Source organism: Mobula hypostoma, chromosome 5 (genome assembly GCF_963921235.1).
Source record: "Mobula hypostoma chromosome 5, sMobHyp1.1, whole genome shotgun sequence".
In the NCBI taxonomy this organism is placed as follows: Eukaryota; Metazoa; Chordata; class Chondrichthyes; order Myliobatiformes; family Myliobatidae; genus Mobula; species Mobula hypostoma.
The window spans coordinates 72623999-72696087 of NC_086101.1; the positions used below are offsets into that span (position 1 = coordinate 72623999).

General features: G+C 43.1%; 3 protein-coding genes across 4 annotated transcripts in view; 1 reads left to right on the forward strand and 2 right to left on the reverse strand.

Moving 5' to 3' along the window:
- Window positions 1–9923: 9923 nt before the first annotated feature.
- On the forward strand, window positions 9924–14103 carry tmem177 (transmembrane protein 177). Its single transcript, XM_063047526.1, has 2 exons — window positions 9924–10051; window positions 12825–14103. The coding sequence occupies exons 1-2, from the start codon at window positions 9963–9965 to the stop codon at window positions 13765–13767; spliced, it is 1032 nt and encodes a 343-aa protein (XP_062903596.1). The 5' UTR covers window positions 9924–9962; the 3' UTR covers window positions 13768–14103.
- A 10121-nt stretch (window positions 14104–24224) lies between these two features.
- Window positions 24225–30214, reverse strand: LOC134346217 (fibrinogen-like protein 1-like protein). Its single transcript, XM_063047527.1, has 3 exons — window positions 30158–30214; window positions 29895–30082; window positions 24225–25019 (listed from the first exon to the last, which is right to left on the reverse strand). The coding sequence occupies exons 1-3, from the start codon at window positions 30190–30192 to the stop codon at window positions 24331–24333; spliced, it is 912 nt and encodes a 303-aa protein (XP_062903597.1). The 5' UTR covers window positions 30193–30214; the 3' UTR covers window positions 24225–24330.
- A 36006-nt stretch (window positions 30215–66220) lies between these two features.
- Window positions 66221–72089, reverse strand: part of LOC134346826 (fibrinogen-like protein 1-like protein) — a 19006-nt gene continuing 13137 nt past the window's right edge. Inside the window, exons 1-3 of one of the 2 annotated variants that reach the window (XM_063048531.1) lie at window positions 68709–68790; window positions 68436–68619; window positions 66221–66965 (exon numbers count right to left, since the gene is read on the reverse strand). In XM_063048531.1, coding sequence (XP_062904601.1) covers window positions 66316–66965; window positions 68436–68610 — 825 coding nt within the window. In that variant the 5' untranslated portion in view covers window positions 68611–68619; window positions 68709–68790 and the 3' untranslated portion in view covers window positions 66221–66315. Of the gene's footprint in view, window positions 66966–68435; window positions 68620–68708; window positions 68791–72089 lie in introns of those variants that run through there. The other variant, XM_063048532.1, reaches the window with a different exon arrangement.

The following is a 72089-nucleotide window of genomic DNA, read 5'->3' on the forward strand; positions in this document are numbered from 1 at the left end:
ACATTTTGATTTCTTTTCTAAGTCCCTTGCTGAACGCACAGGTCACGTTCACGGAGCTCTCCGGCGCCTTCTGGAGAACCAGCTCTTTGTAAAGGCTGAGAAATGTGAGTTTCATCGCAATACCGCCTCCTTCCTGGGGTATGTAATTTTAGGGGTTTCCATTCAGATGGACTAACAGAAGGTCAAGGCAGTGGTCGAATGGCCCCAACCTTTGACTCGTCGGGATTTGCAATGCTTCTTGAGCTTTGCTAACTTCTATCGCTGCTTCAGCAGAAATTACAGTACACTGGCTGCACAACTCACTGCTCTTGCCTCATCGGCTGTCAGATTCTCCTGGTCCCCCACTGCTGAAAAAGCATCCTCTGACCTGAAGGAACGTTTCACCTCTGCCCCCATCCTGATTCAACCCCACACCGACCGGCAGTTCATTGTGGAGGTAGATGCGTCTGACATTGGCGTAGGAGCTGTTCTCTCTCAGCGCTTGGCCAAGGATGAGAAGGTACACCCCTGCACCACCTTCTCTCACCACCTCACTCCCACAGAGCGAAATTACGATGTCGGAAACTGGGAGCTGTTGGCTGTGAAGCTAGCTCTAGAGGAGTGGAGGCATTGGCTAGAGGGAGCCAAGGTGCCATTCTTGGTCTGGACTGATCACAAGAATCTGCAATATATCAGAACTGCCAAGCATCTCAACTCCCATCAAGCTCGTTGGTCCCTGTTTTTCTCAAGATTCAATGTTACTCTATCCTTCCGCCCTAGTTCCAAGAATGGAAAACCTGATACCCTCTCCGAAAGATTTTTCTCCTCTGAGACCCCTGAGGTACCCGATGTCATCCTCCCTGCTCACTGTCTCGTGGGTGCAGCACATTGGGACATTGAATCCATTGTGCAAGCTGCTCAACAGAGCGAGGCAGCCCCTAGCCAATGTCCCACTAATGGTGTTTATGTTCCCAGCTCTGTCCACCCACGGGTATTGCAGTGGGGTCCTTCCTCCCGGTTATCCTGTCACCCTGGAGCCAAGCGTACTCAGGCCTTTATCAGTCAGCGGTTCTGGTGGCCCTCCATGGGAGATGACATCCACAACTTCATCTCAGCCTGCTCGGTCTGTGCTCGAGGCAAGAACTCTAACCAGTCACCTGCTGGTCTCTTACAATCTCTGTCTGTCCCCTATCCCCAAGAGATCCTGGTCCCACATTGCCCTGGAATTCGTCACTGGTCTTCCCCCATCAGATGGTTACACCACCATTCTCACAGTAGTTGATCATTTCTTCAAGTCTGTACACTTCATTCCTTTACCTAAACTCCCCTCTGCCAAAGAAACAGCCAAATTACTAGTACTGCATGCTTTTAAATTACATGGTTTGCCTATAGATGTTGTGTCAGACAGGGTCTCTCAATTCACATCCGACTTCTGGAGGGCATTCTGTAATCTTCTGGGTGCCTCAGTGAGTCTATCTTCAGGATTCCACCCACAGACCAATGGCCAGACCAACGGGGCCAACCAACAACTGAAGACAGTATTGGTTACTCGCAGATACCTCCTCTTATTTACCCCTCGATCGTGACCCCACTAAGAAGCACCAGGCCATTGTCTCCCACACCATCACCGACTTTATCCACTCAGGGGATCTCCCATCCACTGCCACCAACCTTATAGTTCCCACACCTCGCACTTCCCGTTTCTACCTCCTACCCGTTTCTACCTCCTACCCAAGATCCACAAACCTGCCTGTCCTGGCCGACCTATTGTCTCAGCTTGCTCCTGCCCCAACGAACTCGTTTCTGCATACCTCGACACGATTTTATCCCCCCTTGTTCAATCCCTTCCTACCTATGTTCGTGACACTTCTCACGCTCTTAAACTTTTCAATGATTTTAAGTTCCCTGGCCCCCACCGCTTTATTTTCACCATGGATGTCCAGTCCCTATATACTTCCATCCCCCATCAGGAAGGTCTCAAAGCTCTCCCCTTCTTTTTGGATTCCAGACCTAATCAGTTCCCTTCTACCACCACTCTGCTCTGTCTAGCAGAATTAGTCCTTACTCTTAATAATTTCTCCTTTGGCTCCTCCCACTTCCTCCAAACTAAAGGTGTAGCTATGGGCACCCGTATGGGTCCTAGCTATGCCTGTCTTTTTGTTGGCTTTGTAGAACAATCTATGTTCCACACCTATTCTGGTATCTGTCCCCCACTTTTCCTTCGCTACATCGACGACTGCATTGGCGCTGCTTCCTGCACGCATGCTGAGCTCGTTGACTTCATTAACTTTGCCTCCAACTTTCACCCTGCCCTCAAATTTACCTGGTCCATTTCTGACACCTCCCTCCCCTTTCTAGATCTTTCTGTCTCTGTCTCTGGAGACAGCTTATCTACTGATGTCTACTATAAGCCTACTGACTCTCACAGCTATCTGGACTATTCCTCTTCTCATACTGTCTCTCGCAAAAACACCATCCCCTTCTCGCAATTCCTCCGTCACCGCCGCATCTGCTCTCAAGATGAGGCTTTTCATTCCAGGACGAGGGAGATGTCCTTTTTTAAAGAAAGGGGCTTCCCTTCCTCCACCATCAACTCTGCTCTCAAACGCATCTCCCCCATTTCACGCGCATCTGCTCTCACTCCATCCTCCCGTCACCCCACTAGGAATAGGGTTCCCCTGGTCCTCACCTACCACCCCACCAGCCTCCGGGTCCAACATATTATTCTCCATAACTTCTGCCACCTCCAAGGATCCCACTACTAAGCACATTTTTCCCTCCCCCCCCCCACCGCTTTCCGCAGGGATCACTCCCTACGCGACTCCCTTGTCCATTTGTCCCCCCATATTCCTCCCCACTGATCTCCCTCCTGGCACTTATCCTTGTAAGTGGAACAAGTGCTACACATGCCCTTACACTTCCTCCCTTACCACCATTCAGGGCCCCAGACAGTCCTTCCAGGCGACACTTCACCTGTGAGTCAGCTGGAGTGATATACTGCGTCTGGTGCTCCCGATGTGGCCTTCTATATATTGGCGAGACCCGACGCAGACTGGGAGATCGTTTTGCTGAACACCTACTCTCTGTCTGCCAGAGAAAGCAGGATCTCCCAGTGGCCACACATTTTAATTCCACGTCCCATTCCCATTCTGATATGTCTATCCAAGGCCTCCTCTACTGTAAAGATGAAGCCACACTCAGGTTGGAGGAACAACACCTTATATTCCGTCTGGGTAACCTCCAACTTGATGGCATGAACACTGACTTCTCTAACTTCTGCTAATGCCCCACCTCCCCCTCGTACCCCATCCGTTATTTATTTATATACACACATTCTTTCTCTCTCTCTCCTTTTTCTCCTTCTGACTATACCCCTTGCCTATCCTCTGGGTTTCCCCCCCCCCTTTTTCTTTCTCCCTGGACCTCCTGTCCCATGATCCTCTCATATCCCTTTTGCCAATCACCTGTCCAGCTCTTGGCTCCATCCCTCCCCCTCCTGTCTTCTCCTATCATTTTGGATCTCCCCCTCCCCCTCCCACTTTCAAATCTCGTACTACCTCTTCCTTCAGTTAGTCCTGATGAAGGGTCTCAGCCTGAAACGTCAACTGTACCTCTTCCTAGAGATGCTGCCTGGCCTGCTGCGTTCACCAGCAAATTTGATGTGTGTTGCTTCAAATTCCAGCATCTGCAGAATTCCTCGTGGAGACAGTATTGTAGTGTTTGGTCTCCTAGAATCCCTCTGTGTGGAGTCAGCAGCTACCCTGGGCCAGGTACGCCAAAAACTCTCATCTGTACTCATCCACTGCTCTGTCCTCCTCCGAGTTCTGGCTTGGCTACCAACCTCCACTGTTTCCTGCCCAGGAGGAGGAGGTTGGTGTTCCATCTGCCAAGGCAGTCATCTGCCATTGTCATCGGATGTGGAGGCACATTCGATCTGTCCTTCTCCGTGTCTCAGCTAGGGTCAAGCATCAAGCTGACCGCCATCACTCCAAGGCCCCACATTTCCACCAGGGACAGCATGTGTGGCTTTCAAGCCGAGACCTGCACCTCAAGATGGATTCCTGCAAGCTCGCCCTTCGCTTTATCTTTCCCAACACTAAAGTCATCAGCCCTGCTGCCATCCGTCTCAAGCTCCTCTCCACTCTCCGCCGCATTCATTCCACCTTCCATGTGTCCCGCATCAAGCCTTTCATGAGCCACTCCCTGTGTCCTGTCCCCAGATCCACCTCCCCCATGGCTCATCGATGGGCCAGAGGCCTGCACAGTGTGTCATCTGCTGGACATTTGTCGCTGGGGCTGTGGCCTCCAGTACCTTGTGGACTGGGTGGGCTACAGTCCTGAGGAGAGGTGCTGAGTTCCCACCTGTAACATCCTGGACCCCTCTCTCATCAGGGACTTTCATCGCCAGCACCCAGCTCCACCTGCTGTGACGCCAGGAGGTGTCTGTAGATGGGGGGTACTGTCAGTACCTCCAGTTAAACTCTGTCTTTTTGTGCGTTTTCCCCCTAGCCATCGGTCTGTGGTTTTGTATTGCCATGTGCTCCTGTTTGTTTACATGCCCCACATGCTCCTGCTTCTGTTTCTGCTCCTGCTCTACTCTGGCCCCTGTATTACTGAGTACTCCGCCGTTCACCTGCTTCCCATTATTACCTGTTTGCTGCCACTTCTGTCTCATTGTGCTCCACCTGTCATTTGCCTCTCTGTTTTCACCTGTTTGTTGCCATATTGTGCCAGTGAGTTTTCCTGAGCCTTTCTGGCATTTGTATCTGAACTCTGTCTGGATATCGACTCTGCCTGTTTCCTGATTCTGGTTTTTTGGATTTCTCTGGAATTTTTGGTCTCCGCCTGAACTTTTCCGCTGACTTTGTTGTCCCTCTGGATTTGCTACTCAGTAAATATCACAGTGCGCACAGTACTTGGTCTGCGATTGGGTCCCTGCTTCAGCGGCCTGGCACGAATACAGATCCTTTGTCCTTGCTGCCTTTCCTATTCACAGTTAATGGTAACAGCATGTGAGAAAATGAAATATTCAAATTCAGTGCATGATGAATGACTTGTCCACAAAGTTCTTAATGTTATTGTATGGGCTCTGTGGAATTCTCTGATGTGTGAGATGCATTTCAATGCCTTTGATCTGTGTTACAAGATAAGAAACAGAAAGTTTACCCTTGGCGATCAGTATTGTTAAACCAAGACAAGGATCAGTTTCTGACTCAACTCGCCACCAGTTCCATTCAAATCTCTGGGTGTGGATATGCACAGATGAGAAGACTCATGTGACAGCTCACTGCTTACAGACACCATGGACATTTCCTTCCAAAAGTCAGGGAAATATTGGGGGGGGGGGCGGAATTCTACATCTTATATATATAATAAATAAAACATTTTTTTATTTAGAGATACCACACAGAACAGTCCTTTCTGGCCCAACCAGCCGCACCGTCCAGTAATCCACTTATTTAACCCTAGTCTATAAATGGGACAATTTACAGTGACCTACTAACCGGTATGTCTTTGGACTGTAGGAGGAAACCACAACATCTGGAAGAAAGCCCCACGGTCATGCGAGGAGAACGTATAAATTCCCTACCGATGGCGCCGCAGCTGAACTCCGAGCTGCAGAATGCCTGAGCTGCATTAGAGTTGCACTAACCACTACACTACCATGGTCTCCTGTTTTCCGGGCTATGCAATTAAGTTTCCTAGGAATTATTACTTCTTTCCTCTTCCTCCTTTCTCACTCAGTGCAGGGACAATGTCGTGCCAACCTTCCTTCCTAGAGCTTACCTGCTTACTGCCTGTTAAGCAGCTGACAGTCAGGGCAGCTTTGAGGGCCCTTCATCTCTGTCTGTCCGTACCATTGCACACAGATGCAAGGATTCTTTATTGCTGTTTCCGTAACAATTTGTTTTGACCAGTCAGGGTTATTAGGCCTGAGCTGAATCCCTAAACTTGGGCCACTCTTAGCCTGGCCTCTACCCTTTGACCTGTTGGCATGGCTGACCCTACCAAGAGTCAAAGAGCAAGGCCCTGACTCCAGCCAGCATAGCTCTGTGTGTCGTTGAGGCAAACAAGCCCCCAAACCCTGTAACAATGTTGTGGTCCTCCTGGAGGTCCCTCCTAGAAAGCCCTTCATGTTTCTATCATCTACGTGCCTACTTAAGAGTTTCTTAAATTAAAAAGGCAGCTACATATGAAATTGTAATCCAGTACAAATCAGCATCTTCTGGAGAAATGCAAATAAAACCTAGAGAGATCGGAAATCTTCTAACATTATTTTTGAATAAAATATCAGGAAAAGTAAAAATCTCCAGCACAACCCAACACCAAAATAATATAAGTACTGCTCAGTCTCTGTAACTACATCTGTACACTCTGCATTCTGTTTAGTTTGTATTTATGTATGACGCGATCTTCACTGTATCCCGGTACACGTAACAATACTACTTATTGGGTAGTGCATTCATAATACTTCGAACAGTATAGGCCCTTCGGGCCACAATGTTCTGCTGACCTTTCAATCTACTCTAAGGTCAACTGAACCTTTCCCTCCCACATAGCCCTCCATTTCTCTTTCATCAATGTACCTGTCTGATAGTCCCTTATGTGCCTCTATTACCATCCCAGTCAGTATGTTTCTCACACACACACACACCACTCCCTGTGTAATAAAACCTGCCTCTGACATTCCCCCATACTCAACAGCTTAGAATTATGCTCCCTTGTATTAGCCCTTTGAGCTCTGGGAAAAATTATCTGGTTGTCACTTGATCTATGCCTCTTCTAATCTTATACACCTCTATCGAATCACCTCTCATCCTCCTTCGCTCCAAAGAGAAAAGCCCAGCCTAGTTCAACCTAAATAACACATACTCTAATCTAGGAATCATCCCAGTAAATCTCAATTACACCCTCTCTAAGACTGTCACAACTTTCCTATAATGAGGTGACCACAAGTGAACACAGCAATATTAAAACAACTGGAAACATGTTGAAAGAGTTACCAAGTTAAGATATCAGGGAAGAAATGTTGTATTGAGTGGTTTTGCAGAGATATGGAGCCAGAATAACACTCAAGGAATGAGGCAGAGATGAGAATTTTCTGGTCAATATTTGAAGTGGCCCTTTATCTTTCCCACCCATCTGGCTTAACTATCACCCTCTAGCTTGTCCTCCCCCTTCCCCCACCTTTCTTTTCTGGTGTCTTCTCCCTTCCTTTCCAGTCCATATCAACTGTTTGTTCATCCCCACAGATGCTGCCTGACCTGCTGAGTTCCTCCAGCATTTTGTGTGTGTTTTTAATGAGAGAGGTCAGAGGAGAATGGCCATACTGGGTCAAGCTGACAGGAAGGCGACAGTAACTCAGATAAGCTTGCATGACAACAATGGTGTGCAGGTGAGTGTCCTTGAATGCACAACATATCGAAGTTGAAGTGGATTGGCTACAGCAGCAGGAGACCATTTTCCTGTACCTAATAAAGTGGCCAGTGCATGCTGATATACATATGACCATATATATATTCTTACAGAAACATCTGCATGGTGCTAAGGCACATCATCAGTGATGTTACCTGGGGTCATCAGGTGTTTCGGGTCTTTCAACATCATACACCCTCGCCCAGGTGACCCGACCGGGGTTGATCAGACCCCGGCCTGCACCCTAGCAGCAACCCACAGATCTGCCCTCTTTATCCAGAGCCATCTTGACGCTTTCTCTGCTGCATCTGTGGTGGTAGAAATGGCTCTCCTTCTTCTCTCTCCCGTGACTCCAAGTGCAGTGTATACTTTGCAGAGCGACTGGCCTGCAAAGCCACGACACCCAGCCTCCAGGGGCCAACACTTTGCTATATATATGTGTGTGTGTATAAGTAGTACAAAAAAGCAAGCAGAAGTAGATAGCTAGTGATCAAGGGTTCATGGACTTCTTAGAAATTTGATGGCGGAGACACAATTGTCAGATACTGTAGATAGCGCCTTATTTCTTCACCTGAAACTATCAAGATGTTGCTAACTATGAAGCTGTTTGTCAACTTCCACTTCATTATGGTAGCAGTTCCTTTCAATTACCGACATTTACCCTCTTGCTTTGCCAACTAACTTTGAACACATCTGCAGTTGTAAAGGGCAATTTAGCGCCTATCACTTTCAAAAAGGTACTGAAAGAGAAAATAATTAGCAGGAAGAGAGAAGTGGGTGGTTTTGTTGTTTTCAAGTATCTGGCACCAACTCACAGGGCCAAATGAACCTCTGTGATTTAATGGTTCCATGACTCTAATATCTGGCAATCAAATGAGGTATCGTTGTAATGAGAAAAATCTTATTTATGAAGAAGGAACACACATCTTTGGGTAATTTACATCCAGAGTATATCTGTCAAAGTGTCAATTTCAACTGGTTTTGAAAGGAAAATTGACAGCTGATTTCTGCTCAGCAGAGTCAAACAAACAGAAATGTTCAAACGTGAGAGTGGTAAGGTGTCGAGTGGGATGGTGTCCTGCTTTTCCTGGAATATAGGAAGGCAGAGATCACTGCTTTTTGTGGCTTTTGCAGCAGGTCTGGCACTTTAAAACCTCTTCACCTGAACTGCATGCTTTGCTGGCACACAGAAATTTATTGTGAATCTCAGAATTAGAATCAGAATCAGATTTATTATCATGGGCACGTATAATGATTTTGTTTAAATTTGCAGGAGCAATGCAGTACAAGTCATTAAAATTTCTATAAGTTACAATTTCTATAAATGTGCAAATGGTGAATAACAAGATAGAGTTCATGTGTGCAAGGACTGTCAGAAACCTGATGGCAGAGTGGAAGGGTACTGAAACATTGAGTGTGAGTCTTCAGATTCCTGTACCTCCTGCTAGTTATTATTTATGGTGCAACTGTTACGAAAACCAGTTTCCCCCGGGATCAATAAAGTATGACTATGACTATGACTATGTTGGTGCCAGAATGTGTGTGACACTTGTGGGCAGTCTCCAGCATATCTTTCGGAGTGTCGATTGTTAACACAAATGACGCCTTTCATGGTATGTTTCGATGTACGTGTGATAAATACATCTCAATTTGGATCCTCCCCGATAGCAGATGGAACTGGACTCTCTGACGGTGGTGTTTGAAAAGAGGATGCTGTCTAAGTTGCATGCCATCTTGGACAATGTTTCCCATCCACTACATAATGTACTGGTTGGGCACAGGAGTACATTCAGCCAGAGACTCATTCCACTGAGATGCAACACAGAGCGTCATAAGAAGTCATTCCTGCCTGTGGCCATCAAACTTTACAACCCCTCCCTTCGAGGGTCAGACACCCTGAGCCAATAGGCTGGTCCTGGACTTATTTCCTGGCATAATTTACATATTACTATTTAACTATTTATGGTTTTATTACTATTTAATTATTTATGGTGCAACTGTAACGAAAAGCAATTTCCCCGGGATTAATAAAGTATGACTATGACTACGACTATATTGTGTTGCGCAACTCTCCACCTGTAATTGGAAAACAATTTTTTATTGTCACCCAGAATAGTGATTCAGCAGAGATAAGGGTGATGTATTCAGTACCGAGTAGTTAAGTGTACAAAGAAGAAATATTTAAGTGTATGAATTAACAGCAGGGAATGGGAATTGGGTAGTTACCCTCAGAAATAGAGTCATAAAGTACTCTGGTGAAAATACTGGTCTGAATGGCCTGCAGCTTTAAATTAACCAGTGTGAAAAGCATTAATATGAAGATGGGGATTCTAAAATTCATTCTCAATGTTCGTTTTACAGGGCTCTGCACTTTTTTCAATGCAATGACGCGACCTTACAAAGATGGTTGCTGATTGACAATACCTTACAAAGATGGCTGTAATTAATCTGACTTTACAAAGATGGCCCTGTTTGGTTCCTTCCTTTCAATTCATTCGCTACCTTACCAAGATGGCGATGACCGGTCTCGTAGCTCTCGGGTGACCACGTGATCTAAACCCGGCCGTATGTTGGAACGACCGCGACAGGCTGGTGGCGTAAAGTGGCTGTGTTTTGCGACGAGCTTGTCTGCGTTGTCGTGTCGCTGGAGCAGGAGGTAAAGATGTTCGTTTGGGAGGGAGGGTCGGTGATAGCAGCGGACTGAAGGCCCGAGAGGCCGTTGGCCGCCGCTCCAGCGCACCTAATGGCCGACCGGGGAGGAACTGGCAGTGGAGTTATTACTGGAGACGTAAAGTCACCATTTCACCACCGCCCGCCCCCACCCCCGGCATCCCGCGATCGCTCCGCGGATCTTCCCCCACGGTATCTCCTGGGATATCAGGCCCACCCAGGGATCCTCCTGAGATCTACCCACCCCCCCCCCGGGATTTCTTCAGGAATCTCACTCCCTCCCCCCGGATCTCTCCTAGGATCTCATCTCCTCCACCTCGGGATCTCTCCTGGAATCTACCCCCGCCCTGGGATCTTAGCACCCCCCCCGGGATCTCTCCTGGGATCCCACCTGGTATTTCACCCACCACCCGAGGGATCCCTCCTGGGAACTCAGCACCCTCCTGAGATCTTCTCCCAATCCTGCACAAACACCCCCACCCTCTGTCTCCTCCCATGCTACTTTCACTCCTGAAAACCCTCCAGGCCTTCCAAAGCCACCACTTTCAAAAGCCGCTACCAACCTGATAGCTCGTGGTTCATTGTGAGAGCAGAACTCTGCAGATAAGTCTCCAGTGGTATGCCTTGTTTGATGATACGGCCACACATTTACTTTTTTAAAGAAAGGGGCTTCCCTTCCTCCACTATCAACTCTGCTCTTAAACGCATCTCTCCCATTTCACGTACATCTGCTCTCACTCCATCCTCCCGCCACCCCACTAGGAATAGGGTTCCCCTGGTCCTCACCTACCACCCCACCAGCCTCCGGGTCCAACATATTATTCTCCGTAACTTCCGCCACCTCCAATGGGATCCCACCACTAAGCACATCTTTCCCTCCCCCCCTCTCTCTGCATTCCGCAGGGATCGCTCCCTACACAACTCCCTTGTCCATTGGTCGCCCCCATCCCTCCCCACTGATCTCCCTCCTGGCACTTATCCGTGTAAGCGAAACAAGTGCTACACATGCCCTTACACTTCCTCCCTTACCACCATTCAGGGCCCCAAACAGTCCTTCCAGGTGAGGCAACACTTCACCTGTGAGTCGACTGGGGTGATATACTGCGTCTGGTGCTCCTGATGTGGCCTTTTATATATTGGCGAGACCCGACGCAGACTGGGAGACCGCTTTGCTGAACACCTACGCTCTGTCCGCCAGAGAAAGCAGGATCTCCCAGTGGCCACACATTTTAATTCCACATCCCATTCCCATTCTGACATGTCTATCCATGGCCTCCTCTACTGTAAAGATGAAGCCACTCTCAGGTTGGAGGAACAACATCTTATATTCCGTCTGGGTAGCCTCCAACCTGATGGCATGAACATCGACTTCTCTAACTTCCGCTAAGGCCCCACCTCCCCCTCGTACCCCATCTGTTACTTATTTTTATGCACACATTCTTCCTCTCACTCTCCTTTTTCTCCCTCTGTCCCTCTGAATATACCTCTTGCCCATCCTCTGGGTCCCCCCCCCACCGTCTTTCTTCCCGGACCTCCTGTCCCATGATCCTCTCATATCCCCTTTTGCCTATCACCTGTCCAGCTCTTGGCTCCATCCCTCCCCCTCCTGTCTTCTCCTATCATTTTGGATCTCCCCCTCCCCCTCCAACTTTCAAATCCCTTACTCACTCTTCCTTCAGTTAGTCCTGACGAAGGGTCTCGGCCTGAAACGTCGACTGCACCTCTTCCTATAGATGCTGCCTGGCCTGCTGCATTCACCAGCAACTTTGATGTGTGTTCCTTTACTTCCTTTGTTGCTTTTATCATTGACATCAAGTTCTCTGTCAACCTGACATCATCGTGGTGATTTCCCAGGAGCTTTTAATCTCATCCTTTTGATACGACCGTGATCTCTGCTTGTCTCTGCACAAGTTCAAATCAGTCACAGGGCACAGAAACAGGCCCTTCGGCCCATCTGGTCCAGGCCAACCAAGATTCCCATCCAAGTTTGGCCCATTTGTCAATGTACATCCTGATCTTGCCTGAAGCACTTCCTCTGAAAGGTCATAGTATGTACAACCCTTTGTCAGTAAAAAAAAACAGCTGCCCCTCAAGTTTTTATTAAATCTCTCCCTCCCATGGTACGGAAGCACCAATGCCAGGAACGGAAACATCTACAGAAAGTGGTGGACACAGCCCAGTTCATCACAGGCGAAGCCCTCCTCATGAAGGACTGCTGCTGCAGGAGAGCAGCGCCCATGGTCATAGACCCACACCATCCAGGCCATGCATCCTCCTCACTTCTGCCATCAGGAAGGAGGTCCCACATCACCAGGTTCAGGAACAATTATAACCCCTTCAACCACCAGAGGGGATAACTTTACTTAGCCTGACGCTACACTGATTCCACTACCCATGGGCTCACTTTCAAGGACTTTACAATTCATGTTCTCAGTATTATTTATTTAAATTCACACAATTTGAATTCTTTTGCACCTTGGTTGTTTTATGTCATTTTCATAAATTCTATTGTATTTCTTTATTTTCCAATAAATGCCTGCAAGAAAATGAATCGCAAGGTAGTGTATGGTGGCTATATAGTACATACTTTGATAATAAATTTACTTTGATTTTGACTTAAATTTGACTTCTAACCTTAGATCTGTGTCCTCCAGTTCCTGATTCCCTCTCATAGAATCACGTTAAAGCCCTGTTTTAAGTTCTTGATTTTTCTCTGCAATGTATATGCTCTGCAACTGAATCTATGTTTTGTTTCACAGAGAAGTTCTGACGATGGCAAGCCAGTTTTTTAAGAAACTGATGCTATTTGGCAGCAAGCATCGAGTCAAGTTGTTAGCTGTTTCCTGTGGAGGATTATTTGCCACCAATGTTTTCTGTCATGTATTTCCCCAACGGACATATGGAAAGTTGTATCAAGCTTGGTCAAAGGGAGTGCCTGCTGAACTTCCAGACAGGTTGCAAGATACTTTCCAAGAGGTGCTTAAGGATGCAGGAGTGGAGTCTGCACAGAATTATACAGCCTTCGCGGCCTTCAGCTTTCAACCTGTGAGTGCAGGTGTGCCCTGGTTGCCGAGCGGGGCCCTGATTGGCATCCCTGTCAACTTCAACAGCACAGGTGAAGATGGGCAAGGAATAACCAATCGAATTGTCATGATTAATGGCAGGGACATCAAGTGGGACAGTGAGGTGGGAAAATCTCTGAGAGAGTCCCTCACCTTTTCATCTGATGCCCAGAAGTTTGCCATCGCTAGAGAGGTTATGTATTTGCAGAGCAACGGCCCTGTCCTTCAATCCGTGGTCGCGCCGGCCTGTTTGGCAGGCACGTACATGACTGCCCTGGCAGTGAAGCAAGCCCTTGGCCTTTACTCCGGCCCCTTTTTATTACGAGCCTTTTTCAACCTGGCTGCGGCAGCGACAGGATTTGTGGGCTATTTTCTTTTATCTGATGCAGTCAATCACTGGTTTGACTACAGATCAGACCACCAGACAGCTACAATATCCAAGAGATACGCCAAGGGAGGTATTGAGTTTTACGATAAAATTCTTGCACGGAACCGAACTTTCCGTTCCCTACTAGGCAAGATGGGAATGGAAATGTACGCCACAAATGGAAACCTCTTCCCAAAGCACTGGTTCCGACTAAAACATGCTCCCTACACCGCCAGGAAAGAGATGCTGGAAAACACTCTGAAAGATTGCTGATATAAAATCGATCCAATGGTATTTATTGGCAAACCTCCACGTGCCACTTGCAATTTCCTTCCGTTTCACTTGACTCTCATCCCAATTTTGTGTTTCGCTGAGCCTCTGCTTCCTCAGAGTTTCTCTGGGAACCAACTTCATCCACTACCTCTCATCATTACAGACACGTGGTTAGGAATGAAGCTGAGCAAAAATGGAACGTGTCTCTGGCATTTATGATACGTCAAAAATCAAACTTACTCTCAACTGGCTTCCGAATCTGACTCATGCAGGGCTGAGTTATTGACATTGACAAAAATGTTAACGTTCATATTGAGTTTTTGAAACATAAATATAAAATACACATGAAAAATAGAAGTTGTTTGTCTGATTATGGAGAAGATGTTCTGCTTCATTTCACTTTTTATTGTTCACAAGTGGGCATTGCACTCTATAGCCCATTAGAGCCTGGCATTGGTATTGGTTTGCTATTGTCACATGTGCAAAGCTTGCCTGGCATACTGTTCATACAGATGAGAATGCACTGAGGTAGAACAAGGTAAAACAATAACAATGCAGAGAGTGTACAGTGCAGGTCAACGACAAGGTGCAGGATCATAACGAGGCAGAGTCCATTTTATCGTACAAGAGGTCCATTTAAGAGTCTAATAGAAGCTGTCCTTCAGCCCAGTGGGTCGCATTGTCAAGCTTTCATGTCTTCTGTACGACAGGTCGGGGGAGAAGACAGAATGTGTAGGGTTGGTGTGGTCTTTGATTATGCTGGGTGCTTTACTGAGGTAGTGAGCCGTCTAGACAAAGTCCATGGAGGAGAGGCTGGCTCCTGTAATGTGCAGAGCTGGATGCAGATTCTTGTGGTCACGTGCAGACCAGTTGCCATACCAAGCCGTTGTGCATCCAGATAGAATGCTTTCTATGGCACATCGATAAAAGTTGGTAAAGGTCAATGAGGACATGCCAGATTTTGTTGGCCTCCTGAGGGAGTAGAGGCGCTGGTGAGCTTTCTTGGCCATGACATCAATGTAGCTGTACCAGGGCAGGTGACGTTCACTCCTAGGACCATGAAGGTCTCAACCCTCTCGACCTCAGAACTGTTGGTGTGGACAGAAGTATATGTGACCACCCACCTCTTTTGCCTTGTTGGCATTGACGGAAAGGTTGTTGTCATGACACCATGTCACTAAGCTCTCTCTCCGCTTCCTGTAACCTGACTCATGGTTATTTGAGATTTGGCCCACTATGGTGGTATCACCCAACCCTGCAGATGGAGTTAGAGCAGAATCTGTTCACATAGTCGTGCTAAGCTCATCAGGGAGGGATGTGCTGTTGTCAGTGATAGTACCAGCTCTGTTTTGTGACCCAGTATAGTATGTAAGCCCTTCCACAGCTGACGGCTGGACTAAGATTCTCTTTTGGACTGCTACTGTCTCTGAGCATCTCTGACGTTATCAAGCTTTACTGAGCTTTGATACCAGTACAGTTTTATTTGGTTGTTTACGTTGATTACTAAGAACATTCAGGGAGTGGAATAGGGGGCTGGTTTTTTGCAAAATCAGTTCAGTCCAGTATTTAAAATAATCATGACAGTGATGTTGCTCCCTATCCTTAATAGGGAAGTCTAGAATCTGGTTTCAGAGAGAGGCATTAACTCCCAGGGTCCAGAGTTTGGTGATGAGTTTGTTTAGAATAATTGTGTTGGAGGTAGAATTATAGTCAACAAGCAATAAGGTGACATAGGATCCAAGGGTGAGTGTAGGGTCAGGGAGATATTGTCGACTGTAAACCTGGTTCAGTGCTAGGGAAATTGCCGTGGGTTGAGGTTGTCTGGAAAGTTGGAGGTGATATATACCATGACCAGCCTGTTGAAGCATTTCATGTTGGTAGATGTCAGAGCCACTGAGCAGTAATTGTTACGGCACATTAACTTTTTCTTTCTTGGACATCGGGATGATAGTGTTCTCCTTAAAGCAGGAGGGAACAACAGACTGAAACAGGGAAAAGTTAAAAATGTCTGTAAATACCCCCACCAGCTGATCTACACAGGGTCTAGGGACACAGCCAGGGAGTTTATCCAGACCCAATACTTTCTTTGGGTTCACCCTCTGGTAGACTGATCTTATATCCACGAAGTTAACTGTAGATCCAGGTACACTGGAAACTCTCAGGGTGGGTGGTGATATACCCATTCCTTTCTGTTCAAAACGTATAGAATGCGATAAGCTCATCAGGGAGGGATGTGCTGTTGTCAGTGATAGTACCAGACTCTTGTTTTGTGACCCGGTGTAGTATGTAAGCCCTTCCACAGCTGACAGCTGGACTAAGACTCTCTTGGACTGCTACTGTCTCTGACGTTATCAAGCTTTACCGAGCGTTGATACCAGTCCAGTTTTACTTGTTTGCTTACGTTGATTACTGAGGACAGTCTTCGGAGAAAGAAATGGAGATAACTGAAGCATTAAAATTGAGTACGTCATAAAGAGAACTAAATTTAAAGGACAGTCATTTATTATGATTCACTATTCAACCTGTCCAGAAATAACAATAACCCTGATTTCTGGTTAGCAGTGGATAAAAAAAAACAATGGAAAATCTCTCACTCCCTCCTCTGGTGACTTAACTACTGCAGACAATTTCCCTCAGAAATATCTCTAGTGTATTGAGTCTGCACATTAAAGTTTCAACTTCTTACTCCAATTCCAAAAATCATCACATTGAAGCTCTGGCAGCGGAAGCTATTCCGTTAAAAAGCGGAACACTGGAGTTTGCTCCTCCAGTCCACTTCTCATTATTCCTGGTTTGATGTGACAATCCAGTGTACTCGGCATGGCACTCGTTGGAGTAAAGTTGGCACAGTAGCGTTGCAGTTAGCATAATGCTATCAGCGCCAGAGATCACCAATCAGTGTTCAATCTCTGCTACTGTCTGTAAGGAGTTTGTTCGTCCTCCCGTGACCGCATGGGTTTCGTAGGAGTGCTATGGCTTCCACCACCATTTCAAAAGGCATACGATTAGGATTAGTGAGCTGTGGGCATGCTATGCGCGTGCCAGAAACTTGCAGGCTGCCCCCAGCACAATCTTCACTAATTTGATTTGATGCAAAAACGACACATTTCACTGAATCTCTCAATGTGCATTAGACAAGTAAAGCCAATCCTTTTGTTCTTTTTAGATTAATTGCACAAACAAGATGTTACAGAACTTAAATTTTACCAGCAGATTTATAGAGAGACACTCAATGAGCATCCATATCTCTGCGCACTGTACTGGGCAATTTGGCCAGCGTTCCTTGTGTACGGTTCTGTCTCCCCGAGATGATCCAGAAACAAAGGATCTGAAATTCCAGACGGAGAGCTATGCCTGCATTTGCACCCAGTAAAGTTTTCATATAGCTCATTTGAATAAAATTTGAGGATAAAGCAGGCGTTTTGTAAAAAATTGAAGAACATGAGCAATGGAAGCTGATACACATACAGAAGTGTCAGTCAGTAAGATGGTGTCTAATCTTTTACCTCAGTGCTACTTTCCCAATCTTCCACCATATTCCATAATCCCCTTAGGATCCAACAAGACCAAGGAATAGATTCTGGACTTAGAACATAGTTCAGCCCAGTACGGACCCTTCGGCCCAAGATGTGCTGACCTATATAAACCTCTGATCAGTCCAACTCTTCCTCCTACACAACCCATAACTCTCCATTTTCTTTACATCTGTGTGCCTATCTAATATTAAATGTCACTATTGTACCAGACTGTACCACTACCCCAGCAGTGCAGTCCCATGGACTACCACTCTCTGTGTTAAAAAATCCTATCTCTGACATCTTCCCTAAACTTTTCTCCACTCACCTTCAACAGAAGTCATCTGATATTGGTCGTTGCCGCCTGGGAAAAAGGTATAGGCTGTCCACTCCATCTTTGTGTAGAGTCATATGCCTCTCATCATCTTAAGCACCTCTGTCAAGTCACCTCTCATCTTTTGTCACTCCAAAGATAAATGCCATAGCTTACTCAACCTCTCCTCATAAGACATGTTCTCTAATCCTGGCAGCATCCTAGTAAATCTCCTTTGCAAGCTCTCTACAGGTTCCACATTCTTTCTGTAATGAGGCATCCAGAACTGAACACAATACTCCCAAGAATGGTCTGACCAGAGTTTTATAGAGCTGCAACATAACCTTGCAGCTCTTGAACTCAATGTCCTGAATATTGACAATACACCATATGCTTTCTTAACCAACCTATCTACTTGCATGGTTTTGAAGACTTGGACCCCAAGATAACCTTTGTTCCTCCACACTGCTAAGAATTCTGCCATTAACTCTGTACTCAGCTTTGAAATTTGATCTACCAAAGTGTATCATTTCATACTTCCAGATTGATCCATGGAAAAATGAATCTCCAGGCTGTAAACTGCGCATACTTGGATAATAAATGTACTTTGAAGCTTTGATTTCTGTCACCAATTCTCTGCCCAGCTCTGCATCCTATCTATATGGTGTTATATCCTTGTCACAGTGGCGGGGGCATAGGGAGCAAGGGTGGACCCAAATGCAAGACACATCTTGTGAGGTTAATTAAATTTAGTTTATTGTTCGATATCAGGAGAGCTAGGCAGGAGTAGGAGTAGCGAACTGGACAAGGACTGAGGACCACGACTAGGCTGGGACCAAGGGTCTGGGCTAGGACTCGGAATTGGCTCCCAGAACTAGAGGAGACATAAAGAGGCTAGGGTATGGACTCCGAGCCCAAGATTGGGCAAGGACCCAGTACCTGGGTCTTGCCTCAGGCTCGGACCCCAGAACCAGGAAAGGACATGACATGGGCTAGGGAGAGGAAGAACGTGGGAACACAGAGCCTCGGTCTCGGGAGGGCAGGTACATGGAACCATGGACACATACACAGAACACAGAGTCAGGACCCCTCCTTGGGTACAGGACATAGGGCCGGGACTCACGCACAGAACAGAGAGCCGGGACCCCTCCTTGGGTACAGGACATAGGGCCGGGACTCACGCACAGAACAGAGAGCCGGGACCCCTCCTTGGGTACAGGACATAGGGCCAGGACTCATGAGCCTCCACGGGGCAACAGCAAGACGGCCTGACTTACCCCACGGAGGCGAGGACAAGACACGACAAGACATGACCCCACACGGAGCAACGGCAAGACAGCCAGACTTACCCCCACAGAGGCGAGGACAAGACAAGACAAAACATGACCCCCCCGCGGAGCAACGGCAAGACGGCTTGACGTAGCCCATGGAGGCGAGGACAAGACAAGACAAGACCAACACGAATAAACACCAGACAGTACCTATCTAGCTCCCGTGATGGAACTAGACCGAATTGCAGGCGGGGGCTGCGGACGAGGGCTAGAGGCGAGAGGGGCAGAGAAGGGATTCAGACAAGGGGGTAGGACAGGAATCACAGACCGCCAGGGCCAGGACTTGACGCAGAACTGGGAAGCCGCCAGGGCCAGGACTTGATTTGGTGCTTGAATGCCGCCAGGGCCAGGACTTGACTTGGAGCTTGAATGCCGCCAGGGCCAGGACTTGACTTGGAGCTTGAATGCCGCCAGGGCCAGGACTTGATTTGGAGCTTAAATGCCGCCAGGGCCAGGACTTGATTTGGAGCTTAAATGCCGCCAGGGCCAGGACTTGACTTGGTGCTTGAATGCTACCAGGGCCAGGTCTTGACTTAGTACTTGAATGCCGCTGGAGCCAGGACTTGACTTGGAGCCTCCGGGTAGTGACGAGCTCTCGACTCGGCCTGGGAACAGTGGACAGCGGTTCTTGATTCCCTCCGGTGGGTTAACTGACAGAGCCACCTGGGTGAGGAAACTTTGCAGGCTCGCTTTGGCAAGGTAACTGGACAGGGTTGCTCCGGTGAGGAAGGGCGAATTACCGGCACTCGCTTCGGGCAGAGACAAGGCTTGCTCCGGCCAGATGACATTGGCACGCCGTGACTTTGCAGATGCTCCCACACCGAACGACTGAAGGCCGGAGACTATAAACTACTGGTTCAGCCCAGTGTTAATTGCTTCTAATCACCAAAGTCGAGGGACACGGGAAAACAGGGAATCAACGGTCCGGATCGTAACATAAACAAGCTAAATTTAAAGGGACCCCGATCCGGACCATGACAAACCTATGCCAACAATATCCTCAACACCTCCAACCTTTGCGTCGTCTTTAAACTTATAAACCCACTGCCTTCCACTTCCTCATTCAAATCATTTCTAGAATATCACAGTAAGGGTCCCAGACGAGTTCCCTGCAGAACACCACTTGTCACTAAGCTTGGCAGAATATACTCCATCTACTACCACCTTCTGCTTTCTGTGGCCAAGCCAATTCTGCATCCATGGATCCCATCTCTTCTGACTTTCTGAATGAGCTTATCGTGGGGAACTTTGCAAACACTATACTAGAATCCAATGCTCATAACTCCTGACAGTTAGTTTGCCCATCATTGATGTAAGGCACACAGCTCTATTCCCAGGATTATGCCTATCACCTTCAGGAAGGGGAAATTTGGAAATCACATACAAGTTCTCATTGAGAGCTCAGTGGTGGAAAGAGTGTACAGCTTCAAGTCCTTGGGCATCAATGTCTTGGAGGATTTATGCTCACCCAGCGTATTGATGCAGTCACAAAGAAGGCTCCCCGACAGCTTAACTTCATTAGAAGTTTGAGGAGATTTGATATTTCACCAAAGACTTACAAATTACTACAGTGTAAGTTCAAGTTTACTGTCATCTGACTGTACGTGTAAGCAATCAAATGAACAACATTTCTCCGAACCACAGTGCACCCACAAAACATATCACACGCAGCACACAAACCAAAATATTATACCATAAATAAGTTAATAAAATATAATTCAAAATGCATGTAGTGTGCAACACAGGTAAACAGTAAACAACTCGCTGATGAAACCTCGATGGGATTTGTTAGACACACAGCCTGAGGAAAGAAGCTGTTACCCAGTCTGGCAGTCCTAGTCCTGATATTTCTGTACATTCTTCCTGATGTTAGGGGGTCAAAGAGATTGTGGGATGAGTGTCAGGGATTCTTGACAATGCTCTGGCCCCTTTGCAATGCTCCCAGTAAATGTCACAGATAGGGAGGAGGGAGGTACAGTACCAGTGATCCTCTTGGTGGTTTTGCTGCCCTCTGTAGGGTCCTGCAGTCTGATACCTTGCAGCTTCTGTACCACACAATGACTCAACTAGACAGGATACTCTTGATGGTGCTCCAGTAGACGGGGAACCTTCACACCTCAGTCTCCACATTAATTGTAGACTTTCTTGTTCTTTCTAGACTAATGAAGAGCTGTTGTGGGTCCAGGTTAGATCATCTGTTAACGTGCACACCAAAGAACTTCACTCTCCACAGCAGGGCCATTGATGTGCAATGGAGAGTGGTCGATCTGTGCCTTCCCGAAACCCACAATGATATCTCTGCTCTTATCCACGTTGAGATTCAGGTTGTTGTTCTCGCGCCATTTGACAAGCCTCTCTAACTCCTTTCTGTATGCTGATGAGGCTAACCACTGTATTATCGTCAGTGAACTTGATGATGTGGTTTGAGCTAAATCTGCCCGTGCAGTCGTGAGTCAGCAGTGGGCAGTGGGGGGGCACCAGTGCTCTGTGTGATGGAGCGTGAGATGTTGTTGCTAACTCACACTGACTGGGGTCTTTCTGTCAAGAAGTCCAAGATTGAGTTACAGAGAGGGGCGTTGAGTCCCAATGAGGACAGATGTAGGGTGGAGTGCATTCTGTCTGGTTGCATCACTGCCTGGTATCGGGGTTCCAGTGCACAGGATCACAAAAGGCTGCAGAGGGTTGTAGACTTCTTCATCACAGGGATGACCCAACCTACCTTTGAGGCTATTTTTAGAAGACAGCATCCATCATTAAAGACCTGCACTGTCTGGGAGCTGCCCTCCCTCTTTGTGTTAATACTGTTCAGGGAGAAGGTACAGGAGGAGCCCAAAGACTACACTCAATGTTTTAGAGCAGCTTCTTCCTCTCCACTATCAGATTACCTTCTTATTCGTCTTTTTCACTTTTTATTTCTGTAACTTATAGTTTATTATTTATTGCACTGTACAGCTGGCAGCAAAGCAACACATTTCACAACACACAGTATGTTAGTGATAATAAACATGATTCTGACAATCAGGTGCTATAAGTGTCTCTATTCTATCATACAAAGCGTAATTCAATGTTGTTGTTTGCTATCTATTCAATCAGTTCAGAGGTATTTAAATCAGTGATATTCACTCAGGGCCAGTTCATTAGGTATTGAAGTGGAACCCAGTGTGGCCTTCTGCTGCCATAGTCTATCCACTTCAAGGTTTGAGATGTTATGTATTCAGAGATGCTCTTCTGCACACCACTGTTGTAACACGTGGTTATATGAGTTACTGTCGCCTTCTTGTCGGCTTAACCAAGTTTGGCCATTCTCCTCTGACCTCTCTCATTAACAAGGTGTTTTTGCCCGCAGAACTGCCACTCACTGGATGTTTTTTTGTTTTTCACACCATTCTCCGAAAACTCTAGGCCAGGGGTTCCCGACCTGGAGTTCATAAACCCCTCAGTTAACGGTAGAGGTGCACGGCATAAAAAATGTTTGGGAATCCATGGTCTAGAGACTTATGGGAGAGAATCCCAGGAGATCAGCAGTTTCTGAGGTACTACCCCATGGGGCACTAACAATCATTTCTCAGACAAAGTCACTAAGATCACATTTCTTCCCCATTTTGCTGTTTAGTCTGAACAAAAACTGATCCTGTTGACCATGTTTGCATGTTTTTATGCATTGAGTTGCCGCCATGTGATTGACTGATTAGGTGTTTGCATTAAGGAGGTGTACATGAGTACCTAATAAAGTGGCCACAAGTATGCAGGGATGGAATGAAAGTGAATTTCCCTAAATTCATTAGAGAAATTACTTTAAAAGAAATAACTGAACAATGTGAATGGCCATTGTATTCACTTGGTTGTGTTGATGAGACAACTAAAGAAATCTGATTTCACCATAGTTGTACAGTCAGCCTCCAACCTGCATATGAGCAGCTGGAAACAATATCCCAAGCCAGCTGCATGTGTTCTTCCTACAAGGAGAGCATTCTGTTTTTCTATGAAATGTGAAACATCTGGCCGTTTTTCTCCTTTAGCCCTCAATTGTGTGGTGATGTGACATTGTTGGTAACTCTGTCAATTTTTTTCTGAGCCCTCCGGAAAGCAGTTTGTATACATACCAAGGCTGATGCATTGTGAAGACACAAGAGACTGCAGATGCTAGAATCTGGACCAACACACAAAGCACTGGAGGTCAGCGTCTATGATCAACCTGTGGCGTTGACTGCCCATTCCTCTCCATAAATGCTGCCCGACTGGCTGACTTGCTCCAGCCCCTTGTGTGTTGCTGCTGCAATACGCATTGAGTACAATATGGGTCTCCCTACTTCATATACAGGTGTTGGTCTAAGAGCTATGGGGCTGTGAGAAGTGCTAGAATTGTCTTTGTATGTGACAATGTATAATATCTATTGGGTATATTTAAAGCAGCGGTTGATACGTTTTTGATTAGTAAGGGCACCAAAGGTTACGGGGAGAAGGAGGTTGAGAGGGATAACAAGTCAGCCATGTTGGAATGGAGGAGCAGACTCAATGGGCCAAATGGCCTAATTCTGCCCCTAGGTCTTATGGTGTTGTTTAAGACACATCAATAATAATTCTAGAGCATCTGAGATTATAATTACTTCCCTCCCCCCCCACCCTTACCTCTTTTTACAATTCTAGTTACTCTTTCACACCTTCTCTTCTCACATGCCTATCACCACCCTCTGATTCTCCTCATCCTGCCCTTTCTTCCAAGGTCCACTGCCCTCTCCTATCAGATTTATTCTTCTTCAGCCCTTTATCTCTTCCACCCGTTACCTTGCAGCTTCTTACTTCAGCACCCCGCTACCGACCCATCTTCCCCCTCACCTCTTCTCACCTAGCACCTGCCAGTTTGTGCTCCTCCCCTTCCCCCTGCCCCACCCTCTTATTCTGTCTTTTGGCCCCCTCCCTTCCAGTCCTGATGACTGGTCTCAGCCTGAAACGTTAAATGTTTGTTCCCCTCCACAGATGCTGCCCAACCTGCTGAGTTCCTCCAGCGTGTGTGTGTGTGTGTGTGTGTGTGTGTTGCTCAAGATTTCCAGCGTCTGCAGAACCTCTTGTGTTCAAAAAGTAATATATACTCTTGGTGGGGCGGAAAGCCGGTACTGGCAGAAGGAATATATATTGCTAATTTCCCTTGCTATCGATATCAATGACATTAAACCATGGGCAGCCAGCCCAGCCCCATCAATAGTTTTTAGACAAAAACCTTATTAACTTCTGTATGCAGGGCAACCTGCACACACTTTCATAAACAATCCAGAAAGTACAGGTACGTGCAGTTTGGGAACTGAAACAAACTCAGGTGCTTTAATGAAGTTTATTTTTAGACTATAACATGAATAGCAAGCATTGTATTAGCTAGATACACAAAATACTGCATGTTGAAATACAGTTATATTCTTGATATCATTCCTCTCTTTTTGCAATGCATATTGACAGACCTGATCAAAAAAGTGATGTGGGTAAAGTCCTCGGGAAAGGATTCCCAGTAAATTAATTCTTTTTGGGTCAACATAGCATAGGGTTTTGTAGAAGGACAAGTATTGAACCACCACCCGCCACCATACTTTTGGGCACAATTTTGGGAATCCAAATCCAAATCCCTATCCCTTGTACTAAAAGACAAATTATCAACCATGTTATCCGGTACAGACAGGGAATTCCCAGCATTGCCTTTGTATGTACCAAGGTACAGAGTGTAATTAGTATTCATTGAACCTAACCGGAAAATGTCATACTCTGCATATTTCCGAACATTTCTTCTGTTAATTTTCCTTTCCAAAACTACTCTGGCTTTATACCACAATTGATTGGTTAAGAAATATATGTACTCGTTGCCAAGATAATGGTCAGCCAAAATGTTCCCAAACCCATACTGGTATGTGGTCCAGGTTTCATTCCATGTTAGTGGGCTTTGTCTGGTCTTTTTCTCTATCACAGTCCATCCACCACAGTCATACTCCATCTCACAGTTCACTATTAATAAAGGTGTTTTGTCCAGAGGCTGTGGCTGGATGACATAGATGCCACTCAAATTATAACCCTGACGTAAGAGTTCATTGCAGTCCTTCGCGTATCTTGCTGGAATATAAAGTATTTAATGTTATTTCATATAATTTGAACAATATTTTTGCATTATAGTCATGCATAATTTTAGCAAATATAATCACAAATCTTTGAAAATCTCACAAATTTTGAATACCTAATACAATCTAAGATGAAATGTAATATTTAAAGGCAAACAACAGGAATTCTGCAGATGCTGGAAATTCAAGCAACATACATCAAAGTTGCTGGTGAACGCAGCAGGCCAAGCAGCATCTAAAGGAAGAGGCGCAGTCGACATTTCAGGCCGAGACCCTTCGTCAGGACTAACTGAAGGAAGAGTGAGTAAGGGATTTGAAAGCTGGAGGGGGAGGGGGAGATGCAAAATGATAGGAGAAGACAGGAGGGGGAGGGATAGAGCCGAGAGCTGGACAGGTGATAGGCAAAAGGGGATACGAGAGGATCATGGGACAGGAGGTCCGGGAAGAAAGACGGGGGGGGGGTGACCCAGAGGATGGGCAAGAGGTATATTCAGAGGGACAGAGGGAGAAAAAGGAGAGTGAGAGAAAGAATGTGTGCATAAAAATGAGTAACAGATGGGGTACGAGGGGGAGGTGGGGCCTTAGCGGAAGTTAGAGAAGTCAATGTTCATGCCATCAGGTTGGAGGCTACCCAGACGGAATATAAGGTGTTGTTCCTCCAACCTGAGTGTGGCTTCATCTTTACAGTAGAGGAGGCCGTGGATAGACATGTCAGAATGGGAATGGGATGTGGAATTGAAATGTGTGGCCACTGGGAGATCCTGCTTTCTCTGGCGGACAGAGCGTAGATGTTCAGCAAAGCGGTCTCCCAGTCTGCGTCGGGTCTCACCAATATATAAAAGGCCACATCAGGAGCACCGGACGCAGTATATCACCCCAGTCGACTCACAGGTGAAGTGATGCCTCACCTGGAAGGACTGTTTGGGGCCCTGAATGGTGGTAAGGGAGGAAGTGTAAGGGCATGTGTAGCACTTGTTCTGCTTACACGGATAAGTGCCAGGAGGGAGATCAGTGGGGAGGGATGGGGGGGACGAATGGACAAGGGAGTTGTGTAGGGAGCGATCCCTGCGGAATGCAGAGAGACGGGGGGAGGGAAAGATGTGCTTAGTGGTGGGATCCCGTTGGAGGTGGCAGAAGTTACGGAGAATAATATGTTGGACCCGGAGGCTGGTGGGGTACTAGGAATAGGGTTCCCCTGGTAACTCAAAGCTCTACGCTTCTTTTTGGATTCCAGACCTAATCAGTTCCCCTCTACCACCACTCTGCTCCGTCTAGCGGAATTAGTTCTTACTCTTAATAATTTCTCCTTTTGCTCCTCCTATTTCCTCCAAACTAAAGGTGTAGCTATGGGCACCCGTATGGGTCCTAGCTATGCCTGCCTTTTTGTTGGGTTTGTGGAACAATCTATGTTCCGTGCCTATTCTGGTATCTGTCCCCCACTTTTCCTTCGCTACATCGACGACTGCATTGGCGCTGCTTCCTGCACGCATGCAGAACTCGTTGACTTTATTAACTTTGCCTCCAACTTTCACCCTGCCCTCAAGTTTACCTGGTCCATTTCCGACACCTCCCTCCCCTTTCTAGATCTTTCTGTCTCTGTCTCTGGAGACAGCTTATCCACTGATGTCTACTATAAGCCTACTGACTCTCACAGCTATCTGGACTATTCCTCTTCTCACCCTGTCTCTTGCAAAAACGCCATCCCCTTCTCGCAATTCCTCCGTCTCCGCCGCATCTGCTCTCAGGATGAGGCTTTTCATTCTAGGACGAGGGAGATGTCTTCATTTTTTAAATAAAGGGGCTTCCCTTCCTCCACTATCAACTCTGCTCTTAAACGCATCTCCCCCATTTCACGTACATCTGCTCTCACTCCATCCTCCCACCACCCCACTAGGAATAGGGTTCCCCTGGTCCTCACCTACCACCCCACCAGCCTCCGGGTCCAACATATTATTCTCCGTAACTTCCGCCACCTCCAACAGGATCCCACCACTAAGCACATCTTTCCCTCCCCACCTCTCTCTGCATTCCACAGGGATTGCTCCCTACACAACTCCCTTGTCCATTCGTCCCCCCCATCCCTCCCCACTGATCTCCCTCCTGGCACTTATCCGTGTAAGCGGAACAAGTGCTACACATGCCCTTACACTTCCTCCCTTACCACCATTCAGGGCCCCAAACAGTCCTTCCAGGTGAGGCATCACTTCACCTGTGAGTCGACTGGGGTGATATACTGCGTCCGGTGCTCCCGATGTGGCCTTTTATATATTGGTGAGACCCAACGCAGACTGGGAGACCGCTTTGCTGAACATCTACGCTCTGTCCGCCAGAGAAAGCAGGATCTCCCAGTGGCCACACATTTTAATTCCACATCCCATTCCCATTCTGACATGTCTATCCACGGCCTCCTCTACTGTAAAGATGAAGCCACACTCAGGTTGGAGGAACAACACCTTATATTCCGTCTGGGTAGCCTCCAACCTGATGGCATGAACATTGACCTCTAACTTCTGCTAAGGCCCCACCTCCCCCTTGTACCCCATCTGTTACTCATTTTTATGCACACATTCTTTCTCTCACTCTCCTTTTTCTCCCTCTGTCCCTCTGAATATACCTCTTGCCCATCCTCTGGGTCACCCCCCCCCCGTCTTTCTTCCCGGACCTCCTGTCCCATGATCCTCTTGTATCCCCTTTTGCCTATCACCTGTCCAGCTCTCGGCTCTATCCCTCCCCCTCCTGTCTTCTCCTATCATTTTGCATCTCCCCCTCCCCCTCCAGCTTTCAAATCCCTTACTCACTCTTCCTTCAGTTAGTCCTGACGAAGGGTCTCGGCCTGAAACGTCGACTGCGCCTCTTCCTATAGATGCTGCTTGGCCTGCTGCGTTCACCAGCAACTTTGATGTATGTAATATTTAAAGATCTGTTTCTTCCTCAGTCTGACTTGTTCTTCCATTATAAAGCAGTTTAATTTGGCAGAACTGTTTGTTGCTCATTACATTTTACAATACTGGAAAACTTATTTAGTCACTTAAAATGACAATATTACTTTCCTAAAGAATCTTCCATAATAAGTACTGTACATTAAAGTTGAATTGCATTAGCTGCCATTTCCTTGTAAGCAGAGAATCTTTTTATGGTTCAGATTTTCCACCCAGTGTTCATATCAGCTAAATATGAACACTGTTACTTTGTAGTAATCCTCTGAGTTAGGGTAGTGGGGATCATATACAAGGTTAACAGATTTGTTAATTTCTGATTTGTGTGCTGTTTTCTCAGAGATGTGTATGGATGAAGTTTAAGCAGCAAGTTGAAATCCAGTTAAAATGTGTATAAAAATCTCCTGGTGCTATTTCAAAGGTCATCTCTGAACAGGGTACGTTATTTGACTGGCTGGCTTTGCAAAGAGTATCTTTCACTTCCAAAGCAGGTGATGACACTGAAGTAGGCGGGAGGAGACAGAGCAGCACACCGAGCGTGCACAACCCTCCGGTGAAAAATGATATCATATTCATTAAATGGGGCTGTGGACAATTCTGATTTGATGGAGACGGACGTGAAAGCACAGAGGGACATCTGGAGAAATTTCTGAAACGCCAGTGCACCGCTGTTGTTACTGTGCAGTCGGGAATCTTCCGGAGGGAAGGCCTCAAAATCCCTGGCTTTGCCTGCTGTTGGCGACCGAGATTGAGGTCGAATTGTTTGGACAGAGATGGCACTCAGTACTCGGTGTCGGAGAGCTGATTGGAGGCTCGAAGTTTTCGGATGACTCAGAGTCAGACCATGGTCGGCATGGCAGGGAGAGTTTTTCTTCCTTCTCCCGTCTGCGTGAGATATGGGACATTTGAGAGACTTTGAACTTTTTACTGTGCTCATGGACCTCTTCATCAAGTTATGGTATTGTTGCACTGTTGTAACTATATGTTATAATTATGTGGTTTTGTTAGTTTTTTCAGTCTTGGTCTGTCCTGTGTTTTGTGATATCACACCGGAGGAAATATTGTATCATTTCTTAATGCATGCATTACTAAATGACAATAAAAGAGGACTATGTGTCTTCATAATCTACATGCATCAATGGCTGAAGCACTTTGGACCATCCTGAGGATGAGTAAGTATTATCATTGAAGCCTATGTCTCTGTTGAGTCTGTGAACAACCACTGTAAGTTGTCATATTCTTCATAGGTTGTCAGATGCTAGTATCCCTAAGTTTCTATGCAAAGGGTGGCTTTCTCTCTAAGTCCTGCTGAAGGCCCTTCATCCAAGACATCGACTGTACTCTTTTCCATAGGTGCTGCCTGGCCTGCTGAGTTCCTCCAGCATTTTGTGTGCGTTGCTTGAGATTTCAGCATCTGCAGATTTTCTCCTCTTTGGACTTTCTCTCTCTCTCTCCCTTTGTTTCTTGTTTTTGTTTGAAATGTGATGCCATTGAGAATATGCAGGTTCACAAAGCAAGGAGCAGATACAGCAGCCTGAGAGCCTGAGGTCACACATTCAATGTTTTAGGAACAGCTTTTTCCCCACTGCCATCAGATTTCTGAATGGCTGAATGGAACACTACCTCACTATTTGTTTTCCTTTTTGGGTTCTCTTTTTGCACTACTAATTTAATTTTATATGTATATATATTTCTTATCATAATTTATAGTTCTTATTGTTATGTATTGCAATGTACTGCTGCCACATAATAAATTTCATGATGTATGCAGTGAAATTAAACCTGATTCTGATTCTGATTCAGGACCCTAACAAAACGAATTCTCTATTGCCAGTTGTGCTCCACCAGACCAGCAATACTTTATACCAGCAAACAAGCAAGTACAATTTTTCAAACAAATTATGGAGTGAATGCAAGTCATTGAAGCCCCTTACCTTTTCTCATAAGCAGATCCTTCACATTTATGATGCTACTTGCAGTTTTTCGAGTCAGCAGGTTAGCATTCTTCACTTTCATTTGAATGACCTCGTATAGCTCGGCATCTGCATCCACGAAGCTTTGGGCAGACAGTATCAGCACTGTGAGAGCCAACAATTGCATTTGGATGTTCATGACTGGAATCCTGAAAAAGGATAAGTCACATTAGTTAAGCTTATAATTTAAGTTTTAAATCTGCCCTCAATTTCTCCAAACTTACTGGGAGTCCTGCTGGAAGGAGATTAAGCAGCGCATAAATTCAGTGGTTTACTCTTTGCTTTTATACAAAAGTCTTGAATTTAAATTGTCACGAGCTGTTAAACATTAACTGTGTTTATATTTCAAATGTCCTAAATGGATTGTAAATGCCTTAACAACTGGAGCATATGGTAGGGGCCATTAATTGTCATCTTGCATCATGCATGTTTCAGATAAACTATTCATCTTGAACAAAACTGCCCATGTTTACAGAAGTAATAAAACAACCATAAATGTAATAATTTTATCTACTCTGCTGTATCACATTCTCTCCTCATGCAGAGTTGCAAAACCTCAGAATGAACAATTATCTTTCATATGGATAGTTTTGTTTACTTTTTCCGTAGCTACCATGCTACCATTAGCCAATCTAAGTTTTGTTTTAATGTCATTTTTATTTCCCAGGTATTTTACGACGAACATTCAGTTACCAATTTATTAGATATTCCTGTACCTAATAACGTGGCTACTGAATGTACGTTCATGGTCTTCTGCTATGGTAGCTCATTCACATCAAAGTTTGGCGTGTTGGGTGTCCAGAAATGCTCATCTGCACACCACTGTTGTAACATGTGGTTATTTGAGTTACTGTCAGCTTGGCGCAGTCTGCCCATTCATCTCTGACCTTTCTCATTAAAAAGACATTTTCACCCACAGAACCACCACTCACTGGATGTTTTTTTTTTGTTTTTCACATGATTCTCTGTAAACTGTAGAGACTGTTGTGCACAAAAATCCCAGAGGATCAGTAGTTCCTGAGATACTCACACCATTCACTATGATACCAACAAACAAATTCACTTAGATCACATTTCTTCCCCATTCTGATCTTTGGTCTGAACAACAACTGAACCTCTTGACCAAGTCTGCATGCTTTTATGCATTGAGTTGCTGCCTCATGATTGTCCGATTTGATATTTACATCAAAAAGCAGGTATACAGGTGTACATAATAAAGTAGACACTGATCATATATTCATTCAAGGAATGCAGGCTTTGCAGGCTGGCCCAGCATTTAATTTTCCAACCCAGTTGCTCTTGAGAAGGTGGAGGTGAGAATCAGAATCGGGTATAATATCATCAGCATACGTCCTGAAATTTGTTGTTTTGTAGCAGCTATACATCCCCATGGAGAGAGGTGGAAATGGGTAAAGCTGACTGGCAGGGCTCGGGTGAAGCTGTACAGGCCAATTCCCTGTACAGTGGCTGCAATGGGTTACAGAAACATTGATGAACTCCAACCAGACCATCAACTTTGTGAGAAGAGGCTCATCATCGAGCGAGCACATGACACAGTGCAGGGAAAGTCGTCAAAATCCTGCACAGCCGACAACTCATTTGCCATCAAGGTCCATATCTACCTTGGATACCTGGAATGTGAGAGCCAAGTACCAAGCCGGAAAGTCCACCATCATAGCAAATGAGATGAAAAGGTACAAACTGTCAATACTTGGGCTGAGTGAGACAAGATGGGCGTCATCTGGAGAGACTTGACTGTCAGACGGGAGAAGTATCATCTACTCAGGCCATCAGAGAGATGATGCACCACATACAGAGGGTGTAGCCATCATAATGACACCAAAATCATGTACAGCCATGATCGCATGGGAGGCCATCAGTTCCAGAATCATCACAATCAATTCTTTGGTTTTACTTACATTGGGTGCAAGATTGTCACTACAACATGACTCAACTTTCAGGTATTAATAATTATACCTCTTACCAATATAAACAGTTTAATTGATTGTTTGTGTTTAAATTAAAACAAAGCGCAAGATGATAACAGCTCGAGCTATCCAGTGTTTTGCACCAACAAAAACCGCTAATGATAGAGGCACAGAGGAGTTCTACAATGCACTCAGCGGAGTCATCCTCAGAGGGAAGAAAAAAGACCTGACTATTGTCACGTGAGATTTTAATTCCAGAACAGGCAGGGATAATGCAGGATCCAAACAAGCGATGGGAAAACAATTTCAGAGAAATGAATGAAAATGGGGGATGATTTGCAAAAACCTCAAGTTAGCTATTGCAGGAAGCTTATTCCACACAAGCAAATATGCAAGCCAACATGGATGTCACCAAACATGCTAACAGGCCCAGATCGACCACGTATACATCTCAAAGGCATTTCAAAGATCACTCTGTGATGTTAGGGGGAAATATAGTGCAGATGCAGAATCAGACCATCATCTTCTGATCGCCAAAGTACAGATGAAGCTAAAAAGAGGCTAAAGACAGGAAAAGCAGCTGGCCCAGTCAGCGTACCACCAGAGATGTTGAAGGTAGACCCTAAAGTTTCTTCAGATATCCTATACACTTTGCTGTGCAACATCTGGGACGAAGAAGAGATGAGACAATAATGGAAGTAAAGTCACATAATTAAGCTTCCAAAGAAAGGTGGTCTATGAGTCTGTAAAAACTACAGAGGTATATCCTTAATGTCTGTGGTCAGAAAGGTGTTCTTTCTTTTTTTTCTTTTTCCAGTATTTTTATTAAATTTCAGATACATAAATACGGAATTCATAAGGATACCTATTATAAATCAAAATAAGATAGCACAAATTGCACTATATATAAATCGCACTAATACAATCACGGTATCCCATATTCATGATCAATCAAATAAAATAAATTGAATTATGAAATACAATAATATGGTTAATTATATTATTTTAAAAATCTACACCCACTACCAAGACAAAACTGATTGGTAAAAAAACAGAAGAAAATAAAAGAATACTTTACCATATCATGTTTTACATAGAAACATAGGAACAAGGAAAATAGGTGCAGGAGTAGGCCATTCGGCCCTTCGAGCCTGCACCGCCATTTATTATGATCATGGCTGATCATCCAACTCAGAACCCCGCCCCAGCCTTCCCTCCATACCCCCTGATCCCCCTAGCCACAAGGGCCATATCTAACTCCCTCTTAAATATAGCCAATGAACTGGCCTCAACTGTTTCCTGTGGCAGAGAATTCCACAGATTCACCACTCTCTGTGTGAAGAAGTTTTTCCTAATCTCGGTCCTAAAAGGCTTCCCCTTTATCCTCAAACTGTGACCCCTTGTTCTGGACTTCCCCAACATCGGGAACAATCTTCCTGCATCTAGCCTGTCCAATCCCTTTAGGATTTTATACGTTTCAATCAGATCCCCCCTCAATCTTCTAAATTCCAACGAGTACAAGCCCATTTCATCCAGTCTTTCTTCATATGAAAGTCCTGCCATCCCAGGAATCAATCTGGTGAACCTTCTTTGTACTCCCTCTATGGCAAGGATGTCTTTCCTCAGATTAGGGGACCAAAACTGCACACAATACTCCAGGTGTGGTCTCACCAAGGCCTTGTACAACTGCAGTAGTACCTCCCTGCTCCTGTACTCGAATCCTCTCGTTATAAATGCCAGCATACCATTCGCCTTTTTCACCGCCTGCTGTACCTGCATGCCCATTTTCAATGACTGGTGTATAATGACACCCAGGTCTCGTTGCACCTCCCCTTTTCCTAATCGGCCACCATTCAGATAATAATCTGTTTTCCTATTTTTGCCACCAAAGTGGATAACTTCACATTTATCCACATTAAATTGCATCTGCCATGAATTTGCCCACTCACCCAACCTATCCAAGTCACTCTGCATCCTCTTAGCATCCTCCTCACAGCTAACACTGCCACCCAGCTTCGTGTCATCCGCAAACTTGGAGATGCTGCATTTAATTCCCTCATCCAAGTCATTAATATATATTGTAAACAACTGGGGTCCCAGCACTGAGCCTTGCGGTACCCCACTAGTCACCGCCTGCCATTCTGAAAAGGTCCCGTTTATTTCCACTCTTTGCTTCCTGTCTGCTAACCAATTCTCTATCCACATCAATACCTTACCCCCAATACAGTGTGCTTTAAGTTTGCACACTAATCTCCTGTGTTGGACCTTGTCAAAAGCCTTTTGAAAATCCAAATATACCACATCCACTGTTCTCCCCTATCCACTCTACTAGTTACATCCTCAAAAAATTCTATGAGATTCGTCAGACATGATTTTTCTTTCACAAATCCATGCTGACTTTGTCCGATGATTTCACTGCTTTCCAAATGTGCTGTTATCACATCTTTGATAACTGACTCCAGCAGTTTGCCCACCACCGACGTTAGGCTAACCAGTCTATAATTCCCTGGTTTCTCTCTCCCTCCTTTTTTAAAAAGTGGGGTTACATTAGCCACCCTCCAATCCTCAGGAACTAGTCCAGAATCTAACGAGTTTTGAAAAATTATCACTAATGCATCCACTATTTCTTGGGCTACTTCCTTAAGCACTCTAGGATGCAGACCATCTGGCCCTGGGGATTTATCTGCCTTCAATCCCTTCAATTTACCTAACACCACTTCCCTACTAACATGTATTTCGGTCAGTTCCTCCATCTCACTGGACCCTCTGTCCCCTACTATTTCTGGAAGATTATTTATGTCCTCCTTAGTGAAGACAGAACCAAAGTAATTATTCAATTACTTTGAATAATTATAATAATAGCCCAGATCTATATTTTAATAACAATAACAATTCAAAGATTTTTAAAATAGTTCAGAAAGGGTCCCCATAGCGTTTGAAAATCTTGGTTAGAATTAGAAATGGAACAACGAATTCTCTCTAAATTTAAACATGACACAACATCGCATAACCATTGAGCATGTGCGGGGGGGCAACCTCCTTCCATTTAAGCAAGCTCGCCCTCCTAGCCATAAGAGAAATAAAAGTCAGTACCCGCAAATGAGAATGCTCCAAAATTATAGCTCTTTCCTCAACAATACCAAATAAGGCAGTCAAAGGATTGGGCTTACAATTAACTTTAAAAAGTACAGAAAAAGTTTGGAATACATCTTTCCGATATTTTTCAAGACTCGAACATGACCAAAACATGAATTAATGAAGACTCTCCATTATTACATCTGTCACAATAAGGAGATATATCTACAACAGAAAATGAGAGGTGTTAAACAAAATTATTCTGCAATGCCTTCAACAAGCTGTTGACACAACATTAAGGGACCAGCAAACAGGCTTTAGGAAAGATCACTCCTGCACATACCAGATAGCAAACTTAAGAATAATCATAGGACAGTCAATCGAATGGAATACTGTACTTCCCTCTATGTCAGCGGTCCCCAACCACCAGGCCGCAGACCGGTACCGGGCCACGAAGCATGTGCTACCGGGCCATGAGGAAACGATATGATTTGGTGATATGAGCCAGCTGCACCTTTCCTCATTCCCTGTCACGCCCACTGTTGAGCTCGAACGCACGCGAGGTCATTACACATGCGTCATCCATGTCAGCACGGGAAGGAGATCAACTCCTCGAGAATGCAAATAATGGCGGGCTGAAAAGTATGTTTGATATAACATCTCTGCCGGCATTCTGGATCAAAGTCAAGGCTAAATATCCTGAGATAGCCACGGAAGCACTGAAAATGTTGCTTCCATTTCCAAAATATCTCTGCAATGAATGCAACGAAAACTAAATTGCGGAATAGACTGGACATAAGGAACCCCCTTCGAGTATTGCTGTCTCCCATCTCCCCTCGATAGGACCGTCTTGTTGCAGGAAAACAAGTATTCAACCCAGGGCTCCCACTGATTCAGTGATATTGGTGCGTTGCTATGATTTTATATGTTCATACGATGAAAATATGTGCTGTGTGTTTAATATCCAAATGTTACTTAAAATGTTATGATGCTATTGACTTATAAGTGACTTACATAACCATATAACAATTACAACATGGAAACAGGCCACCTCTGCCCTTCTAGTCCATGCCGAAAGCTACTCTCACCTCCTCCCACCGACCATAACCCTCCATTCCTTTCCTGTCCATATAGCTGTCCAGTTTAACTTTAAATGATAATATCGAACCTGCCTCTACCACTTCTACTGGAAGTTCGTTCAACACTTACTTCAAGCTCCCCTGTCCTCCCCTGATAATTGACATCGCTATATTCATGCAAGGAAAATATGCGCTGTGCATTTAATATTAAATTCATTAGATAAACCCTTTTAGAAATGAAATTGAGTGTATTAGCCACTTATCACCTATATTCCAGTCGTGATTAACACCCCCCCGAACAGAATCGCCAAAAACAATTTGCAGAAAAAAAATCAGCACGTGCATGCATGCGCACTGGTGCCCGCGCAAGGCTTCATGGTCATTGTAGTCTTTCTCAGGGTAAACCCAACGTATTTGACTGCTACTCTTGTCCGTTGGCAACCATCCCCCCCCCCCCGCCCCGGTCGGCCGGTCCGCAGTGCAAAAAAGGTTGGGGACCCCTGCTCTATGTCAACTTCATTAACTATGACAAAACCTTCGATAGCTTAGACAGAAACACCCTTTGGAAACTTATGAAACATTATTGCCTACCACAGACATTTATCAATATCACCAGGAAATTCCAGAACAACATGTCATGCAAATTGCTGCTACTGTGCTTTGCTGGTGAAGTGAATGGATGTTTGGGGATGGTGTGCCAACCTAGCAAGCTGCTACAGTATGTCTTGTATGGTGTCCAGATGAGAGTACGTCCAGCCTATCTAACCTCCCCTCAATGTTGCACCATGTACAAAATCCCCAGAGAGACTCTGACGCTAGTGGATACGGAAGTGTTTTATTCAGCAAAATGAGACGCTCTCCAGAGGAAGATGCCTATTTGACCCAATATTCCATGATGTTTTATATGCTAAAGATCAAAGGACAATTCTATAGTTACAATGTATCTACAATGCTTCCTTTGAAGTACATGTAACTTCCACACCTCCTTCTTCACACCAACATTCTAGACACCCAGAATGACTGTTAATCAACATTGTTTGGTTTTCAATCAACTGGTGTCCACTGCTCCAGGAAGCTATTGTCCAGGGCCGCATTTTAAATTTAATCTACAATCCACGTTTAGGTCTAAAGATTGGTTGCTGAAGCTAATGTTTGCTATAAACCATAATTCCAGAATGACTCCCAACACTTACAACTACTGCCTCCACTTCTAGGGGGGAACTATTTGACTCTCTATAGCTACCACATCATTCCTGTAGTGTGATGACCAGAATTGGATACAATGCTCCAAATGCATTCTAACCAATGTTTTATATAGCCTCAACATGATGTCACAACTCAATATAGGAGTCCTGATGAAGGGTTCCAGCCCAAAACGTCAACTATATATTCATTTCCATGGATGCTGCCTGACCTGCTGAGTTCCTCCAGCATTTCATGTGTGTAGCTTTGGATTTCCAGCATCTGCAGAGTTTCTTGTGTCTACCTTGTTCTGAATGCCTTGGCCATGAAGGCAAGCATGCCATATACCCTTTGCAGCAACTAATCCAGCTGTGCTGCCACTTTCAGGAAACACTGGACTTGTACCTCAAGGTCTGTCTGTACATTAGCACAGGGGTCCCCAACCTTTTTTGCACCATGGACTGGTTTAGTATTAACAACATCCTTGCGGACTGGCCGACCTGGGTTTGGTAGTGTTCAAGTAGGGTTAAACTCACCTCAACAGGTCTTTTACAGTTAGTGTTGCCAACTTTCTCACTCCCAAATAAGGGACAAAAGTAGCAGTCAAATACAGGACACTTGTGTTTACCCTGAAAAAGACTACCATGACCATAAAGCCTTGCTCGGGCAGGTGTGTGCACATGCGTGACGTGCGCATACATGACATGCGCATACATGACGTGCACATGCGTGTACTTGCCGATTTTTTTTTCTACAAATCAGTTTTGGCTTAATCTTCCCGATTCTGTTAAGTGAAACTACACTGTACATACATTTTTTCTAGTTTACACAGGCTGTGTATTTATCATATCATTCCTGCTTTTACTATATGTTAGTGTTATTTTAGGTTTTATATGTTATTTGGTATGATTTGGTAGGTTATTTTTTGGGTCTGGGAACGCTCAAAAATTTTTCCCATATAAGTTAATATAATTGCTTCTTCAGCTTACGAAATGTTTCACAGGAACGCTCTACCTTAGCGGGGGAAATACGGGACAAGGGCAGTCCCGTATATGACAAACCAGTTTAGCCCAATATACGGGATGTCCCGGCTAATACGGGACAGTTGGCAACCCTATGTTCAAGTTCAACAGTACGTGACAGGGAATGAGGAAAGGTGCAGCTGACTCAAATTGTTTCATATCGCCAAATTATATCGTTTCCTCATGGCCCGGAAGCACATGCTTTGCGGCCTGGTGGTTGGGGACCAATGCATTAGCACTCCAAAGGTCTATACCCTTTACTCTATATGCTCTTTAAGAATTTGACTTCCCAAAGTGCACCACCTCCTGCTTTTCATGATTAAATTCTATCTGTTACTGTTCCCATTTCCAATTGATCAATGTGTTGCTGTATCTTTATACAGCCTTCCTTGAAAGCTACATCTCCACCAGTTTTCATATCAGCTAAAAACTTAGTACTCATACAGATTGGATTCTATTTCAAACAGCAAAGGCCCCATCACCAATACTTGTGGTACACCACATTACAGATCTCCAGACAGAAAACCATCCATGCACCACGACACTCTGCCTCCTATCAGCTAGCCAATTTTGGATCCAGTTTGCCAACCTGCCTTCTGAACCAGTCTGCCATGTGGGAGCCTGGGACTTTTCTCTTACCAAATTTCATATGGACACCATTTACAACCCTCCTACCCCACAGCCTTCATAAATCTCCATGCAGATGAAAATAAGAGGAGAGATTTTTGAATGCGCAGAGGTTGTGAGCTAAGTTGCGTGTACAAGAGATATGTTAATTATGTGACAGGTAGGAGTGAAAACAATGGAATTTTACCTTATAGTGATGTGTAGAAGAACTGTTTTTGAGTAGGATGAACTGTTTTTTAATTTAGAGGTAGAGCCCTTCCAGCCCAATGAGTCCACGTCACCCAGTTACATCCATATGACCAATTATCCTACTAACCCGTACATCTTTGGACTGTGGGAGGAAATGGAGCACCCAAAGGACACCCATGCGGTTATGGGGAGAACGTACAAACTTGTCACAGTCCGTGACAGGAATTCAGCCAAGGTTGCTGGCGCTATATTAGCATTACACTATCTGCTATGCTACCATTAACATTTAAAGGCAGGGATCAGAATGAAGACAGGAAGCTGGATGACAGTGTTCGTCGTCATACTCAAATGTTTTGACCAAATTAGGTTTGGATCTCTGAATGTCAAAAATCAAACTACAAAAGGTTTACAAGAGGTGTGAGAATAGCTTGGTAAAGATGAGATGATCAAGAAGGCAAGACAGAAAAAAGGAGATGAAGGAAAACATAATGGATCAAAGCTGGTGTTCGCAAACTGTGGTGATGATGACAGTTTTAAATCATAAGAACGTAAGAAATAGGAGCAGGAGTAGGCCATCCGGCCCATCGAGCCTGCCCTGCCATTCAATAAGATCATGGCTGATCTGTCTGTAAACTCAGCTCCATCTACCTGCCTTTTCCCCATAACCCTTAATTCCCCTACTATGTAAAAACCTATCTAACTGTTTCTTAGATATATTTAGTGAGGAAGCCTCAACTGCTTCCCTGGGCAGAGAATTCCACAGATTCACCACTCTCTGGGAAAAACAGTTTCTCCTCATCTCCGTCCTAAATCTTCTCCCCGAATCTTGAGGCAATGTCCCCTCAAGTAGTCCTAGTCTCACCTACCAATGGAAAAAATTTTCCTTTTCTATCTTATCTATCCCTTTCAAAAGTTTGTATGTTTCTATAAGATCCCCTCTCATTCTTCTGAACTCCAGAGAGTATAGTCCCAGGCAACTCAATTTCTCCTCATAGGTTAACCCCTTCATCCCTGGAATCAACCTGGTGAACCTCCTCTGCACTGCCTCCAAAGCCAGTATATCCTTCCTCAAGTATGGAGACCAGAACTGCACACAGTACTCCAGGCGTGGCCTCACCAGTACCCTGTATAGTTGCAGCATGACCTCCCTGTTCTTGAATTCAATCCCTCTAGCAATGAAGGCCAACATTCCGTTTGCTTTCTTAATAACCTGTTGTACCTGCAAGCCAACTTTTTGCAATTCATGAACAAGCACTCCCAAGTCCCTTTGCGCAACAGCATGCTGCATTTTTTCACCATTTAAATAATAATCTGCTCTTCTATTATTCCTTCCAAAGTGGATGATCTGGCATTTACAAACGTTGTGTTCCATCTGCCAGACTTTGGCCCACTCACTTAACCTATCTATATCCCTCTGCAGACTCTCTGCATCCTGTGATCCTCTACATCATGTGATAGAAATCTAAATAAAGCTACCCATTTAGAATATTCTGGAATGAAGAACTCGTTGAATAAATATCTGAACAAGAAACGTTTGTGGAGAAAGAATTTGTTTGATTAAACATTGAAAACCAGCAACAATGCACCAAACATCCTCTTCCCCTCTTTTACATTTTCATAAGTCCCACCTGAGAGGTTGAAAGCCATTTACAATTGTTGGCATTAAGATCCAGAGACTAGATGATCAGTACAGAACTTAGTTGGAAGACTCAACATCAGGGATTTGATTACTTGAAAGACTAGAATTTGTTTCTTGATCACAGAACAGAATGAAGTTGCTTCTAAAATTGTTTGCTTTGGGGCTCAGCTTCTTTTTGTGTTTACCCAGTCCATCATGGTTAAAGCCCTGCACACTATTGTTCACATCTACACGGAGTGTTGTGGCAGGAAAGCAGCATCAATCATCAGGGACCCCGTCACTCAGCACACGCTCACTTCTCGCTGCTGCCGTCAGGAAGAAAGTACAGGAGCCACAAGAGTCTCACCACCAGGTTCAGTAACAGTTACTACCCCTCAACCATCAGACTTTTGAACCAAAGGGGATAACTTCTGTCAACTTCACTTTCTCCATCACTGAACTGTTCCTACAATCTATGGACTCACTCTCAAGCACTCTACATCTCACGTTCTCGATATTTATTGCTTATTTATTTATTATTATTATTTCTTTTCCCTGCTGTATTTGCACTCTTTGTTGTCTTTTGCATATTGGTTGTTTGTCCAACCTGTTGGGTGTGGTCTTTCATTAATTCTGTTGTGTTTCTTGGATTTAATTGAGTATGCCCAGAGGGAAATGAATCTCAGGGTTGTATATGGCGACGTATAAGTACTTTAATAATACATTACTTTGAACTTTGATACTTGACTATCAGGACCAACTTTATGACTTAGTGATTGGTCACTAAATCCTTAGGTGGCACGGTAGTGTAGCGGTTAGCATAATGCTATTATGCCACCAGTGATCAGCGATCAGGGTTCAATCTCTGTAAGGAGTTTGTACATTCTCCCCATGACCGTGGGAGTTCCTCCATGGATGTACGGGTTAGAGTCAGTAAGTTGTGGGCATGCTATGTTGGCACTGGAACCCTGGTGACACTTGTGGACTGCTCCCAGCTCGTATTCAGGTTGTGTTGGACGTTGAGACAAATGAAACATTGCACTGTCTGTTTTGATGTTCATGAAACTAATAAAGCTGAATTTTAAGTTCTGACCAATGATGTCCTTGATCTGATTGATGGTTGAGCTCCAAGCCTATCAGATGGAAGCCCCAGACTGATATGTCATGTGAGTTTACTTCCTCCACTTTCAAAAGTAAACCTTTGCAAAATTTCTGTTCTTTAACGAAGAGTAGAAAATCTTTAAGAGTAGAAAAGCTTTATACGCATTCGGAGCATGTTGCAAACATTGTGTTACCTTTGAATGATCAATTCTATGATGCATATAAAGAAGTATTCAGTCCGTGGACAGTGAGTTCCAATCAGCAACAAACAAATAATAATGGGTATTCAAGATAAATAGCACTGGCTGAAGGAGAAACATTGGCAAGACAGCAGGAGGTTTTTTGGTAATTACACAATGTTTACAAATTAACAAACATCAAATGTTCCCTAAGTCCATGCAGGAGTTCATGCCTTATGTGAATCTCTTACTACCTCCCCCCCCCGCGTTATTTATCTAATTTCACTCAACATCTTTGTGATTTTCACCACAATTACATCATATGGGAGCACATTCCATAATAGCACTGCTGTCTTGATGACGAAATTACTGCTGGCCACTGCTGTATGTAAGGGATTTGAACGTTCTCCCCGTGACCATCTGGGTTTCCTCTGGCTGCTCCCACAGTCCAAAGGCGTACCGGTTGGTAGGTTAGTTGGTCATTGTTAATTTTCCCGTGATAAGGCTGAGTTAAATTGGGGGTTGCTGGGTGGTGTGACTCGAAGGGCCAGAAGGGCCTATTCTGTGCTGTATCTCAATAAATAAATATGCCCGTGACTATTTTATACTAGACCATAAGATATTGGAGCAGAGTTGGGCCATTCAACTCATCAAGTCTGCTCTGCCATTCCATCATGGCTGATTTATTTTCCCTCTCAACCCCATTTTCCCTGTAATCTTTCACATCCTGACTCATACAGGGCCTATCAATCTGCACCTTGAATGCACCCCATTTATGGCCCCTGTTCTTCACATCATCCCTACCGAGCCCTCTCTCTCAGGTTACCATTCTGTGTTTTGTGGAATCATGTGGAAGGTTGCCACATGCTGAAAATTCATTGGTCCACTGAGTCTATACCAAATTCAAATAACCCCTTGGCATTCCACCCCCCCCCAACCCCACGGTCCTCAGCTTCCCGTGGCCCTGCAAGGTTTTTCCTTCCACCAAGTTATCTGGTTCGGACGACTGAACCTGCCTCTACTGGCTAAGCACAATCCTCAGTCCCAGTTCTGATACTGAATCAAAAAGACAACAACATGCTGGAAATATGGAAGTGAAACAGAAGATATCCCAAATCCAGTAGAATAGGCAGTAACTGTGATGGGGCAAACAGAGTCCATAGCTCAGGTCAGAGACCTTTATATTGCACACAACATGCCTTTTCAAAGACTCAAAACATATTTATCATCAAAGAATGTATAAATTATACACATTGAGATTTGTCTGCTTACAGGCAGTCGTAAAGTAAGAAACCCAAATAACCCAATAAAAAAAGACCAAAGACCAACGCAGAGAAAAAGAGAGAAAAAAAACACACATAATGCAAACAATAGAAGCAAGCCAACAGCATCCCGAAACTCTTCAAAGTCCTTATTCACTGCATCACCCATATTTTACTTGTCAGTGCTCTTTGTGATTGTAACATTATTGAGTTATTGAACATAATTTGCTTTTAACAAATCAGAGGAGGAAGAGATTGCACTTATTTCGTGTCTTTCAGAGCCTGACAATACCCCACAGTGCTTTGCCATCAGTTAGCCACTTTTGAAATATTGTCAGTGAACAAGAAATTTATTGACAATTGTTAATATCTTTTACTTCCTTGTTGGTCATTCAAAAGCATGATATGCTGAGTTCTTAACTGGAAAGCAGATGGGAGTAACTTTCAGATTTCAATTGTACATCCTAAAATTGAAATAACAAAATCATATACAGAGATTAAAGACACAGTATTTTGTTGACTAAAGCCAATATATTGTGATGACATTGTCATGTTGCGTGTCAGAATTTGAAACAATTTAATTATTTATCAAATGCCAAGAGCAATTCTAGTTTACAGCTCAGCAGTACCATTAAGCATTTGGTGAATGCTGCACCATGAAAGGTTAATGATTGATAAATGATAAAGGTTAATGATTGTCATTGACTGCTATTATTTTCTTGCAAATTTTTGGCCACAACACCTGTGTCTGCGCAGTACAGCGCTTGTCATGAAAGTGTTTCATTTAAACATTTTTATAGAACACAATGATTATTCTAACACCCGGTTTTCTTCAGTTTCCGTGTAAGAGAAAAAGGCTTTCAGTGTTTTGCTATGAGAACAGAAAACAATACAAGTATAAAAGTTCCCTGGGACCATGTATGCCAGTTCTGCATTTTCTGGCATTCTGTAATGCTGATCTATAACGTGTGTGATTTTCTCTGTTAAAACTCCATGAGCAGGGCTGTTGTGCATTGCCTTTGAAAAGAAGAAGAATATGGAATTCTGATGTATAATATCTTGTAAAATTGTGAAAAGTTTATATTTATTTCACAGTTTTTGTATGAATGCAGCTTTTTTGATGCTGTAAGGGTGTAAACTACAATTGGTTTAGGCACTAGATAAATAACTAAGTTGTTTCAAATACTGACATGCAACATTTTGATGATGCTACCACAGTTTATACACTTCAAGTAAGTTTTCATTGTACATGTGCATACAGAGACTGTTAAGACACTGGAGTCTGCTCTGCCATTCCATTGTGGCTGATTTATTATCACTCTCTACCCTATTCACTGTCCAAATTGATTCTAGGGGTGAAGAGGTCCGACAAGAAAGGATCGAATGGATTGATGCTGCACTCTCTAGACCAGCCTTTCTCAACTTTTTTGCCCTGGAGAAACCCTGGAAATAATTTTCAGGTCTCGGGAAAACCCTGCGCAAAAAAAAATTATATCTACAGCTCACAGTACGTTAGCATAATCAGCACATTGTAGATATAATAATCCAAAAATAATTGTCAATGCTCTTTTGAGTAGAGGATGAATTTTTAGCCAGCTTTTTGTGAAAAAAACAGGTAGTTAAGCTTAGCTTACCTTTTTGAAATTAATCTCTTTTTTTCCCTTTCATAAATTTTAAAAGCTCATAAGGCAAACTTAATAAATTTCTGTTAAATAAGTGGCTTAAGCCAAAATGGGATTTAACTTTTCAGTGGTATTACACCTGATTCTGATTCTGATTAGGGTGAAGGATAAACATACCAAGGTTAGGGAACTTTGACTGACAAGAGATATTGAGGCTCTGGTCAAGAAAAAGAAGGAAGCAAACATTGGGTCACGATGAATGAGTGAATATCTTGTTGACTATAAGAAGATTAAAAATACTCCAAAGAGGGAAATCAGAGGGCAAAGAGACAATATGATGTGAATCTGGTAAGTAGTGTTAAGGAAACTGTCCAGCTGTTCTATATCTATATCAAGGATGGCAAGAGAATGAATAAGTCCTCTTGGACATCAGCGGAGACGTCTATGGCTTGAGCCAAAGGAAATAGGTGGGATTTTTAGTGAATATTTCTCCTCTGTTTACTGAGCAGAAAATTACAGTTGCTCAAAAGATAAGGGAAACAAGTGGTGATATTTTGGAGGACATTCATGTTACCAAGGAGGAGGTTTTAACCATAAGACCATAAAACATAGGAGCAGAATTAGGCCATTTGGCCCATTGAATCTAGTTGGCCATTTCATCATACCTGATCTATTCTTCTTCTCAGCCCCAATTACCTGTTTCCCCTCCTCCACCACCCCACCCCATATCCCTTCATGCCCTGACCAATCAAGAATCTATCAACCTCTGCCTTAAATATACATAAAGACTTGGCCTCCACAGCTTCAGCACTTTCTGGCTGTAATGTATTGTGTGAGTATTCGTAGCGTCAGAGTGTGTATGATGTCAGGACATGGAGAAGTAAAAATGGAAGTCTGGTGAATAAATGTGGTTGTTCAATCTACAGCGGTGTCCGAGTCACATCAATATTACATGGTGTCAGAAGAAATTGCGAAAAAAAAGGAAGAGAAGACACGTAAAAGATGTCACAGTTACAGCCACCGTCAAGTTTAAGCCTACAAGGTAATCTTGCTGAGAACTGGAAAATATGGATCCAGAAGTTACCGGCGTAGCTGAAAAGACGGAGAAAGTGCAATGTGCTACGTTTCTGCACTGGCGGGAGCAGAGGCAATAAAGGTTTGCAACATATTTGTCTTCCAAGATGATGAGCAAGATAAAATTGAAGTGTTGAAGAAAAAGTTTCAAGATTACTGTGAACCGAGAATAAAACCTACCGTACATCCGACATATGTCTTTCACGAGGGCTCAAGGACCAATAGAGACCATAGACACCTATGTAACAGATTTGAAGAACAAGGCAAAAAACTGTGAGTTCGGACAACTGCATGACTCTTTAATACATGACAGGATTGTATGCAGCATACGGGATGATCAAGTGAGAGGCAGGCTAGTGAGAGAGGCAGATCTTACATTAGAAAAGGCGATTGATGTTTGCTGTGCCAGCGAGATCACGTCAAGTCAGACTAAAGTGCTCAATGAAGAGATTGAAGTGCACAAAATAAAAACTGTGAAATCTGACAAGAGTAGGACAAAGCCAGCTCCACAGGACGATCAAAAGGAAGTTAACTGCAACAGATGTGGTTATAAACATGGATACAGAAAATGTCCAGCCTTTGGTCAGACATGCAAGTTATGCCAGAAAAGAAATCACTTTGTAAAATGTGCAAATTGAAGGAGGACACAAGGAAAATGTATGCTGTGGAACAGAGTGAGGACAACAGTGACATGTTCATTGGCACAGTTGAAGTGGAACAGGAGGTATGCATCGAGAATATTGACAATGCAGAGATGGAGGATGAAGATGATTGGACTCAAGATCTGATAATAAACAGGAGGAATGTGACATTTAAGCTTGACACTGGGGCAAAGTACAATATAATGTCGGCAGAAACATTCAACTCACTGGACATCAGAGGAAGACTGAAAAAATCCACCTGCAAGCCTGTTGCATATTTTGGCCACAAGATAGCGCCACTGGGCAAAAAAGCACTCACCTGTGTGTACAAAGGTCAACAATACAAGATCGAGTTTGAAATAGTACAGCAACATGTTCCAGCAATACTGGGCAAAGCAACATGCACAAAGCTAGGCTTGGTGAAGCAAATCTATGGTGTTGATAAAGAAAATGACATTCTCAAAGACTTTGATGACTTGTTTTCTGGATTAGGATGTTTACCAGGGAAACAGCATATCCAGATTGATCCAACTATTGCACCAGTCGTGCATGCCCCGAGAAAGATTCCAGTAGCTCTCAGGGATCAAGTAGTGGAGGAGCTACACAGAATGGAACAGATGGGAGTCATAACAAGACAAATAGAACCGACCAACTGGGTGAATAGTATGGTGACAGTGGTCACAGAAAAAAAGACGAGGATTTGCATGGATCTGCAAGATCGCAACCAAGCCATCAAAAGAGAGCACTATTCACTGTTCACGGTTGAAGAGGTTGTCTCCCGCATGCCTGATGCGAAATACTTTTTGGTATTAGACACAAATCAAGGTTTCTGGCAGATCAAGTTGGATGAAGAAAGTTACAAGTTATGCACTTTCAACACGCTCATAGGGAGATATCATTTCCTACGTCTACCCTTTGGTATTTCTTCTGCATCAGAGGTATTCCAGAGATCCGTGGCACAAATGATTGAAGGCCTGGATGGGGTGGTCAACATCACTGATGATTTGCTGATTTGGGGTGACACAATTCGGAGACTGAGGAAGCTCCTGGAGAGAGCACGTGAGTACAACCTAAAACTGAACAAAAGTAAATGTAAGATCAGAACTACAGAGATCAAATACATAGGTCATGTACTCAGTGCTGATGGGCTAAAACCGGATGATGAAAAGGTCAGAGCTGTGATACAGCTACCACCACCCAAAGACAAACAAGAACTATTGAGGTTCATGGGCATGATACAGTATCTTGCCAAATTCATTCCCAAACTATCAGAGGTCAGCGCTCCACTCCGAAAGCTACTAGAGAGCAACACTGAATGGCATTGGAAAGACGAACAAGAGAAAGGTTTTGACACATTGAAGCAGTTGGTTACCAATGCACCAGCACTCAAGTTCTATGATGTCAATAAACCGGTGATGATGTCTGTGGATGCCAGTTCAGAGGGAATAGGAGCTGTTATACTGCAGGATGGGAGGCCTGTGGCGTATGGATCATGAGCACTTGCGGACTGTCAACGCCGATATGCTCAAATCGAGAAGAAATTACTCGCCATAGTTTATGGGTGTGAAAAGTTCCACCAATATGTATATAGCAAAGAAATCCAGGTTGAGAGTGATCACAAACCATTTGAGAGCATCTTCAAAAAGCCACTCCACCAAGCTCCTATGAGGCTGCAAAGGATGCTTCTCAGGCTACAGAGGTACACTCTCATAGTCACCTATAAGCCAGGAAAAGAACTGTACATCGCTGATGCTTTGAGCTGTGCTACCTCAAAGAGCAAAAGGAAGAGCTGCTAGGAAGAGAGCTGGAGGTCAACTGGGTTACACCTCAGCTACCCATCTCTGAGGAGAAGTTGAACATGTTCAGGAAAGCGACTGCAGATGATCCTGAATTGTAAATGCTAAGAGACATTACGATGAATGGATGGCCAACAAAAAGAAAAGATGTTCCAAAGGAAATGCAGAAATACTGGACATTTAAAGAAGAAATCAGCTAGATACAGAGACTAGACATACATACAGTCTCACACAGTTTGAGGCAAAGTCACACATGTTATAAGTTCCAAGGTGTGAAATAGGAGGTTTATTAGTCTATGTTAGTAAAAGGAAATACACTGCTGTTAGTATTGTAAGATACAATGCAGAATACAGTACAAGAATTTAAGATTTTTTTTAGTCTATGTCATGGTTGATGCACTGTAAGAAGGGCATACCTAGAGGCATTGTTTTAGTAATTCACAGTGTTGTAAAAAAAAACTTGAGAAGGGGGATGTAATGTATTCTGTGAGTATTCGTAGTGTCAGAGTGCATATGACGTCAGGACGTGGAGAAGTGAAAATGGAAGTCTGGTGAATAAATGTGGTTGTTCAATCTACAGCGGTGTCTGAGTCACATCAATATTATACTGGCTAAAGATATTCCTCCTCATCTCCATTCTAAAAGGACACTCCTCTAGTCTGAGGCTATATCCTCTGATCTTACACTCTCCCACCAGAAGAAACATCCTCTCCACATCCAAAGGCCTTTCACCATTTGATTGCTTTCAATGAGATCACCCTTGATTCTTCTGAATTCCAGTCACTCTTCTGAATTCTAGTGAATACAGGCCCAGAGCCATCAAACCACAGATTCAACTGGAACCTCCCAAGCCCCTTTGCACTTCAGATTTTTGTATTTTCTCTACATTTAGAAAATATTCAACCCTGTCATTTATTCTACCAAAGTACATGACCATACGTTTTCCAATACCGCATGCCATCTGCCACTTCTTTGCCCACTCTGCTAAACTATGTGAGTCCTTCTGTAGCCTCTCTACTTCCTCAAAACTTCCTGCTCCTCCACCTATCTTCATATCAATTGCAAACTTTGCAACGCAGCCATCAATTCCATCTTCCAAACTATTGACATATAATGTAAAAAGAAACAGACCCAACACAGACCCCTGCGGAACACCACTAGTCACCGACAGCCAGTCAGAAAATGCTCCCTTTATTCCCACTCTCTGCCTCCTGGCAATCAACCACTGCTTTATCCATGCCAGAATCTTTCCTGTAATACCATGGGCTCATAGCTTGTTAAGTAGCCTCATGTGTGACAACTTGTCAAAGGCCTTCTGAAAAACTGAATACACAATTTTAACCGATTCTCCTTTATCTATCCTGCTTGTTATTTCTTCAAAGTATTCCCACAGATATGTCAGGCAAGTTTTTCTCTTGATGAAACCATGCTGACTAAGGTCTATTTTATCATGGGCCTTCAAGTACTCTGAAACAATATCTTTAACAATCGACTCCAACATTTTCTCAATCACTGCTGTCAGACTAACTGGCCTATAATTTCCTCTCTTCTGTCTCTCTCCCTTCTTGAAGAGTGGAGTGACATTCACAATTTTCCAATCCTCTGGAACGATTCCAGAATCTAGTGATTCTTGAAAAATCATTACTAATGTCTCCACAATCTCTTCAGCCACCTCTTTCAGAAGCTTGGAGTGTACACCATCTGTTGATTTATCTACCTTCAGACCTTTCAGTTTCCCAAGAACCTTCTCTCTAGTAATGGTAACTTCACACACTTTATGACCTCTGATACCTGGAACTTCCACCTTAGTGATTGTGTCTTCCACAGTGAAGACTGATACAAAATACTTATTCAGTTTGTCTGCCATTTCATTGTCCCCCATTACTATCTCTCCAGCATCGTTTTCCAGTGGTCTGATATCCACTCTCTCCTCTTTTTTACACTTCACATATCTGAAGAATCCTTTGGTATCCTCTTCAATATTATTGGCTAGTTTACTTTCATATTCCATCTTTACCTTCTTAATGACTTTTTAGTTGCCTTCTGTTGGTTTTTGAAAGTTTCCCAATCCTCTAACTTTCCAGTAATTTTTGCTCCATTATATGCAATCTCTTTGGCTTGTATGTTGGCTTTGACTTCTCTTGTTAGCCAAGGTTCTGTCATCTTGCCTTTGGAATACCTCTTCTTTGAGATGTATATATCTTTCTGAATTATTTCCAGAAATCCCAGCCATTGCTGCTCTGTCATCATCCCTGCCAGTGTTCTTTTCCAATCAACTCTGGCCTACTCCTCCCTCATGCCTCTGTAATTTCCTTGACTCCACTGTAATACTGATATATCTGACTTTAGCTTCTCTTTCTCAAATTTCAGTGTATATCTGGTCATATTATTATCACTTTCCCCTGAGAATTCTTTTTCATCAAGCTCTCTAATCAGTTCTGGTTTATTGCACAACACCCAATCCAGAATAGCTGATCCTCTCGTGGGCTCAACCATGAGCTGCTCTAAAAACCATCTAGTAGGCACTCTAGAAATTCCTCCTCCTGGTATCCCACACCAACTTGATTTTCCCAGTCTACCTGCATATTGAAATCCACCATAACTATTGTAACATTGCCCCATTGGCATTGCATTTTCTACCCCTTTTGTAATGTATAGACAACATCCTTACCACTATTTGGGAACTTTGCATATAACTCCCATCAAGATCTTTTTACCCTTACAGTTCCTTAGCTCTATCCACAATGATTCAACATCTTCCGACCTCTTTCTAATGATTTGCTTTCATTTTTTACCAACAGAGCATTGCCACCCCCTCTACCTTCCTGCCTGTTCTTTAGATGCAATGTGTATCTTGGACGTTAAGCTTCCAGCTGTAATCTCCTTTCAGCTGTAATTCAGCGATGGCTACAACATCACACAAACTGATCTGTAACTGTGCTACATGTTCATCTACCTTATTCCGTATACTGCATGAATTCAAATATAACACCTCCAGTCCTGTATTCACTCTTTTCAATTTTGTCCAACTTTTATGCTGTAAATCATCCTGCTGACTGCAATTTTGCCTTATCATCAGCCTCTCCTTGCTAAGAGTCTCACTACAGATTGGCCTCTGTTTGCAAACCAACTACCTCAACTTCATCAATATCACTCTGGTTTCCATCCCCCTAACAAGTTAGTTTAAACCCTCCTGTACAACTCTATCCAACCTACCCACAAGGATATTGTTCCCACTCGGGTTCAGGTGTAACCCATCCTTTTTGTAGAGGTCGTACCTTCTCCAGAAGAGATCCCAATGATCCATAAATCTAAACCACTGCCCCCTGCACCAGTTCCTCAGCCACACATTTACCTGCCAAATCATCCTGTTCTTGCTCTCACTGGTATGGTGCACAGGCAGCAATCCAGAAATTACTACCCTGGAGGTCCCATTTCACAGCTTTCTATCTAGCTCCCTAAAATCTCTCTTCAGGACCTCCTCACTTTGTCTATCTATGTCATTGGTGCCAATATGTATCAAGACTTTTGGCTGCTCACCCTTAAGAGTACCATGGACCAATCTGTAAGATCCCTGATCGTGGCACCAAAGAGGAAACGTACCATCCGGGTGTCCCTATCACGCCCACAGAACCTCACCTCTGCTCCTGTGACTAAGGAATCTCATATTAACCCTGCAGTCTTCTTCACCTCTGTGCTCTTCTGAGCCACGGGGCCAGACTGAGTGCCAGGGACCCACTCTTACAGCCTTACAGCACATTAAGGTGGATAATTCCCCAGGGTCTCACTGAGTACTTCCCCGGACTTTGCGGGAGGTGAGAGGGGAAATTGCTGAGGCCGTTGGGGAGAAAATTCCTTCATCACCAGCAGCTGAAGAAATTCCCAGTGACTGGAATATTGTTCTGTTGTTCAAGAAAAGTAGCAAAGACATAACAGAAATACAGGCCAGTCATCCTGACATCAGTAGTGGAATTCTGAGGGACAGGATCTACCAGCATTTAGAAAAACAGAGTCTGATAGGAGGTGTCAGCTTGACGTTGTGTGTGGAAATGTACCTGATGAATGTTCTAGAGGTTAGTGAAGAGGTAAGCAACAATGTAGATGAGGGTAGGACAGTAGATGTTGTCTATTTGAGGAAGTTTGAAATCATCAAGGAGGGTGGGGTGGTGAGCGAGTATTCAGCGCAGTCTACCAGCCTCTCACTCGCTGCTGCCAGAGGAGCGTGTCTACGTGTGATGGTCTCTCTTTCTCTCTCACTTGCTGCTTCCCAGGGAAGGCGTCTGCATTCAAATCATCTCTCCCTCCCTGAAAGCTGTTGGAGGATGGTGCCAGAGCAAGGTTTAATCAACCTAGCTTGTGGATTGTTTTAATTCCTGTGTTTTCACTCTTTTTTTTTCTTGCTGCGTTTGTACAATTTGTATTTTTTTTTGCGAGAGATTTATGAAGATGTTGTCAGGACTACAGAACATCAGTCATAGGGAGAGATCGGCCAAGCTGAGTTGTTATTTCTTGGATCGTAGGAGAATGAAAGGTGACCCTATTGAAATGTATAAAATAACGAGAGGCAAAGGTAAGGTGGATAGTAACTGTCTTTGCCCCAGGGAAGGAGACTCAGACTTGGGAGAAATAGATTTAGGGTGAGAGGGTAAAGATTTAAAAGGGACCAGAGGGGCAATTTTTTTCATACAGAAGTTGGCGAGTATATGGAACGAGCTGCCAGAGGAAGTGGTTGAGGCTGGTACAATAGTATCATTTAAGAAGCACTTAGATAGGTACATGGAGGGGTAGGTCTCAAAGGATCTTGGCTAAATACTGGAAATTGGAACTAGCTGGGTGGGCGTCAGGGTTAGAATAAACTGGATGTGCTGAAAGGTCTGCATCTGTGCAGTTTTGCTCTATGTATATTATCCTTGAAAACCTCAATCAAATCACCTGAATGCCACACTATTATTACATAGAACATTGTTTTATTATAGTCAGTGTTGGAGCGGCCATTGTAAGAGTGGGCCAGTGTAGGAGTGGGAACCGTACATCTAAGATGTACAAGATAAACTGTCTGCAACAAGTTGGAAACGAGATTCACCCGTATCTAATGAGCATAATAAAATGTTCATGACTATATTAAACAAAATCAGAGAAAGCAGTTTAAAATAGGGATTGATGCGTCTTAGCTGTACCATTCTCAATAAGGGTGCAGGAGTCAATGCACATGTCTGTAATGAGGTTCACCAAAAGGCCACCAACCCCTATCTGTGCTAATGCATTAACAGTAAGCCTATGTTCATTGGAGCCTTGGTTTGAGGGGCTTCAGCAAGGAAGCAACGGTGAGTAGCAGGTAAGAACAGACTAAGTGCTTTTTATAGTTAAGTAAAAAGACATCTAATTACAATTAATTAAATAAAGTAGTGATGCAAGATCAGGGTGATGTTTGGTAACTGCACATTGTGGGAGCTTGTAGTCCCCATTGTGATTCCTGGTGCTCTTGAACTCAGGCTCAAAACTGATTACCTGGAGTCTGAGCTTCAAACACTGTGATGCATCAGAGATGGGGGGAGGGGGTGTGGTTTACCGGGATACTGTGTTTCAGGAGGCAGTCACACCCATTAGATTCTTCTTCTTCTTCATGTGCCTTGCGCGTTACATGCTTGGGAGATCATGCTTTCCACATCGAATGATCCCACACAGCGTCAATGATATCTCACACACTTAGATCCGTTAGTTCTTTCACAGTGCCCATATATTTTCTTCTTTGCCTTCCTCTTCCGCATTTCCCAGGCATACGGCCTTGTAATGTAAGGCATTCTATTTCTCCCTTTCTGATGACATGGCCCAGGAATTTAAGTTTCCTCTCATTTGATGTTCTCATTAAAGATCTTTTTGTATGGGCACGTTGGAGTACTGTCTCATTAGTTACCCTATCTCTATATGATAGTTTCAGCGTTCTTCTAAGAAACCACATTTCTGTTGCTTCTTAGTTTCTTTGGAGTTCTGGTGTAATAGTCCATGTTTCAGAAGCATACAGCAAGATTGACCAGATGTAACATTTAGTAGCCTAAGCCTTGTTGTCATAGAAATGTGTCTGTTGGTAAAGATGGGTTTCATTTTTCAGAAGTTGGTTTTGGCAATGGCAATTCTTTTTATTTCTACTTTACTTCTAGCATCTTGTGATATAAAACTACCAAAGTAATTAAAGCTGGTCTTTTGTTCAATCTCTTGGTTACCAATGTACAGTTGGCAGTTGGGAGTTTTGATATTACCATACATTTGTTTTTTTTACAGTTGACAGTTAGACCAAAATCTGCACTTGTTTGTATTACTTTGTCTAGGATTTGTAGGTCTTCTGCAGTACTTGCTATTAGGGTGGTATCGTCTGCATATCTTATATTGTTGATGTTAACACCTCCAATTGTTATCCCATCTAGGTCTTCTATTTCGCTGAGAATCATTTCACTATAGATATTAAATAATTCCTTTTCTTTTTCAATCTTTTTATTAATTTCAAAATATAGAAACAAAACATAGCAATAATACAAATAGTAGGAGATAAATTGTTACACTTAAGAAAAGTAATTGTGAAATCAAATAGTGTAAATTAACAAAGCTCCCAATCATGTAGAACTAACAACGGATAATACAAAGCAAAAAACAACTGGAAAATAAATCATGAAAAAGAAAAAAAAACAAAACAAAAAAAAGCAAACCCCATCCCCAAAGAAAAACAAAATTAATCAACTAAACTAAAAGACTTGGGCAAAACTAACAACTTAAAAATGGAAAAGAAGAAAACCTTAGTGTCGACGACTCCATTCCCCTCCAACAACAGTACAGAGAGATAAAACAAGTTTGGAAATGATCAAATTACATCAAATGAAAATGCTGAATGAATGGCCTCCAAGTTTTTTCAAACTTGATGGAAGGGTCATAAACTGCACTTCCAATTTTCTCCAAATTCAAACACACCATAGTTTGTGAAAACCAATGAAATACCTTAGGAGGGTTAATCTCTTTCCAATTCAACAAAATGGACCTTCTAGCCATTAAAGTAAGAAATGCAATCATCCTTCGTGATGAAGAGGTTAAATTATTTAAGTCTATCATTGGTAGTCCAAAGATAGCAGTAATTGGATGAGGTTGTAAGTCTATATTTAGGACCGTTGAAATAATATCAAAAATATCTTTCCAATATTTCTCCAACAACGGACATGACCAAAACATGTGGGTTAGAGAAGCTATCTCGGAATGACATCTGTCACATATTGGATTAATATAAGAGTAATAACGAGATAGTTTATCTTTGGACATATGAGCCCTGTGCACTGCTTTAAACTGTATCAACCTTTGCTTAGCACATACCGAGGATGAATTCACCAACTGAAGAATTTTGTCCCATTTTTCAGTCGGTATATTAATCTCAAGTTCTCTTTCCCAGTCAGCTTTAATTTTATTAGAAGCATCAGGACATAAATTCATAATTATATTATATATAATTGCTACTACACTTTTCTGAGAGAGATTTAAATCTAAGATTTTTTCCAAAGTGTCCATTAAATATGGGTGTGGAAAATTAGGGGAGACAGTAATTAAAAAGTTTCTTATCTGTAGATATCTAAAAAAGTGAGATCTGGGTAAGTTATATTTATTAGAGAGTTGATCAAAAGACATAAAACAATTATCCAAAAATAAATCGCGAAAAGATATTATACCTTTGGTTTTCCAATCAAAGTAAGCTTGATCCATCGTGGAAGGTTGAAAAAGAAAATTAGATATAATGGGACTTGCTAGAATAAATTGATTAAACCCAAAAAATCTTTGGAATTGAAACCATATACGTAAAGTATGCTTAACTATTGGGTTGTTCATTTGTTTATATGATTTAAAAGAAGTAAAAGGAAGTAAAGTTCCTAAAACCGAACCCAAGGAAAACCCTTGTAATGAATTAGATTCAAGATTTACCCAATGAGGGTTTAAAGATACGTCCAAATCTCGTAACCAAAATTTTAAATATCGAATATTAATTGCCCAGTAATAGAATCTAAAATTCGGGAGGGCAAGCACCCCCTCCTTTTTAGATTTCTGGAGATACCTTTTACCTAACCTAGGATTTTTATTCTGCCAAATATATGAGGAAATTTTTGAATCTACGTTTTCAAAAAAAGATTTTGGGATAAAAATTAGAACCGATTGGAATATATACAAAAATTTGGGCAAAATGATCATCTTAATAGCATTAATCCGACCAATCAAAGACAAAGAAATTGGCGACCATTTGGTAAATAAAAGTTTAATCTGATCAATTAAAGGTAAAAAATTAGCTTTAAATAAATCTTTATATTTTTTCGTAATTGTTATCCCTAAATATATAAATGAATCAGTAACCAATTTAAATGGTAAACATCCATAAATAGGTACATGCTTATTTAAAGGGAATAAATCACTCATATTAAGACTCAATTTGTAACCAGAGAAGTTACTAAATTGAACCAACAGATCTAGGATAGCAGGAATTGACTTCTCCGGGTTAGAGATGTATAACAACAAATCATCTGCATATAATGATAATTTATGTATTTCGTTTCCACGGGTAATACCAACAATATTTGGCGAGTCACGAATAGCAATTGCTAAAGGTTCAAGAGCAATATTGAATAGTAAAGGACTAAGAGGGCAACCTTGCCTAGTACCAAGAAAAAGACGAAAAAAAGGAGATCTATAATTATTTGTACAAACCGAGGCTACCGGGGAGTAATATAACAATTTAATCCAAGATATAAATGTCAAATTAAAATTAAATTTCTCAAGAACATTAAATAAATAAGGCCATTCAACTCTGTCAAAGGCTTTCTCAGCATCTAATGAGATAATACATTCCGGGGTAGTAAATGAGGGGGTGTAAATAATTCCGGTGAGGCAACGCATCCCCGTCTAACTCCTCTTTGAATTTTAGTCCAACTGCTTATATTATCATCATTTTTTACCGCTGCCGTTTGATTCCAATATAAATTTTGAAGCAGTTGTTGGTCCCTTCCGTCTATGTTTAGTTTAGCAGGAATTTGAAATAATTTTTCATGTTGCACTTTGTCGAATGCTTTAGGGAAATCAATAAAACATAAGAAGACATTATTTTGATATTCAATTGCCCTTTCTGAAAGCATTCGTAGTATGAAAATTGCGTTCCTAGTTCCCCTATCCTCAATAAACCCATATAGTAGTTTAGAAGTTTCTGGTCTTTACTTGTTTTTAATTCGACTCAGAACAATTCTCAACAAAATCTTTATTATGTGACTTATAAGACTGATTGTTCTATAATTTTCGCAGTCAATAGTTCCAGGAATCTTAGGCAGAGTTATAAATACTGATTTCAAGAGATCATCAGGCAATACACCAGACTTGTTATGCCACTAAACAGTTCAAAATAATAACTATGCCCAGATCTTCTAGAGCTTGTATCATTTCGACTGAAATTTCATCAGGTCCAGCGGCTTTACCACATTTCATGCTTTTCATTGCTTTAGTTATTTCTTCTTTGGTAATAGGTGGGCCAGAATTAGGGTGTTTAATATCTGGGGGTTCCCCTCTATTATCTTCAAAAAGCTGCACTATATACAGTACTGAATCCACCTCTCACATACTTTATCTGGATCTGTTAGTATGGATTCGTCTGCTGATTCTATGCATCCTGTAGAGGTTGTTTTCTTAATTACAATAATTTCCTTAATTTTCTTGTGCATTTCTTTGCTGTTGTTAATATGGCCTTCTACTTCATTGCATTTTTGATTCAGCCATTCTTCCTTTGCAATATTACACAATTGTCTGGTCCGTCTGTCCAGCTCTCTGTATTACATTTCATTATTCTTCACTAACCTTCTTTGTTCCATCAGATCTAGAAGTTTTTGGGTTATCTACCCCTTGTTGGTGTGTTGGATTTCTTGTACTGGGATTATCTCTTCTGCTGATTGCTGTATAGCATATTTAATGTATGAGGTGTATGAGGTGGTTAGGAGCTGACTAAATATCAGGAAATGCCAGTGGCGATTATACAGCTTCTCCCACCCAAGACAACTCTGCCTTCACATAGGACTTAGGTCCGGGTGCACCCTGTCTCACTGAAGGAGCTCTGTCTATGGCCAGTGTTTGGCGCCAGAAAATTAACCAGACCAATGGTGGTGGTGTCACCTAAAACACTGAAGTCTCCGGCAGCAGGGAGATGGATTCCAAGCTTTGGTGGAGGATTGTCTTTGTACAACAACAGCAAAGGTTGGATGACATCTAGTCTATGATTCCCAATTGGAACACCAGTAGAGGTCAAATGCTCTAGTTAGATGAGCACTACGGCAACAGAGGGCAACAGCAAACCACTGTCGAAATTTCTGCCTAGTCAATCATGGAAAGAAACAAAAGAAGGAAACCAGACAACAGCGTGAACAACACCTAGCTCGGTAGGGGTAGTCATGTGCTGCAGGTGACACCAGACCGTCATCCAGAGACTGTAAGCAATAGGGAAAGGCTAAGGGTAGCAACATGGAACATCCTTACACTTTACCAGTTGGACAGCACGTTAAATGAAATGAAAAGGTTGGAAGTTGATATCTTAGGCCTGTCAGAAATTAGATGGACCGACAGTGGCAAATTCACTAAGAATACTTCTCTGATAATGTATTCTGGAGGTCAACAGCATATGTATGGAGTTGGAATTATTTTAAACAAACAAGTATCAAAATGTCTTATGGGATATTGGGCGATATCGGATCGGCTGCTTTTAGTTAAATTAAGGGGTAAACCTTTTAACATTAACATAATCCAAGCCTACGCACCAACAAATGATGCAGATGAAGAGGATATCAACACGTTTTATGAAGACCTCGACAGTGTCACAAAGATCAAGGTCCCAATGGCTGTGTTGCCTGCCTGGCGCTCAGATTCAGAACATCTCATCTGACCTGAAAAGGAATTTGAAGAGGGAGGAGAAAGATTCAGTTGCTACAGTCCATTCACTTTGAGGGGACTATAATATAAAGACAAGGATGAAAGGCATTTTAAGGCATTGGTCAGACCACATTTGGAGCATTGTGAGTAGTTTTAGACCATAAGACATAGGAGCAGAATTAGGCCATCTGGCCCATCGAGTCTGCTACGCCATTCAATCATGGCTGATCTCTTTTTTCTCCTCGTCAACCCCAGTTCCCGGCCTTCTCCCAGTAACCTTTAATGCCATATCCTATCAAGAATTTATCAATCTCTGCTTTAAATACACACAACGACTCAGCCTCCACAGCTGCACGTGGCAACAAATTCCACAAGTTCTCCACCTTTTTGCTAAAGAAACTCTCCACATCTCTGTTTTGAAAGTGCACCCCTCTATCCTGAATGCCCTCTTGTCCTAGACTCTCCCACCATGGGAAACATCCTTTCCACATCTACTCTGTCTAGGCCTTTCAACATTCAAAAGATTTCAATAAAATCCCCCCATCATCCTTCTGAATTCCAGCAAGTACAGACCTAGAGCTATCAAACATTCCTCATATGATAACCCTTTCATTCCTGGAATCACCTTTGTGAACCTCCTCTGGATCCTCTCCAATGTCAGCACATCTTTTCTAAGATGAGGGGCCCAAAACTGTTCACAACACTCAAGCTGAGGCCTCACCAGTGCCTTATAAAGTCTCAACATCTCATCCTTGCTCTTGTACTCTAGACTTCTTGAAATGAATGCTAACACGGCATTTGCCTTCCTCACCACCGACTCAACATGCAAGTTAACTTTTAGGGTGTTCTGCCCAAGGACTCCCAAGTCCCTTTGCGTCTCAAATTTTTGGATTTTCTCCCCATTTAGAAAGTAGTCTGCACGTTTATTTCTACTACCATGCATTTTCCAACATTGTATTTCATTTGCCACTTTCTTGCCCATTCTCCTAATCTGCCTAAGTCCTTCAGCAGCCTACCTGTTTCCTCAACACTACCTGCCCTTCCACCAATCTTCATATCATCTGCAACCTTGGCAACAAAACCATCTATTCCATCATCCAAATCATTAACGTACAGCATAAAAAGAAGTGGTCCCAACACCAACCCCTGTGGAACATCACTAGTCACTGGCAGCCAACCAGAAAAGGATCCTTTTATTCCCACTCGCTGCCTCCTACCAATCAACCAATGCTCTAATTATGTTAGTAACTTTCCTGTAATACCATGGGCTCTTAACTTGGTAAGCAGCCTCATGTGTGGCACCTTGTCAAAGGTCTTCTGAAAGTCCAACATCTTTCTGACCACTGAGGTCAGGCTAACTGGTCTATAATTTCCTTTCTGCTACCTTCCTCCTTTCTTAAAGAATGGAGTGACATTTGAAATTTTCCAGTCCTCTGGCACCATGACAATGTCCAATGATTTTTGAAAGATCCCTCCTGAATAGTTATACTGTTTTGGATACTGTTGGGGGAGATGTCTCATCAGGGGAAGGCAACAGCCTTCATGGCACCATGGGTGGCTCTGCAGCACAGGAAAAAAGGAAAAGGAGTGGGAGAGCTATAGTGACAGGGGATTCGATTGTAAGGGGAATAGATAGGCGTTTCTGCGGCCACAAATGAAACTCCAGGAGGGTATGTTACCTCCCTGGTGCAAGGGTCAAGGATGTCTCTGAGCGGCTGCAGGACCTTCTGGAGTGGGAGGGTGAACAGCCAGTGGTCGTGGTGCACATAGGTACCAACGATATAGGAAAAAAACAGGATGAGGTCCTACAAGGTGAATTTAGGGAGTTAGGAGATAAACTAAAAAGTAGGATCACAAAGGTAATAATCTCTGGATTACTACCAGTGCCACGTGCTAGTCAGAGTAGAACTAGGAGGATACATCAGATGAATACATAGCTTGAAAAATGGTACAAGGGGGAGGGATTCAAATTTCTGGAGAATTGGAACCAGTTCTGGGGGAGGTGGGACCAGTACAAACAGGACGGTCTGCACCTGGGCTGGACTGGAACCAATGTCCTAGGGGGAGCATTTGCTACTGTTGTTCAGGAGGATTTAAACTAATGTGGCAGGGGGATGGGAACAAGTGCAGAGAGACAGAGGGGTGTAAAATGAGGGTAGAAGCAAAAAGTAGTGAGGTGAAAAGTAAAAGTGGCAGGCAGGCAAATCCAGGGCAAAAATCAACAAGGGCCACTTTTCAGCATAATTGTATAAGGGCTAAGAGTGTTGTCAAAGCAATCCTGAAGGCTTTGTGTGTCAATGCAAGGAACATTCGTTAACAAACTGGATGAATTGAAAGTGCAGATAGTTATTAATGAATATGATATAGTTGGGATCACAGAGACATGGCTCCAGGGTGACCAAGGATGGGAGCTCAACACTCAGGGATATTCAATATTCAGGAGGGATAGACATGAAAGAAAAGGAGGTGGGGTAGCATTGCTGGTTAGAGAGGAGATTAACGCAATAGAAAGGAAGGACATTAGCCGGAAGGATGTGGAATCGATATGGGTAGAGCTGCGTAACACTAAGGGGCAGAAAACGTTGGTGGGAGTTGTGTACAGGCCACCTAACAGTAGTAGTGAGGTCAGAGATGGTATTAAACAGGAAATTAGAAATGCGTGCAATAAAGGAACAACAGTTATAATGGGTGACTTCAACCTACATATAGATTGGGTGAACCAGATTGGTAAGGGTGCTGAGGAAGAGGATTTCTTGGAATGTATGCGGGATGGCTTTTTGAACCAACATGTTGAGGAACCAACTAGAGAGCAGGTTATTCTAGACTGGGTTTTGAGCAATGAGGAAGGGTTAATTAGCAATCTTGTCATGAGAGGCCCCTTGGGTAAGAGTAGCCATAATATGGTGGAATTCTTCATTAAGATGGAGAGTGACATAGTTAATTCAGAAACAAAGGTTCTGAACTTAAAGAGGGGTAACTTTGAAGGTATGAGATGTGAACTAGCTAAGATAGACTGGCAAACGATATTTAAAGGGTTGACGGTGGATATGTAATGGCAAGCATTTAAAGATCGCATGGATGAACTACAACAATTGTTCATCCCAGTTTGGCAAAAGAATAAATCAGGGAAGGTAGTGCACCCGTGGCTGACAAGGGAAATTAGGGATAGTATCAATTCCGAAGAAGAAACATACAAATTAGCCAGAGAAAGTGGCTCACCTGAGGACTGGGAGAAATTCAGAGTTCAGCAGAGGAGGATAAAGGGCTTAATTAGGAAAGGGAAAAAAGATTATAAGAGAAAACTGGCAGGGAACATAAAAACTGACTGTAAAAGCTTTTATAGATATGTGAAAAGAAAAAGATTGGTTAAGACAAATGTAGGTCCCTTACAGTCAGAAACAGGTGAATTGATCATGGGGAACAAGGACATGGCAGACTAATTGCATAATTACTTTGGTTCTGTCTTCACTAAGGAGGACATAAATAATCTTCCGGAGATAGTAGGGGACCGAGGGTCTAGTGAGATGGAGGAACTGAGGGAAATACATGTTAGTAGGGAAGTGGTGTTAGGTAAATTGAAGGGATTAAAGGCAGATAAATCCCCAGGGCCAGATGGTCTGCATCCCAGGGTGCTTAAGGAAGTAGCCCAAGAAATAGTGGATGCATTAGTGATAATTTTTCAGAACTCTTTAGATTCTGGACTAGTTCCTGAGGATTGGATGGTGGCTAATGTAACCCCACTTTTTAAAAATGGAGGGAGAGAGAAACCGGGGAATTATAGGCCGGTTAGCCTAACATTTGAGGTGGGGAAAATGCTAGAGTCAGTTATCAAAGATGTGATAACAGCACATTTGGAAAGCGGTGAAATCATTGGACAAAGACAGCATGGATTTGTGAAATAAAATTCATGTCTGACGAGTCTCATAGGATTTTTTGAGGATGTAACTAGGAGAGTGGATAGGGGAGAACCAGTGGATGTGGTATATTTGGATTTTCAAAAGGCTTTTGACAAGGTCCCACACAGGAGATTAGTGTGCAAACTTAAAGCACACGGTATTGGGGGTATGGTATTGATGTGGATAGAGAATTGGTTGGCAGACAGAAAGCAAAGAGTGGGAATAAACGGGACCTTTTCAGAATGACAGGCGGTGACTAGTGGGGTACCGCAAGGCTCAGTGCTGGGACCCCAGTCGTTTACAATATATATTAATGACTTAGACGAGGGAATTAAATGCGGATGACACGAAGCTGGGTGGCACTGTTAACTGTGAGGAGGATGCTAAGAGGATGCAGGGTGACTTGGATAGGTTAGGTGAGCGGGCAAATTCGTGGCAGATGCAATTTAATGTGAATAAATGTGATGCTATCCACTTTGGTGGTAAAAACAGGAAAACAGATTATTATCTGAACGGTGGCCGATTAGGAAAAGGGGAGGTGCAACGAGACCTGGGAGCCATTATACACCAGTCATTGAAAGTGGGCATGCAGGTACAGCAGGCGGTGAAAAAGACGAATGGTATGCTGGCATTCATAGCAAGAGGATTCAAGTACTGGAGCAGGGAGGTACTACTGCAGTTGTACAAGGCCTTGGTGAGACCACAACTGGAATATTGTGTGCAGTTTTGGTCCCCTAATCTGAGGAAAGACATTCTTGCCATAGAGGGAGTACAAAGAAGGTTCACCAGATTGATTCCTGGGATGGCAGGACTTTCATATGATGAAAGACTGGATCGACTAGGCTAATACTTGCTGGAATTTAGAAGATTGAGGGGGGATCTTATTGGAACGTATAAAATTCTAAAGGGATTGGACAGGTTAGATGCAGGAAGATCATTGCCAATGTTGGGGAAGTCCAGAACGAGGGGTCACAGTTTAAGGATAAAGGGGAAGCCTTTTAGGACCGAGATGAGGAAAAACTTCTTCACACAGAGAGTAGTGAATCTGTGGAATTCTCTGCCACAGGAAACAGTTGAGGCCAGTTCATTGGCTATATTTAAGAGGGAGTTAGATATGGCCCTTGTGGCTAAAGGGATCAGGGGGTATGGAGGGAAGGCTGGTGCAGGGTTCTGAGTTGGATGATCAGTCATGATCATACTGAATGGCGGTGCAGTCTCGAAGGGCCGAATGGCCTACTCCTGCAGCTATTTTCTATGTTTCTATGTTTCTATTTCTAATGCCACCACAATCTCTAACACGACCTCTTTCAGAACCCTAGGGTGCAGTTCATCTGGTCCGGGTGACTTATGTACCTTCAGGTCTTTTAGCTTTTTGAACATCTTCTCTCTTGTAATAGTAACTGCACCCACTTCACTTCCTTCCCACATTACAACATCAGGCATACTGCTAGTGTCTTCCACAGTGAAGACTGATACAAAGTACTCATTTTGTTCATCAGCCATCTCCTTGTCCCCTGTTATTATTTCTCCTGCCTCATTTTCTGGCGGTCCTATATCCACTCTCATTTCTCTTTTGTTTTTAACATACTTGAAAAAATTTTACTATCCACTTTGATATTATTTGCTAGCTTGCTTTCATATTTCATCTTTTCCCTTCTAATGATGTTGCTCTCTGTAGGTTTTTAAAAACTTCCTAATCCTTTATCTTCCCATTAATTCTTGCTTTGTTTTATGCCCTTTCTTTTGCTTTTACAATAGCTTTGACTTCCCTTATCAGTCATGGTTGTACTATTTTACCATTTGAGTATTTCTTCATTTTTGGAATACACATTCCCTGCACCTTTCTAATTTTTCCCAGTAACACACACCATTGCTGCTCTGCTGACATCCCTGCCAGCAGCTCCTTCCAACTTACTTTGGCCAGCTTCTCTCTCATACCAGTGTAATTTCCCTTACTCCACTGAAATACTGCTATATCAGACTTTACTTTCTCCCTATCAAGCTTCAAGCTGAACTCAATCATATTGTGATCACTGGTTCCTAAGGGTTCTTTTACCTTAAGCTCCCTAATCTCCTCCGGTTCATTACGTAACACCCAATCCAGTATAGCTGATCCCCTAGTAGACTCAGCTTTGGGCCCCATATCTAAGAAAGGATGCGGTGACATTGGAGAGGGTCCAGAGGAGGTTCAAAAGAATAATCCCTGGAATGAAAGGGTTAACATATGAAGAGCGTTTGGTGGCTCTGGGTTTGTACTCTCTGGAGTTTACAAGAATGGGATTGGATCTCATTGAAACTTATCGAATATTGAAGATACAGTGGATTTTGAGAGGATGTTTCCAATAGTGGGGGTGTCTAAGACTGGATAGCAAAACCTTTGAATACAAAGACATCATTTTAGAACAGAGGTGAGAAGGAATTTCTTTGCCACAGTAAGCTGTGGAGGCCAAATCATTCGGCATATTTAAAGCAGAGGCTGACAGGTTCTTTATTAGTAAGGGTGTCAAAGGCTATGGGAGAAGGCAGGAGAATGAGGTTGAGAGGGAAAATAAATCAGCCATGGTCAAATAGCAGAGCTGAATTGATGGTCTGAATGGACTAGTTCTGCTCAGAGATAAAGAGCACTTTAAAGATAAGAAATATAATGTGCAAACAGAGTATTTTCTTTTATTCATTTCAGTCATTCCCACTATTCAGAAAATTTACAGAGACGGCTGAGTAAAAAAAGGCTCGAAGGATCATTGGGGACCCAAGTCATCCTGACCACAAACTGTTCCAGCTGCTGCCATCCAGGAAGTGGTAACGCAGCATAAAAGTCAGAACCAACAGGCTCCGGACAGCTTTTCCACGAGGCCATCAGACTGATTAATTCACACTGACACAACTGTATTTCTATGTTATACTGACTGGCCTGTTGTACATAATATTTATTACAAATTACTATAAATTGCACATTGCACATTCAGATGGACACGTAACGTAAAGATTTTTACTCCTCATGTATGTGAAGGATGTAAGAAATAAAGTCAATTCAATTCAATTCATTCAAACAAAAACAAGGTATTTTTATGGCTTTGAGAGATTTATTACTATTCTACAGAGTACAAGGTTATTACAGACAACTGCAAATCAAGATCTTATCACAGCTTTTCCATTATTCAGTGTTACCTACTTAGGAATTCTTTTGTGTGCTATGCAGTTTTGAGCAGTACCTTTAATTAAAATGGAGACAGAATCACAGTCACCGCAAATAGAACCCAATACAGTAGGCTGGTTGTTGGATGTAACAGATGGACAATTGTTAAACCACCAACCCCCTCCATATACCTCTGCACAATTCACTGTGGGATTCCCATCATTGTCCTTATCTCTAGTAGAAAACATCATGTTATCAATATGAAGCAATTTCTTATGGTAAGAAGTAATATTGTTGACGGGAGCCCCCAGCCTTAATGCGAAATTATTAGCTGACCCATCAACATTAAAACCGTCAAATTTAACTTCATCAGAGTCTTTACCATGTTCAAAGATAAATTTAACCTCATAGCGCTGTTGCTCTGTGATTTGGTGAAGGTATGTAACTCCAAGCCAGTAGTTGCTGTTTACATCACCAAAAGTAGTTTCATATTCTGACCATGTTTTCTGGACGGATAAGGTACTGCCTTTCACGAACCTTTGCACCAGAATCCAACCACCATTTTCATTTTCCATATCACAGTAGACCAACAGAGGTGAACTGTCCTTGGGCTTAATGGCATAGATTCCACTGCGCTGACTCCCGAAACGGCTCGATGGCGTGCAGTCTTGTTGAAGTCGCACTGTTAAATCAACGAGATTGCACAGGGTTATACCTTTTTACCCACAGGTGGATCTGTGTAATACAAACCAATCAAACATGAGCAAAATACTACAGACGTTGGAAACTTGCACAGAAACCAGACAGTGCTGGAACCGCTGAACAGGCTGTATGGATATCTGGAGCAATAAAATGAAACAAGAGAAATGGAAAGAGCGAGATACAGAATGAGGATCGAAATGTTGGGAAATTCCTGAGTATTAATGCATTTTCTTTCTGCAAAGATACTGTCTGACTTGCGGAGTATTTTCAGTATGCTTTTCTTACATATTTAAAGTAACAAAAGCTGCACATCTGCTTCATGTCCCCAAAGGTTAGACCATAAGACTATAAGACACAGGAGCAGAATTAGAGAATTCAGCCTATCGAGTCTGCTCCACCATTCCATCGTGGCTGATTTATTATCCCTCTCAACCCATTCCCCTGCCTTATCCCAATAACCTGTGATGCCCCTTTACTAATCAAGAACCTAACAAATTCCACTTAAAATATACCGAGTTGCTTGACCTCTGCAGTTGACTGTGGCAATGAATTCCGCAGATTCACCATCCTCGAGCTAAAGAAATTCCTCCTCAACTCTTGCATCCAAATGCAAAGCATCAATAAATATGGTATTTGATTGCATTTTACAATTGCACTAATCAAAAATGCTTCCTAGTTCTTGGAGCAGTTTTCCTCTTCATTGATCAAAAGTAACATAAACAAATATACTGGTTTATTAACAAAAATAAGAAAGGTCATTGTTTTGGAGAAATATCCCTTTGTATCAAGTTGAGACAGAACCAAAAACAAATGGCTGAATATTAGTATAGTTCTGTGCCAACATAATAAAGAATAAAATTATCTTGGGCATTTCTGGAATGTCAACATGATACACACTGAGTGGCTACTTTATTAGGTATCTCCTGCACATAATAAAGCGACCACTGGGTATATGTTCATGGTCTTCTGCTGCTGTAATGCATCCACTTTAAGGTACAACACGTTATGTATGCTGAGATGCTCTTATGCACACCACTTGTAACGTGTGGTTATTTGAGTTGCCATTGTTTTCCTGTCTGCTTGAACCAGCCTGGCCATTCTCCTCTGACCTCTCTCATTGACAAGGTGTTTTCACCCACAAAACCACCGCTCACTGGATGACTTTTGTTTTTCACACCATTTTCTGTAAACTCTAGAGACTGTTGTGTGTGAAGATCTCAGGAGATCACACCATTTCCCTGTTGGAGACTATCACTGCACTTTATACTGCGTATCTTGACATAAAGTCAAGATATGGCCCAATTACACCCAATTTTACCTCCAGTAGAAAATCAGAAATATTTGTTATCAACACAGACAACTCAGACATCACATCCATACAGCTAAGGTGATTGAATTGTGAAGGTGTGGAAAGCAGACACTAAGACCAAAGCTAATTACAGTTATTTACCATTTCTGTGTTTGCTGTCCTTTAAATTCTGAATTTGCTGTTTCTGTTCAGGCGAAAATGCATGTGCATTCACAACATCCTTGAGAAAATTAGAAAAATCACGAGACTCAGCCGAACGTTTTCCAATCACAAAGATTGTAAGAAGAAACGAACCCAATATTCTATGGGAAACCATGCTTCAAAGCTGAAATAAAGGTAAATAATATTCATTAAACATTTCAATAGTTAATTCTTAAGCAAATATAAACTACGTCTTAAATTAAGACAACTTACGAGTGTTGATCCTTTATCAAGGAGCTGGTGGAAACATATAGAGTAATTCCTGCAACCTCACTGCATTTTATACCTCAAGCAGACTGGATGTAAACTCATTAACATGGTGAATATTTACACAGGTTTTATTGACCAATCTGAAAGTTTTATTGTCAAGTACACACCTTAACAGCTTGAGTATACTGGTTGGTAATAACTGCTTATCTGTTGTAGTATAAAATCTAAAAATTCCTTTGCATTCAGAAATTTCCTCTACTGAGATTAAGCAATATCCAAAACATGGCTTATCAAAGTATGAATTGTAATTCTTCTGGGGTTCAGAGCCAAATGGTGGATAGGGCTAGCAGAAAAAAAACTGCAAGCTGATGTCAGAGCTGTAATCCATTAGACCATTAGACATAGGATAAGAATTTGGCTATTTGGCCCATCAAGTCTGTTCCACCATTCCATGATGGTGATTTATTTTCCCTTTCAACCCCATTCTCCCACCTTCTCCCCATAATATTTGACACCATGACTAATCAAGAACCCATCAACCACTTTAAATATACACAATGACTTAGCCTCCACCACCATTTATGACAAAGTATTCCACTGGATCACCACTGTCCGGCTAAAGAGATTCCTCCTGTTCTCTGTTCTATAGGGACATCCTTCTATTCTGAGGCTGTGTCCCCTTGTCCTGGACTCCCCCACCATAACAAATATCCTCTCCACATCTGCTCTGCCTAGCTAGTGTTCATGGGTTCATGGACTATCCAGAAATCTCATTCCGAATCAATAGGAACTTCATAGCATTAATTCAAACTGCAGTTCAAAACCCTCCACCCTTCACTCAAGGAAGTATATAGTTGACTTGGAGCAAATACCGATGAGGTTCATGAGATGCATTTTTAATTTAAAGCGATTATTTCATGAGGAAAAATTGAGTATATTGGCCCTGTATCACAGGAATTCAGAAGGAGGGATCATCTTTCTGAAACTTATAACAACATGAGGATCCTTGACTGGGTGGTTAGTGGGAAGAAATCCAAATTGATGAAAGAAAGAGACATTTGGTTAAAAACTGAAATGGAAAAGAAATTGTTCTCTCAGAGAGAATTTTCTTACTTGGAAAGCTATCGATGTACTTCTGCCATGGATGCTCACACACGCAGCTGTGAAAGGAAGAGGGTTATGCATGGGGTTAGCAACCCCATCCTGTAAAAACACAAAGCTGCAGAAATGCCAACAGAAGCTCCATGTCCTCGTCCCTGAGAGAGAAAAGATCTCCGAAGACGGGTTACACCTGGGAACAATTCGAGGGACTGGCCCAGGACAAAGTGCTGTGGTGAGCTGCTGTCAGTGGCCTATGTCCCAGCAGGGGTTATGGAAGGCTGTCCATGTGGAGTCACTGAATGTGCACAAGACTGAACAAGATTGATATTTAGGCTGCAGAGGAACCAAGAGAAGTAAGGAAAGCACCTGGCAGGAAAATGGAATCATGGCCAATCATATCTGTCATGACCGTATTAAACATCCTGCTCCAATTCCAGTGCCCTGTGTACATCCGAGGGTAACAAGGGGGATGATTTCTGAAATGTCGGCCTTTCTCCACAACAGGCCCACGCACTGGGTGTGTGAATGGACTGTTTCAACAAGAGACCAATTGGGAAATGTTTTCATATTTGTGTGTGCATATGGATTTATAAATATATTTGATTAAGTACCATCTTAACAGATCTAACAACTAAGATGACATCTCAGATGAAGGATTGTCTAAGGGACAGAGGCTGTGGAGCTATGGAAAATGGGGCTGTGTTTCGGGCTGTAGAGAATTACACAGTCAGTGTCACAATTACTCTGCTGTCTTAATACTCTGAACCAAGAGTCATTGAGTTCTTCAGCCCATCTAGTCTGTGCTGAACCATTAATCTGCCCAGTCCCATTGACCTGCACGCAGACCAAAGATCTCCATACCCCTCTCATCCAGTTACCTATCCAAATTTCACTTCTATGTTGAAATTGAATCCACATCCATCACTTCCACTGGCAGTTCGTTCCACATTCTCACCACCCTCTGAGTGAAGAAGTTTGCCCTCAGGTTCCCCTTCAATCAGGGGTTCCCAACCTGGGATCTACGGACCCCTCAGTCAATGGCAAGGGTCTATGGCATAAAAAAAGGCTTTGAACTCCTGCCTTAAATATTTCACCTTTAACCCTTAGCCCACGACCTCTAGTTGTAGACTCACCCAACCTCAGTGAGAAAAGCCTTCTCGCATTTTCCCTCATAATTTTGTATGCCTCTATCAAATCTCACCTCATTTTCCTATGAATGCAGCTTAACAGAAATAGGAAACTAATTTTGAGGCTGTGATTTGTAGGCAGTTCAGCCAGTAGAGATATCATCCTCAAATATATCTTGCTAATCAGTCTAATAATTTTGTATGTTTCAAAATTATCGCCCTCGTTCTTCTAAATTGTGGAGAGTACAGGCTCAGCATGCATAATCTCTCTTCAAAGTAAGGTTCCCCCAACACAAAAATCTATGTCTCAGGAATTGGAATTGGTTTATTACTGTCTCATGTACCAAGGTTGGCTATCATCATACACGTGATAGGCTGAATGGCCTCCTTCTTTATTGAAAATCTTTTTTGATTTCAGTTTCTAAGTTCAAGTTTACTGTCATGGAATTGATCTTGGTTTATTATTGTCTCATGTGCTAAGATGCAGTGAAAAGCTTGTTTTGTATGCTGTTCATGCAGCTCAGATCATTGCACAGTGCATCGAGGTAGAAAAAGTGTGCAACGTACAAGATGAATGCAGAATAAAGTGTAACAGTTGCAGAGAGAGTATAATGCAGGTAAACAGGAAGGCACAAGATCAGATGCTGGAAATTGGACCAACACTCACAAAATCAGCAAGAGCAGTTTACCCTACCATCTCTCAGAGGCTGGAGGGTAAACTGTCCTTACTGGGACTCAGCACTCCTCCATGTAACTGGATCTTGAGCATCTTGATGGAAAGGCCGAGTTGTCAGCAATACCTCACACCCTAACACACTGTGCCCTTGTGCCCCTCAGGGTTGTGTACTCAGTCCGCTGTTGTTCACGCTGCTGACTCACAGCTGTACTGCCAGATCCAGATCATCAAGTTCACTGATGACATAACAATGATGAATCATCATACAGAGAGGAGGTCGAGGTGGCAGAACAACGACCTGGGTCTAGATATGGACAAGATGAAAGAGATGACTGTGGGCTTCAGGAAAGTACAGGTCAACCAATCTCTATTGCACATCAGTGAAGACAACAAAGCTCATTGGTGTGCACAACACAGATGACCTTACCTGCACCCACAACAGCTCCTCACTAGTCAAGGAGGCACAGCAGCATATTTCTG

What these genes read in the sequence shown, in the direction of transcription:
- tmem177 (XM_063047526.1), top strand. Translation starts at nt 9,963, where the DNA reads ATGTTGGAACGACCGCGACAGGCTGGTGGCGTAAAGTGGCTGTGTTTT. An exon ending in TCGTGTCGCTGGAGCAGGAG is followed by an intron (nt 10,052 to 12,824) that starts GTAAAGATGTTC and finishes TTTGTTTCACAG; the next exon opens with AGAAGTTCTGACGATGGCAA.
- LOC134346217 (XM_063047527.1), bottom strand. Translation starts at nt 30,192, where the DNA reads ATGCGCTGCTTAATCTCCTTCCAGCAGGACTCCCA. An exon ending in TCCTTCCAGCAGGACTCCCA is followed by an intron (nt 30,083 to 30,157) that starts GTAAGTTTGGAG and finishes ATCCTTTTTCAG; the next exon opens with GATTCCAGTCATGAACATCC. An exon ending in GGATCTGCTTATGAGAAAAG is followed by an intron (nt 25,020 to 29,894) that starts GTAAGGGGCTTC and finishes TTTATATTCCAG; the next exon opens with CAAGATACGCGAAGGACTGC.